General features: G+C 41.2%; 1 protein-coding gene and 1 long non-coding RNA gene across 2 annotated transcripts; one reads left to right on the forward strand and one right to left on the reverse strand.

Moving 5' to 3' along the window:
* Window positions 1-6,922: 6,922 nt before the first annotated feature.
* tshz1 (teashirt zinc finger homeobox 1) lies at window positions 6,923-41,083 on the reverse strand. The gene is made up of 3 exons (XM_050034979.1): window positions 40,744-41,083; window positions 39,946-40,584; window positions 6,923-11,543 (listed from the first exon to the last, which is right to left on the reverse strand). Exons 2-3 carry the CDS (start codon window positions 39,983-39,985, stop codon window positions 8,197-8,199), a joined length of 3,387 nt encoding a protein of 1,128 aa, XP_049890936.1. The 5' UTR covers window positions 39,986-40,584; window positions 40,744-41,083; the 3' UTR covers window positions 6,923-8,196.
* Window positions 41,084-41,854: 771 nt separating this feature from the next.
* On the forward strand, window positions 41,855-57,035 carry LOC126383862 (uncharacterized). Its single transcript, XR_007569195.1, has 3 exons — window positions 41,855-42,219; window positions 44,121-44,206; window positions 56,690-57,035. It is a non-coding gene; the product is annotated as an uncharacterized LOC126383862 (long non-coding RNA).
* The last annotated feature ends 15,054 nt before the right edge of the window (window positions 57,036-72,089 follow it).

A 72,089-nucleotide genomic window follows, 5' to 3' on the forward strand; every position in this document is an offset into this window, starting at 1 on the left:
AAGGATTCAAACACTGCCCGCACCGTCGTGTGCATCTCACTGACACGTAATACTTCATGGATGTACAGATGTTACCGCTCAGAAGCAGAACAGCTTACTGCGACATGAGGCTTTCCATTTTGATTATTATAAATGGATAACAGGCTGCATCGCGACGCCTCTTGTCATAAACACCCTTTTGTTTAACATCAGATTTGTGCTGCTGTCTTGTGAGCCTCTGCTCACCTGGTAATGGTGATGACATGGAGCCAATTTATTTTGTGTTTGCTTTAAAGCAAACGAGACTCGCAAGAGAACAAACAAAACATCGACTGCCTGACAAAGTCATACGTGAAGCTTTTGTATCTGTTGTGACAAGACAAAGACGGCTTGTTTTAGAGACCATGCATGAAAAAACATCACAATACATGTACTGACTGAATGATCCTGGATTTAGTTAATCTACAAAAGCAGCTATATATTAGATCATGTATGTAATGCTGTCGTCTGTGCACATATTCAAACACTGAATTCACAAGTCTTTAAGTTACTTCTTTTTGTGCTTGAGTACAAAGGTAGAAAAAGCTGTCATTTAAAATCAAGGTTGCAACTAATGATTCCACCTCAATAGTGATCAATCAATAAATGATTTTAATTACTCTGTAAATGGATTACTTACAAAAAAATGTACAGAAATCCCAATCAAACACAACCTATGCCAAATGATTATCGTCTAACCAACAGTCAAAACGGACTTTGGGTATTGATTTATGATGTTGAAACAAACTAGTGTATTTTCTGGATTCAGGGAAATATAGAGAAATGGAATATAATATTCATAGATATGTTTTAATTAGTGTATAAACACCTGCAACTAAAAATAACTGTTTTTTCGTTTCCTTTGAATGAGCCGTTTATGTCTACATATGGAGCGGATCCTCTTCCACGGAGTCCACCATGTTGTTTCTACAGTAGTCCGGAACAGACAAACCAAACTCTGACTCTAGATCTGATTATTTGCGTTTTCACATCAGCCACCGTAGTTCTTCTATACAGTTGACACATGGAAGAAGTTTCAGTTGGTTGCAATCTGCAACCTCACCACCAGATGTCACTAAATCCTCAGCCCGTTCATATTCCCAACTCGTCAAATACCACTGCTTTGTCAGTGATGTCAGGGTCAGACAGCAACGCACAAAGGTACTTTTCACTGCAAAATGATATCCAGCGGGCGCATTAGTTTTACGGGCAGCAAGCAACAACCCAGCTTGTCAAATACCACTGCTTGGTCAGTGGACTCCTGTGTCGGGGATGGACACGCAGAGGCACCCTCGCAGTGGATACACACCGGGTAACAGCAGTTTGTAATGCAGCTAGCAACAACGGTAATCAAAAGAGTGAGAATATCTGTATAGGGAGGATGATAGGAGAGGTAGATGGGTCAAACAAACTCCAGACTTTCACACAGGAACCTGCTGTTCTTTTCCCGTGTGAATTTTAAATGAATTTCTGAAACCTGACCACATGCTTTTGTTGCCTAAACTACAAAGTTTAAGTTTATTTTTGAAAAAGCTGTATGCATGTTATGAGCAAATACTGTATGTGTCCTTTAAAAACTGACACAGGCGGCGGTATTTGATCAGTTGTGATGAGAACAAGTTGGAATCCTAAACACTTGCCCTCCAATTGACTCCGCTACTTGTTTGGTAAAATGGAACATATCAATTTTGTTCTGACAAATTCAAATTAATAAATTTATATTATCTGCCAAATTGAATGTCGTCACTGCAAAATTCAAGCCTGATGGCGAGGGCAGGCTATCAAAATAGCCCAATACCAAGTGGTATTAGAACTTATCTAGTCAAACAATGGCCGTGTTTGCTTCTCCTGTAAAATTTGTATGGTTTCGGTGAAGTGGAGCGTAGTGTACTTGACAGAGTTGGCAGTTCAGCATGCCGAGATACACCAAAACGTTCTTATATGGTATGGCCACAGTGTAGCACCATTTAAGGATATTGGTATCCTAATTTTTAAACAATACCCAACCTTATCGACAGCACTTTTTTTAAAATTGAAAATAAAGTTAAACGTGGATCATGCTCTTTTCTGACTGTATGAAGCTCTCTAAACTTCATAGTTTCTTCATAAAGACTATTATTAATGAGAAAGAAGTTAAAGGTCCTTTCAAATCATTGCATATCCTGTTTATTATGTGTTTCTGTTGATCAGTCGTCCTTGTTGTTGGACACATTAGTGAACTCTCTGTACATTATGCTCCTGCTCGCTGTCGTCTATCATATGTGGCTTCTATTGTACGGGATGCTTCTCTGTATTTCTCACTGCTGCTTCTTATGTTTCCCTGCCACACAGAGCACGCTGCGAGGCACTGGAATTCTATTGTTTCTTGGGAGAAAATGCCTCAGGCTACTGTTCAAGAGCTGCGTGGGGTGGGAGCATGTCGACTTAAATACCTTCAGTGGAGACATGCCATGGCCTCTTTTATCAGGTGTCTCACTAGCTGAACTATAAAGCTTAGCTCTATGTTAAACCATAAAGTCAAATCCTGTTTTTTTATGACAATGTTTTATTCACTTTTTTTTTCCTCTAAAAGGGATTATGTCTCTATTTGAAATTGCTCATACACATTCACTGATTTGGGGCTCATCATGGCGTCTGAATTTGAAAAACCTCACATTCATTTAACGCAATATGAAAATGTGTCGTACTAACGAGGTGCCATGTAGCAGAAGAAATATGCAAAAGACGTTCAAAGTTGTGCACACAAACGACCAGGCTGCATTAGAAAATTCATGCTGGGTTTTCACTCAGCAGGGGTAAACTGTATGCTACAGACTATTTTTGACCATCATCCTAACAGCCAGCGGAGCCAGATCTTCTGCATTACCCACAGATTTAAAAGTGAAAATGGAAACAGTTTGCTTATTTATTAATGTAGCAAGCAATATCGGCTACATTAACTTTGCAAAGTTGCCTTTCTTCTGCTACATTACTGCGCCTTTACAGAATCAACTTCAAGACGGAAACGTCCCACCAAAGAGGTTGTTCTGTAGCAACTAAAGGAGTGGTTCAACATTTTGGGAACAGGCTTTGTAGCTTTCTTTCCAAGAGTTAGATACTTATGTCTGTAAGGTAAGAATGAAGCGACAGCTAGCAGCTGGTTAGCTTAGCTTAGCACCTCTAAAGACCCAGACATACCAAACAGACATCAAAGAACTAGCAGCAGTGAGGCCGACTGATGCATTGTTTCAAGTAGCCTGTGTCTAGGCCAAAAAGTTACACTTGAACACAACGCAAAGGCTACAGCCAGAGACCAACTAGCATGTATGTTCTGCGCCTGCATGAAAGGAAATAATCCTCCATACCACCATGTGGTGGTAGTCTGTATTTGTCATTAAAAAATTGAAACCGAAAGACCGACAGGATGGATTTAAGACATTCTGTGCGCTAGCGAACTTTAACACAGTAACAAACTGTTTTTGCTAAAGAGTTCAATGGCTAAGAGCATAGCCTTACCTAATACAACAAGTCTGTTTCTATATCACACCCTTTAGCCTTTATTTCCTTTCCTCACTTCAATTTCTATTCTCATGCTCTGAGCTGAACTGCCAATCAGAGTAACATCTCTCACTGATGGGCTCTGTCGGCTCCGACACAGATTCAACATGCTGAATAGGCCAAAAAACAGGTGACAAGCGCCAACTAAAGCCAACAGTGTAGGACACGCTGAAAAACACTAGGGCAACAGATGCATACCGTTGGCCCAACACTGACCAAATGCGGACCTTCAGCTTGGTGTTTCAGGGCCTTTATATTAGAAGATCAATACCACTCTAGCTAGCTTAGCTTAGCATAAAGACTAGATATGGAGTAGACTCACAAGTCAGTCTTTAGACGCTTTGCTTAACTAAAGACTGATGACTTTCTCCCTGATTTTGTGTTTAGATGGGTGGATACAATTTCAGAGTTTAAAAAAACTCCCTACATTGCAGAACCAATAGTAAATCTGCAGGGCGGTCCTTCGGTGGCTCGCTGAACTCTTGCGCTCGTAAACATAGTCCGACTAGAAACATGTGTAGCGGTACAAAATGGCTCAAGTTGTAAGTCCTTCATTTCCACAATCTTGTGGGCTGAGCACACGTTTGATAAAACAGAGTTAAATCTCTCGGTATCCATTTTCAAGCTCTCTGTGTGTTTGTTGCCTTGCAGACGAGAAAAGGGGGAGCGCACATTTCCGGGAGGGCGTGTCCTTTTCAAAAATGCAAGAGGCGTTGCTTTGTTGCCAGCCGTTTTCGCCGGTGTGTTAAACACACTTTAGAAAGGAGTGTCCCCAGACTATCAGAAGGCGGCGATCTCTAACTGTCTGGTGGCTATCCTGGTTCTGTCCAAAAGTAACAAAACCCATCTTCTAGCACCTCTAAAACTTAATTAACACAAATCTTTTTTGTTTAATCTACACAAAAACTGAGATGTAAAGACAATAAGATGCGGTTTTACAGGGTGTTATGTGCCAAACTACTCCAAGCCTGCCCGGCAACATCATGGTCAAAAGAAGCAAGTCACTGGGTCTCAACAAGAAATAGTCCAGCACATAATCTCCCATAAAACTGCACCTTTTTGCTTCATTTCATGGTTAAGTTAAGTTTGTATGTGTAAGGTGCAAGCCATTGATCTTTAAGGTATAATAATAATATAAGGGATATTAGATTTTAAAAACATACAACATCATTTAATTATGCTTATTATATATATGTTATATACAGTATATATACTGTAAAGTTGATGGTCTTGTAAATTTCAACTGAAATTTACTTACTTAAATAAGATTTGTCACAAATAAATGGAATTCTGTCAGATTTTGGTGATGGGTTTAAATTGTTCATATTCATGATTTTAATGGTTCTGACAGTTTGGTAATGTTGTTAATTGTATCTGTCAGCCGGTGGATGTGGATCATTCTTTGGAGCTCTGAGCTGGCCTCCTCACCTCCCTCCCTCTCTCTTCAGCTTTGATTCAGTGGCACAGCAGTGGACTCAACCCCTGCAGTCTGCTTCCCCTGTTCAGCCTCCTGGTATCCCTTAAAAAGTAATGAGGTAGGCCAGTGCTGAAGGAGCTGCTATCATCCTCACCCAAGGGTCTTAAGCTCTGTGAGGCACCTGGGGAGACTGAGCTTGTAGCCATGTCAGCGTTGGAGATCACCACCCTGCAGGGGTAGGGAGGATCTTTGAAACCTGTTGCAGGGACACTGTTTCAAACTGTTCGTATGGAGGTTGCTCAGATTAAGAGGAGCTGTGGCTCACAGTGGGAAAGCTGCTGCTCCTTTAGTGGGATCTGGAAATGGTCCAGAGTGAGCTGAAGCAAGCCCCCTTTGAGGACAAAAATTTTAGGGGATTTGATGTGGCTGTCGCTGTGTTTGTCTCAGTGAAGCCAGCCAAGAAGGTGGCTCTGTTGGTGCATCACAATGAATCCTGCCTAAAAAATGGGAGGGGGTGAATGCCGGATTTGAACCTATAGTGTTCCTCTCCAAAAGTGCTCCGAGTTGTTCAAACTAGAAACCCATGTAAGCCCCCAGTCCTCCTGGAAGAGTTCATTTTATACACATATCCAGAAAAAATCAGAAGAGCTGTTTGTCTGTATAAAGCCGTAGTACTGTGGCTGTCAAGAGTGCTGTCAAAATCCAGACTGTCACACTGGATTGTATTTATGATCCTGATAATACAGTAGATGTTCTGATATTTCAGTGCAATCTGCGATAAGGGCATGTTTTATCTTAAGTAGAGTAACCATTTAAAGGGACAGATTACCCCCAAATTAAAAATACATGTTTTTTCTCTTACCTCTAGATTGTTCTTGTGTGAGTTGCTATGTGTTTGAGATATCGGCAGTAAAGATGTCACATATAATGGAACTAGATAGCACTCCATTTTTGGTGCTCAAACTGGCAAAAAAACAGATTTGAAAAACTCAGTACCAATGTCTCTTTCCGGAAATCATGACCTGGTTACTCAAAATAATCAACAGACCTTGACCTGTGTCACTGCGCAGAAAGCATTGTGCATCTACTGCTAGCTCATGTAGCAGCATTGAGCTAGCTAATGTTACAGCTCAGCTGAGGAGGACGTCATTAATGTTTACATCTTGTGCTGTCCCAAGCACAAACCTCTTGTCCACGAGTAGATACACATATCCTTCTGCACAGTGACAACGTTGGTGAGTGAAGTTCAGAGGGAATTTCTGCAATTTGTGCTATGTCAATATCTCTAACTGCAATGCTAAACTATCCCTTACTCAAAGCATACCAGGGTCAGGATTCAGTTTAATGACTGCCAGGTAGAGTTAGGCATATGGTATATGAAATACAAGTAGATGATGACATTGGTGTGGAGCATAAAGCAAGGGTGTAGGTTTTCTTTAAACACTGGGGCAGATATACACGAAACAGGGGGTAAGGGGTCCTCTGCCAGAACATTTTGCGCATCAAACATTTAATTTCCTGCATTCTGGTGAATTTTAATGCACAAATTTGTGCCTTTACTTTCATGATTTTTTTTTGGGGGGGATACATGCACATGTTTTAAATAGAAAGGAGGACCTGGTCCCTGCTTCCCCTTCTGAAATCTACATCTATGGCATAAAACAACAATTCACAATTTAGAACTTAATAGAGAATGAAGGACGTTAAAGAATGTCATATAGTTTATCTTAAACTCTACAAATACTACAGAGAACTAAGGTGTGCTTAAAGTATCCAAATCTAGAAAAATATTCATAAAACCTTGAAATAATCATTGAAAAGAGAGAGAGAGAGAAGAAGAAAATGACTATTGGCAAGAGTTCGCAGTATGATATTGTGTTTCAGGTTCAGGCTTTGCTGCATCTGTCTGAATTTCACACTCTGCCCAAAATCACTCAAACAACACCACAGTTTAATCCAGGACATGGAGTTTATTTTACAACTGAGGATAAAAGAATGCCATTCTGAATAACTGGGTTGATGATAAAACCTGGAAATCTATCATTGGGTGAGAATTTCATTTGTTCAATGTTATGTACAGGACCATGCATCAGAGCAGATGCCAGTAAAATTCTGTCATTTTATGTAAACCACATTGAAGGACCGACTTTTCACTGAAAAAGGACATTGTGGTCCGACAATATTCTGTAGTTTTATACATTTCCCCCCATATTTGTCTAGAAAATAACATTATAAAAATGCACACAGTACAAATAATGTTGAACTGTAAAGAGCAAGATATGCTGACATACATATATACATACTTGCTGATTATTCATACAATAACTTTTAAACTTCATTAATTTTACAACTGTAGCTTCACAATAAAATTGGTAGCCGACTAACGCAAATACTGTACATGTTGAATCAACCAGGAAATTATATTTTACTAGAGAAACAAATATTCTAAACATTTTGTAAGAATTTCTGATTTAATGGCAAATACAAAACAATATTATAGTTAGTCCCTCAGAATTTCCAAGTTGATCAAGGGAATAAAACCCAAAGAGGGTGATGTGTTGTCACTTTTACCCTCACACTTCTTTATCAGTTTACACTTCCTTAAAGTGCTGAAATCATCTTAATAATTTTAGAACATCACCTTTCACTTTTATAACCATATACCTTCATATAAACAGCTATACCTGCTGTTTTTTTTTTTTTTTTAAACAGGGTTATCAATTTTCATCATGGTTGAAATTTCATTAGACATAATATGCTCACTGTTTTACATAAAAACATGCACAAACTGTCTCATAAATAATATGCAAGTTGTGTTGAAATATATTCATCTTGAAAAAAATCATTTAAAATCAGTGATCAAAGTAAGAGCGTGGTCCAGTTTTAAAACAACAGATGGACTTTTCCCCAAGGCTCAGATAAGATGCAGTGCATTAGGAAAGCAACAATCAGTCAGTGACTCTATAGTGCCATGGCTGCTGCACCAATTTGGTACGTTTATGTCACCAAAAATTCAACCTTTACAATGTAGCTTTGAGCCTCTGCAGTGCAAGGTCCTGCCATTTATGGATAACTGAATAATTACAGTATGTGGTATTAAAGCTACCATGTTTTCATTACAATATCATAACAATGCTCAATACAGTTGTGGCACTATCTGTTAGGACAGATTGTAGCTTAGAGTTATAGTGCAACAGTAATCTGTCATGCTATCAGCTTTGTCTTCATTGTTTGTCAAACTTTTCCAACTCTTTTACAAAGATCAGATGGTCCTCTGGTGACTTTCCGTGTGTTTTGCAAAGGTGCAATTTGATTGCATGTTTGCTCACAAATGTCCGATTGCACAGTTTGCACTGATATATTGAGCCAGTGTCTTCGTCTGTGAGTCCAGAGGAACTGAAAGTCTTGTCCTCTATTCTGCTGACTGCTTGCTGCTCTATTAAATCTATGGAAAGCTTAGAGAGGTCCTTCAGGGTAAACCCAAGGTGGGACTCCAAATGGTGAATGTAGGAGGAGGGAGTCCTGAACTGGGAAGCACAGTCACTGCACAAAAACAGAGGCTGGCCGGAGTCAATATTTTTTAGGAACTTTGTGCCCCCTGTCCGCTTTAACTGGTATTTTACATTGGCCAGCCAATGTGAGATAGTAGTCATAGAGAGACCAGTAAATTTACAGATGTGGACCCGTTCCTGGGGTCCCAAGTCACTGATCACAAACTTTCCCTCAGGAGTCTCCCGAAGACTAGACACAAACTGGGCTTGGAGAATTAGGAGGTGCTGGGGGTTCCAGTTCGACTGTCGACCCTTCCGTCTTTGGATGGGAGACAGCTCCTCCAAGCTGTCCTCAAAAGTACAGCCGTCGATGTCTGATTTCTCAGAGATGGAAGACGGTGTCGTGGACTTTGGTGTCAAACGGCCCGTCAGGTTTTTCACCATGTCTGAAATATCCATCAAAGCATTCTCCCGTAGAGGCGGAGAAGAAGATTGTGAGAAATCTTTGAAAGCTGGTTTACTGTTTATGCTGGCATTGTTGTTTGGTGTGGAAGTACCCTTAGGTGTACTTCCGTTGGCGTTTTTGGATTTTGTCAAGTCCATGGGCTGATCATCATCATCGTAGTACTGGCTCACTGGCTCTGCTGACTTAATCTGAGCAGAGCTGCTGTTGATCTTATAAAGCATCGCAAAGGGGTCTACAAAGGGGGTAGTCACTTTTGCAGCTTTCCCCAAGTGGTTGTTCATGATAGACTGCAAAGCACTGAGAGGGTTGACAAGTGGTTGTTCAGGGGAGTGATCAGTGATGATGCTCAGGTTATTGCAGCCATTGCTTACAGGCTTTTTTGGTGAATCAATTTCACTTTTTATTTGTGCCTCTGCTTTGCTCTCTGTCTGCTCTCCTTCTTTGCCTCTTGACTCAGTCTGGTCCTCTATTATGGTAGTCTTCACTGCCCTTGAGCTGTTTTCTGGATTGGGTGAAGCCTGTTTGTCTTTAGGATTTGGCAATGGAGACTTTGCAGACCTGCACTTACTCTGAACAGCTTTTTCTTCTTTTTCACTCTTTACTGAAGTTTTCCCTGTCACTTTCTCAACTAGCTCCTCCATGGCCAGCACATTGCTCTTGTGACTCGGAGGTGGAGAGGGGCTATGTGGTGAATGGATCAGAGTGCCCAAATCAGAGGACAGTGCCTTCAAACTGTTGCTGCTGAATAAAGGTTGAACTTGTGCACATGACGGCAATGTAGACTTCAAGGATCCATGGAGCTGATAAGCGGCATGAATGCTGGGGTATCCACCCCAGGTTGGTGTGCCTGTTTGGGCCTTGCTGATTGCACTTGAAACTGTATTCTCTAAAGACTTTAGGATGTCCAAACCACCTTTAGGTGCCTCTTCCAAGTCTTCTTCTCTGAGATATTGGTAAGATCTTGCCTTTTTAGGTTTATCAGCTTTTTCAGGAGGATCTTCTTTCTCCTCTTTTATTTTTTTCTCCAGTTCGATGGCTTCGATTTTCTCCTCCTCTGCATCTTCATCTTTCCTCTCTTCGTTTCTCTCCTCAGGGCTTGCGGGCTGCAATGGGGAGTCAGGCTGCGACTTCCCATTGGGTGCTGGGAGTCGTGTGGTCGTCGGTGGCAAAGGAATGGACTGAAATTTCTCCTCAATGACAGGATCAAAAACTAACTGCTTGCCCTTTTTAGAGGCTGAATTTGTTACTTTAAGAAAGTGCCCTGTGACCATCATATGGGCTGTAAGTTGTTGCAAGGTGTCATGTGAACTGCCACATTCCATGCATTTGAGAATTTGTGCCTTGCGTGCCTCAAACTGCCAAGTATAACTGGCACCATTTTGGTAACCGTACCGATTGTTTGGAGTGACATAAGGATTGGCCACTTTTTGGTCTTTGGGAGAGTCTCCTAGAAGTATGCCCGATGAGACAGACTCTGGCGAGCTTGGGGACATCAAGTCTTGAAATGCTCTTTTTTTGGTTGGGGGTACCAGCTTTGAGGTGAGGGCTGGCATTGGTTCTTTTAGAGGCACTTTCTGATAGTGTTTTGTTTTGATCATATGAACACTGAGGTCTTGCAAAGATTCGAAAGAGTGACCACAGTACATGCATTTCAGAACTTTCTGGGCATCTTCTTTGCCTTCCATCTCTAGCAGAGAACGCTTACGTGGCTTGGACCATCTCTTGCTTCGATCATCCTCTGTATCTTTATTGTCGTCACGGTAGTGGCCCGTCTCATTCATGTGCACCGTCAGGCCAACCAAAGTGTCATACGCAGCACTGCAGTCCTTGCACCTGAACTTGCTGGCACCCGTAAACACAGGGCCATAGAGCTTATTGTTTTGCCTGTAAAGCTGCACGGTGCTAAAAAGACTCGGCTCAGGAAGGAGCTGGAATGGGGTATGCTGTAAGGTTTTGGCCAATGCTGCCTGGTGCCAGTCATAGGCTAATCCTCCTGTGCTGCCAGAGCTTACACTGGTGCCACTGTTGCTGTTGCTTGACACTGCTCTAGTGGTGGAACTGCTGATGGTAACGTTAGTAGTGGCTGAGGCATTGCTAGTGCTACATCTGCTCTTCAGATGGATGCTGCCTGGGCTTTGACTGTTCAGGAACCCATTGCTCCCTTTGTGATTGCTCCCATTGTCATTGCTAGCTGCGTAATTGTTCCCTTGTTTGCTTTTAAGCATGTCCAGAGCAATGCTGGACCAGGAGGCATCCGAGATCAGGTTTGCATAGACAGATTTCATTTTTGCCAGACTGTCCTGTAGCGATAGGCCATTGATGGACTCCGTGCTCTCCCCTAGCTTCTCCTCTACCTTTTCCTGATCACTGAAGGACGACGTGGTCTTAAGGTCCACCAGATGATCACTGGTGGTGCTGAGTGGAGAGGCATACCCAGCATCTGGGTTGGTGCCATTGCTGAGTGGAGAGTTTTGGCAGCTAAAACGATCTCCTGCATCGTCGTCATCATTGAAAAGATAGTCTGCATCTTGACCATCCAGGGAAAGACCGTCATCTTGCAGATGTTCCTCTTCATCAATCTTGTCCCCTTTAAATTCATCCTCAGGTCCATAAGCTGGAAAACACAGAAGAATGGAAAAGTGGCATTAGATATTGTTTATCCACATATTTTTGATACATGAGAATGACACCAATTATGCATCTGCCAGCCTTACTATATGGAGGTGCTATGTGCAATAATCCTAAAGAGATTTTTGTCAATTGTCCCAGCAGAGGACACGGTTTTGCAATAATAAAGTGGCAAACATCCATATCTTGACAATGACAGATCGTCCTCTTCACTGTGCTGCCTAATGAAGCTATTGAACACTACAGCTCAGCAAGGGTAGAGAGCAGAGATGAGAACACAGAGATGTTTCTGCCTAGTTTAAAAACTAAAAACAAGCAACATTTCAAATTATACAGAGAACAAATCCACAGTGAAGATGATACTTATTAATCATGTGGTGAGATCTGTTACTTCTCAATAGAAATAAGACTTTTTTTTCTCTTTGCAATAGAAAAAATAACGAGACGGAAAGAGTAAAACAAGTCTCAGTGATTGTTCTAATAAGACTCAGTTTCACATTTCCTTCATATCATATACTGAGTGGTAACAATGAATTGATAAGATGAATTTACAGCATATGTGCAAACATTTCAGTGTATTCATCAAAGATAAAACATTTTTCCTTATCAGCAAATTGCAATGCCAGAGCAGCCTACAGCCATACACTCTGTGCAGAGTAATTCATTGTCTATTTTGCTGTCGTATAGCGACCACAGATCTGTTTCTGACTTTAATTTGCTCTATTCGTCCAACATGCCACACATACTATGGATTCACAAGTAAGAGATAGTGGAGGAAAATGCCAGCTGCATCAGCCTTGCCAAGCCATGGTTGGCTGAAGTCAACTTGGCATCGGCTGTGGAAGTCCTCACAGCGTGATGCTAGGAAACGGCCAGTGGACATGACAAGCCGTGTTGTTACTGCCTATGCTCCCAGAGTACTCACAGCTTCAAGTGTGCCATTTTAAAAGAAGAGAGAGAGAGATTTATAGCATCAATGGAAAATGGCTGCCCACTCTCTGTAACTGTTGACAATTTTCACAAATCATTTTTTTAATGATAAAATTGTCATTATAATTCCTTTTAAACTCAACATGAACAGGGTCAAAATGTAAGAAATAAATAGGAATAAGTCTCTACAATGGTAGAAAAATGAAAAGGTTTACATGCAGTATGATCCTGGAAGCAGATTAAGAGAGAAATATTACAGAGAGGCGGGAGAGGGGAAAAATAGAGGGTTAAATATGCTAAGGCAGCTCCCCCCAATCCATTCCTCGTAAGATGCTTGTCGGAGGTGCCAGAATCAGTCTCCAGTGAGGAGGCAGATGTGCTGTCAGCTTCAAACAGCATGTAGCTCTCTATCCCATAATCGGAATGGACATAATACCTGATGTTTGTGAGGTGCCAGTTACTGCTGCCTGGGAAAAGCTGGAGGTCCAACAGCTGCAACTCTCAGCCTTGTATGTGTGTGAAAGTGTGTGTGTGAGAAAGCGAATGTGCATGCTCAAATGTATAGCCTTCCTCTTCTTAATTAAACTATTCCTGTGCTAGTTTTGCTTTTAACTGTAAGCTTGTAATTATGCACAGGCCACACTGAACTCATTCGCTTGAGTTAGTCACTAAATTAGAAGATCTTAACCTTTTGCCAATGCAGCTGCACAGCTTTCTTTCAACCTGTCTCGTCCTCCCTATCAAGATGCAGCCCACTGTATTGAAATAAATGCAAAACTGAACCTATTCAAAGTCAATGTGGTGAGAGTAGTTAAAGACAAAGCAGCTTAGCTGACAAAGTGAGAGAAACCTGACAGCGGTACAAACACACACACACATTGACACATGGAAAGCACACTAACACTAAATTCTAGTCTTTCCCTGCCATCCTCCGTATGTTGCCTTGACAGGCATCAGTGTCAGGAGTGTGTCAGTGTCAGCCCGAGGTGTCAGTGTCCACACAAACAAGCTGGAGAAGAGGTGGGAGGGGAAAGTAACAACAACAAACACAAGTCAGCCATTTTTTTTTTCACCCCCCTGCTCGAGCCTCCTCCTTCACCATCTGTGTCAGAAAAGCTGCGGGTGCCACCGCCGGCTAATAAGGCAATCAGAGATGGAAAAGATGCTGACACGGCGGCTTTCGAGCGTCACTCAGAACAAAAGAGGAAGAGGAGAGGGAGGGAGGGAGGGATAGGGAGGGGATTAAAACGGGGGTGGAGGGGAGGAGTGGGGGGAAGGTGTCTGTTGTGGTTGTCAGTCAAAAACGTAAGCCCACTTTGTGCTGTCAGGGAGGATAGGGAAAAGAGGGGAAGTTTTGAAAAGAGAGGAGAAAAGATGTGTTTAGGCCAGCGAACAAGAGGTGTGTGTATGAGTGTGTGTGTGCGCGCATATCTCACAGGGAAAAAAAAACATGACAGGGAAACAAGTTAAACAGCATCCAACAAACTAAGTACGAGATATGAGGAGAGAGAAAGTAGTGAAATTTCTGCCGTGTGTGCGAGTTCGTAAGATAGGTGTGACTGATCACTTGTGTGTGCGTGCGCGTGTGTGTGTGTGTGTCAAGTGTCACAGTGTGTCAGGTGCATGCAGGGATGCAATGTGGCTGGCGGGGGGAAAGCGAAGCCATCTGCGTCTGGAGAGGAGCCTGTCACTATTGTTGTGCCCAGAGTCCAGGATTTCCTGCTGCAGACAGGTGACACCACAGTAGGACATCCCCCCAGTCACACACACACACACACACACACACACACACACACACACACACACCTCTTCCCCAAAGTACATCCCTCCCTGAAGGCAGGAAGCTGTGTGAGGTCCACACACAAACACACACACAGCTTTTATATAAATTTAAAAGAACAAACGCGACTGAGCTGAGAAAATGACATCCTTGCTACCAAAAAATCATGTAAGACATGCACGTTGATCAAACGTGTATACATGCATGGACTAGGCCTTGATATCAAACCTCATGACTTGTTCTTATGCTGCCTTCAAATGGGGTCGTGTTCACCATGTTCATGAGAAGTGTCCATATGAACGCCCCCCACACTTCTTTTTTGAGATTTTATGAGTTACAAATTGTTCACTGACATTTTCAGAAATGGCAGAGCCCATGGAAGTTAACATTTCGCTGTATGGTTAGATAATGAATTGTTGTTTTTTTACTGGTATAGGGTTGTTTGTCTTTGTATATACTATATTTTCATTATGCATTTCATGCATGTTGTTGCCCGCTTGCTAGCTTGCTAAATTGTTAGCCTAGGTGGCTTCTAGACGCCAACACTAGTGTCCATGTTGCTGTTACATAACAGCGGTGCTCTCCTAACTTAACCACTTGAATGCCAAGCAAAGCGTGTACACAGCTTCCCTTGTTGTTAACCATAAGCTCACAATTTCCATTTGAAGGCAGCATTACAGACTAAAATGAGTCCATAGCAATAAGAACCAAAAGTTGGCGTTAAATGTCTGGATCTTTTTTTATTATCTAATGGGATATTTAATGATTTAAATCATAATTTTGCCAATTTGTGACTGAACTTTATTTAAGCAAAGTTTGTGTATGGCTGCTGTAACATTTCAATCAATTTAAAATTTAAAAAAGGGATTTTTGTCACCAAAAAGTTTATATTCCTTGAAGTATGGTATCAAAAGAGTAAAAACAAATATACTACTACTACTACTAATAATAATAATATTAATCCCCAATAGTATCTAATATTATCTAACATTTCTAACAATGTCCAGCCCTAACTTAGCCTGTACACACATAACCATTAGAACTGTGCCAAACAATGGAAAGAAATATAAAAACACTGACTTCTTAATTCATTTCCGGTTTAAAGTTACATTAAGTACGCCTTTGACTGCCCAATTGCACAAAACATTATGTTTTTATTACAGTGAAAAATCCAGCAACACTTTGTTGGTGACCAGTTCTTAGAGATAACACGAGCCAGTGTGAGATAGTTTGAGTATAACATGGCACTGGCACAATCAACACATCTTTTTTTTTTGTTTTACCCCTCTCTCTCTTTTACCTATCCACACACACACAAAACACACACTTTCCCCTCTAAACCTTCTTCATTTATTCATGTTGTCTCAGAGAAGAGGGCAATCCTGGCTCTCATTTGCAGTGCTAATGTCCAATTCCGCCAGCTTTCACCCTGCTGATTTACCCTGCGTGGCCGAGCGCTGCATTCGGAGCGGGGCGGCCGGCGAGGCTCCCTCACACCGTTTAGTGGCCCTTCAAAATGGGAGCTCTGCCGTGGCAGTCTTATTTCTCTCTCCCGTTTCGCTTTGTCACCGGCCCCTCCATTCCCTGCCACTCACCTCTGATGGTTTTGGACAGGCCTGATCAGTGTGTGTCATTGACCTGTACGGCGTGCATGAGTGTGTGTGTGTTTCAGCAGAGAGAAGGCTGTAAATAAAATGACATTATTATTTCCTCTGTCCTATCATGTAGAAAAGCCAATTATGGTAATGCTTAGTATGTCAGGCAATCTCTGTCTCTCTCTGCTCTCCCCCGTCCTCTTCATTCTTGCTCTTTTTTCCCGTCTCTGGGATAGTCGTGGCTGTGGTTTCATAGGACCTGACACTCTCTTTGGACTACTCTGTGGACGACGCACACTGAGGCAAACTGGCACAGACCAACAGTCTCCTCTCAGCCTCAAGACAACTACCGAGCTAATAGAGCTTCTCATACAATTCTGCACACCCACCAGATAAATCATTTGAGATCTACATTGTCATCCAAATTATAAAAAGTTAGTTTGAGGGTAACTTCAATATTTTCTAACCTTGCCTATGTTTGTGTTTAAGTGACTAATGGATACAACAATTGTTGAAATGGGTCCAGTAATGAGCGACAGGGCTGCAGCTGGCAGCTGCAAAACTGCCGAAGCTGCAATGCAACTTGGGGCAATATGCACACCCTATGCATGTACACTAAAGTGCTTGTTTTTGCCACTGAGAGGCTCAGATTATCATACGTGTCTGAGAACATTATGGAAAGGATCTGTACAGAGACAGACCTTTTCATGAAAGAGTAAGACCCCTTTTGTTTAACCAGAAACAGCCCTGAAATTGCTATTGCCAAAAGCATTGTAAAACACACCTGAAGCAAAGATGACAGCGACAAAATAAAACTCACAAAAGCTGTCTTATTTCGTCTTTTCACTGTTCCAACAATCACCAACTCTGGACTCATTTGTTCATTTAAAAGGAGTCCGGTGGCTTTGGCGATGGCGACTTCGCAGCTGTTTCTGGTCTACCCCTGTAGCAATCCTACTATAATGTTGCCAGACACTTATAATAACAACCTGAGCCTGTCAGTGGCAAAACAAGAACTTTTAGTGGACATACACTGACGTTGAATATGCCCCGACCCCCCCGAGGCAGCTGCAGCCCTCTCGCTCCAAACTGCAATTTCAAAAAAATTTCCATTCATCACTGAGACACAAGCATGGAAAAAAACAGGAGTCAGGTTAAAACATTGTGAAGTTAACCTTTAAATGATAAACTCCTCAAATCAATCAACGTCTCATTTTTGAGGTGAGCAACTCTGCAGGGTGCATGTTTTATATCGTTACTACTGCACAGATTGGTGTTGCTACAAACACCATGCATTAGCCATAATTTAAACCGCAGCCTTCTTGACCAGACATGTAAAAGCCTACCTAACACCTCCCCACCCGTGGCCCCACCCTCCGCTAACCCACATGGAATGGTCTGCCATATGGCACAATAGCTCCGGGGCTCCTAATAGCTCGTGTGTCGTACAAATCCACCTTCTCAGCTTCCACGACTGTTCCGGTTGGGGAAAACAAAACAGCCAGCACATTCTGCTCATCATGCCGGTCGCTACAAATGCAGACATTTTAAATGTGACTTTGTATCACTGCTTTGGATTCTTTATAAAAAGATAAATTAAGATAAATGACCTTTTCCTAAACTTTTGACTGTCCTGAGGGCTTTCACATATGTTTCCAAGTAATTTGCAATTACTTGAACTCATATTATGCTAATAGCCTTTTTAAATGGGTCACATAGACAGTGCATTTTACCTCTGGCTCAGCTTCATTAGGCCAGTACGAGTGTAATGTGTGTGACTGAGAAAGACCAAATGGTAGCTGCTCTCAGAATAGATCAGTGATGAAAGAAAGCAACAAATCTGGAGTACTGCAGCCATTTTCCTCTAAACAATTTCCAGTTCTCCCTTGAAATGCTTTGCTTAGTTTCTCCTCTCCTTCTTTTTTCTCTTTCTTTCTTCCTGCCCCTGTTTGTTCAGATCTCCCGTGAGCCAGTTTCGACACGCCATGACAGTGACTGTGGTCTATAAATCACCTTTTCCCTGAACTGTCAGTGCCTGCTTGCTCTGAGATGAAACAACAGCCATTAGATCATCGGCACGGCAGATTCCAGCCCTTTCTGCTCTGCTTCTCCGCCAAACCCCCCCACGCCCAACAATCGAACATTGCAATGGTGCTGCACACACATTTGAAACCATCTGGTTTGTTTTCAGGCAAAGTACAGATAAAGCATTACTAATGCTAATTAAAGATGATGTGAGTGAGATTTACACAAGCAATGCCAAGCTCTGATTCAATGTAGGCTGCAGCAGACAGATGCCATTTGTTAAACAGATTCGTTTGGAGAAAATATTGTCACTTTCTTCACCAACCATAAGAAGTTAGCCTGATAAAATTCAGATTTAAATACATGTATTGTGTAGTCTCCTCTTATAGTTTTACATTTTGGGAGACTGCTCACATCTTTAACTATTTAAGCCGTTCTGTTATGGTTCAATCAAGGCTAGACGTTACATGGCAGAAAGGTGTTCTGTTGATATCGGTAGAGAGTGAATCACGAATCTAAAAAGCTAACAAAATAACATGGTTTCATCCTTTCTTCATAGATGCTGTCTTTTGAATTCACCTGCATTGCCCCTGACAGTGGAGCTTCCCCCGACTAAACAACAGCTGCTCCCATCGCCTAGCAACAACCAGTTGATGGATGACCCCAAAGATGGATAATTACCATAAATCACTATGGTTGTGTGGAGAATAGAAGCAGAAAATCATTGTAGGAAAAAAACAGGCTGAACCACAGTTTAAACTAGTGTGCCTGGTGTTTAGGCTAACTTTGTCTCATGGATTCGTTGAATTGTAGTCATCAGTAGATTCTCCCGCTGGCACGAACTGGTTGGTGAACCCTGAATTCAGCGCAATCAAAAGTGGCACTGGATTTGTCTGTTAAGGTTGGTCTTGTAGGGCGTTTCTTAAGAGTGGCCTGTGTTCAGCCTGCATGAATAGGAGCTATAAAATGAAACCTGATGAAATGACTCATGGGACAAAACCTGTCCTGTAGGAGTAGGGACAAAGAAAACAAAGTGGGCTGAGGAAGGAAGAAAGGAAACAGCGAAGAATGAGTGATGGCAAGAATGATGAGTTTAGTGCAGCAAAGACGACGAAGGAAGGGGGGGGGGGGGGGGGGGCGCAAAAAAGGAAGTGTGTTTACAGTCTGAACATACGTGTGTATTTATTCACCGTGTGTGTCTGAGTAACAGAGGTAGACGGTGAGATACAGGGAAAAGGAGAGAATAAAAAAAAAAAGAGGAAAAAATGAGAGGGCATGAGGCCAAAACAAGGTCACAACCTAACCAGTCCGGTCTAGCCGAGTCCGGTTGCACAATAAGCCATCAATCAACCTTCTCCACGCTGTCAGACCTCCCCTCAATTCACAGAGGCCATCCACTTTGTACACTGCTGAGGAACAAAACACAGAGAACGAACAGAGACGGAGGAAGAGAAAAAATACATACACACGTTGACACACAGTTCTACCACTCTGATCCTTTACTCTCTGTGGGAATGAGGCGAAGTAGAGACCAACATGCAAACTGCTGTGCTCCAAAAGCTTGGTGACTTCCCTGGGCTGTTTACTCCCCCTGGCATTTCACACCATTTAATTCAATAAAGAGGGAAAGTAAGCTCTCCGAGATAACAAGCATGCTAACTATCAAAAAGCAAGCTTGTTAATTTGGTTGCTAACTATCAGCTAGCAAGCTTGTTAATTTGGTTGCTAACTATCAGCTAGCAAGCTTGTTAGCTCTGTTGCTAAGTTTGCACAGTTTATTCAAAACAAAAAGTATTCACACCATCGACTCCTGTTTCATAACTGTCTTCTTCTTTTGTGGAGATGTTTTTAGGCTACAGACGAAGCCAATTTACGTTGAACAGACACTGGGTTTTACCCAGTTTTAAGCTGAATATCCCGACAAATATCTATGTAAAATACTTCCAACATTTACTAAGATATTGCCTCTGTTTTCACCACAATTAAAATAATTAGTAATATCATACTACATCATGTTCTATCCCACTTAATATGAATACATACACAATGCACCACAAGTATACTGATTTATCTGTATGTGTGTCACTCAATCAATGTGTCCTTGTAAAAGCTCCAGGAGGCTTACTCCTTCCTTTGTTAAGAACCTGGCAACGAAAATGCTGCGTTCATGGTGTGCTCTCCGTAGATATGCTAAGCGCTTAAATAATAATAGACCCCCATCCTGATGAAAATGCTTACAGCGCATGCATAAGCATATGTGCGTGTCTAGGAACATGCAGTCCACTCATGGGTCCCAGTTTGGGGGTTAATTATAAATAGATGGTGCAACACAGTAAGGTAAGTTGGCTTTTTCCTTCTCAAAGGTCAGTACGGCACAAACTCAAATGTCAGAGTTCACCAAAGTTGAACGTAACACAAAAAATTTGAGTGGATTCCCTTTGCGAATCTAATGAGTAGAATAAACTTACTGGAAGAAAATTTTGCTGCTTTAAAAGCTAGTGTGACCCGGCCTTAAAACCACTGAGCAGTCTGATTTAAGACAATAAGGTGACACACACACACACACACACACACACACACACACACACACACACACACACATCATTTCGTCATTCTGGAAATAACATTTCATCCGCTCCTCTCTACCCTTATCTACTCCTCGGTAAGACATTCAAAAACAAACCACAAGCCGTGCATCACAAGCTTGAACACAAGAATGCAGAGGACTTTGTGAGAACATGACCTCAGAGACAGACAAAGAAATCATAACTTTAAAAACCATAAAGTCACTTCAGGGAAATTAATTAGAACCGCAAACCCTCAGGGCAGGAAGCTGCTCAGGACAACCGAACGTCCCCAAACATTTTAGTGCTTTTAACTGCATGTGTTACCAGGGAAATTCCAGCAATTGTGCACCATCAAAACCGTTATCCTTTATGCATCGCCACATTTTCTTTTTCATTCTGCCCGCTCAAGTGACGAACTAGTGCTGAAGTCTGGCGCTCCATTAAACAAAGTTCTACTGTTTTATTTCAACACTAGTTTAAGATTTAAAGCGTGATGAATAGCATAGGGGCGGAACAAAAACATAACAAAAGCATACGCTGAAACACACAGCAGTTTGGAGTGTGTATGTGTGGAGGGTTTTTTTTTTCTCCCTTTCCTGATGACCATGGCAATAAAGTGACAAAAGAAGAAATGATAGGAGGGAGGAGGGATTAGGGGCTGAAAAAGGGTCCCTGGAGAAAGTCAGTAAATTATGTACTGGGCTCTCAAAGTGGACTAGTATCAGTAGCCATCTCAGGCTGATTGCGTCTGTGTGCGACTATGCATGCCTGTGTGTGTGTGTGTGTGTGTGTGTGTGTGCTTGTGTGTGAGTGTACAATGGCTATGAACAGCTTCACAGTCAGAGAGAGAGGCAGGAAGAGAGGAAGCAATCCTTCAACAGAGCACAATATCAGACTGCGGACAGACAACGAACGGCTGGAAGGTTCTGGAAACGAGAGAAAAGCCTGCCTCCCTCACATTTCAGCTCCAAACGCCGCCTCCCAAAGTGCCCTCCATCTAACACTAACACGCACACACTCACACACATAAATGGCACCATAACTCTATATCCGCAATCAATCTCAGCTATGAAGACACATCCATCTTCAGTAATGTTAATGGGAGGGTTTTGGGGGTTGGAGGGGGTGGAGGACAGGGGTAAAACAGAGGGTATGCGACTGCAGAGCTGACCTCAGAGCAGTGTGAGGTAATACGGGCTGTGTGTGTGTAATAGAGACCGAGTGAATGAATAAAAAGCGAGGAAAGAGCTATGTGCATTTGTGCGTACGGTAGTGTATCTGTCTGCATGTCAGGGGGTCAGGTGTGTGTGCGTCAGTGTGTGTGGGAGAGAGACTGATGGCTGTCAGCTTGCATCTGGCAGAGAAAATAAATTAGGCTTATGAAGACAAATGAACAGGCGATGGAAAGAGTAAACGGGGGTGGAGGGGGATCACAACAGAGAGAGAGGGAAGAGGGAAGGGAAGGAATGAAGAGGAGGGAGACATAATGAAGGAGAAAAGAGGGATATTGTGAGTATGTGGTGGCATGGATATGAAAGGAAGGAGATGAAGTGGCGTTGCCAACTAAGAGAGTTCCTTTCGGCAGCCAGTGACCGTTCATTAAGAAGGACGGGCACACAGACAGGCCTGCTGCTGGCAACAGGAGAAGCTTTGGCATGCGGCTCCTCTGCCTGCAAGAGAAACATATATGTGGGTGTATGTGTGGGTATGTGTGTTTGTAAGTCCAGTGCCAGCGCATTAAAATCCAGATTTTTTTTTTTTTTGCTTTAGTTGAGCATTTTACAAGACTTTTCTCTCTGTAAACACAAGCAAAAATAAAACTTTTAAAGCCACAGTGTAGCTTGGATATACTGTGTGATCACTGGGTTTGTATCTGTGCTGGAAGTGCCTCTCAGTGTGTGTTTCCTCTGCTTGTGTGTTGGTGTCAGCGTGTATCCATGTGTGTTCCATCTCCGCAGATTTGTCAGTGTCTATCCCATGACACACTCCCCTCGTTGCGAGTGGAGGAGAGCTCTCGGGGGGCTTTGTCACGCGGCGGTCTGTTCTTTTCCTGAGGCCTGGCGCCCCTCGTTTGATAAATGACACATGTCATTCTGTCAGCCCCTGCCATCCGGGCTGGGAGGCCCCGAGCTGATGTATGGCCGCCCAGGCTAAAGGAAATCAGAGTGTTTTGGCAGCGCCCTGAGAACACGGCCTCTTATAAGGGGTATGTGTCTACGGTTGTGTCTGTGTGTTTGTGCCTGTCTGTCTGTGATACTGAGTGCATGTTTAATTGTGTGTGTGCGCGCCTATTAGTGAGTGTCTGTGTGCACGTGCGTGCGAGTGTGTGTGCGCATGTTCTCAACCTGTCAGGCGGACGGGCAGAGGGAGACAAATCATCGTCATGGCCGCCCCAGCTGTTCCCCAAATTTGGTGCGAGGAGGAGAGCGAGGGATAAAATCCTGCCGTTTGAGTTTTAAACGGTTGATGCTTCCCAGAAACGGGACTGAGTGAGAGGACAAGTGGAGCTGAGCACACACACACACACACACACACACACACACAGACACACACACACACACACACACACACACACACACACACACACACATACACACATACACACATACACACAAACACAAGCTGAATCAAAACTCCAGTAGGAATCATGCCAATCCCAGAAGGAAGCAACAGACAGCCTGCATGGTTTCCTTGAAAACAAACATGCGCGTACACACACATAAACACACATGCTTCAAACATACACATATGTAAACACATGAACACAAACTTTGGACAAGGCATTTGCACCTTAACCGACATAAAAAGGCTGACAGGCAGCTAAAACAAAACTTTAAGCATGTTTACAAAACTGTCGGAATAATTTAAAAAACCTGCGCCTTCCAGTCGGTTTCCTGCATGTGAGCAAGCTCGTTTTAACCTTCGCCATAACTTGATTAACCTTAATCCCAACATCATCAAACCTCGCCAGATTTGTTGTTAAGAATTTCTCAAAACGTCCTCACTAAACTATCTCCAGGTCCACACGGTCCTTACAGCTACACACCACACACGTGCACACGCATTTCCCTGGTGGAGGACAGTCCCACCTGGAGGTTGTGAACTCTGTATGACCCCGTTTGATTGGGCCGAACTCCCTCCCCCCTCCTCTCCCACGGAAAAGAAGCGGGAGAAGGGAAAAAAAACAGCGTCATTAAGCTGTGAGTGATGAGTGGCAGCCATGGGTGACATCCTCCCCTCTCCCTCTCTCCTCCACTATCCAACTGCTTTCTCTCTCTCTCCCTCGTTTTTTTCTTCTCCATTGCCTTGATACTTTTCCCTCTCGCTTTATTCACCTCTCTCCATCCCTCAACCCCTCGAGTCATTTCTCTTTCACTCCTCTGTTGCTTTGCCTCCTCTTTTTCCACTCCCTCACCCCCCTCTTTCCTCCCTGCTTCTTTTTTGTCTGCTGTCACTCTTTTTCTCCTCTTTTTTCACCCCCTTTATGCCCCTCCTCTCACACACACACACACACACACACACACACAATAGTGCCTCACTCAGTCCTGTCTAGCTCTCTGGCCCCGGTCATGTAGACACTCAGCTCCTCCATACATAATAGATCCCAAATATCAAGAGGAGGGGTGCACATTTTCACCCGCTCAGGATTGTGCCATCAGCACTGCTTCCACAGTAGCTCCACTGTGTCTGGCACGGCGAGGCTAAAAATGTCCGACTGTAGTTTTAAAATAGTTTTAAGGCTTCCGATGAATATGTGAGAACGTCTTTTTAAACCAGCTTCTATTCAGACAGGCCTGTCCAGTGGTGTGTGTTAATTTCCTGTCCCAAGGAGAGCACTTTAAAGAGCTTAGCACAAGTTTTGGAGCTCTTAGGTGTTCTGAACTTTTATAATTGAACCTCACAGCACAGTGTTGTATCTTGTCATTTTACTTGTTACTGTAAGAAAGTCACTTTTGTGTGTACTTGTACGTGAGTGTTTTTTAAGTACTTTTTGTCACAAGTATTGTACTTGGCTACATTTCAACATCTATTACTGAGCACAAACAAAAGTCACATGAATCAGTCCTGAGAAACTGTGTTCGAATGGAACAAAAGAAACAAGATAAATCAGCAGCTGTAGCAGAGTAGAAGCTGCAGGTGTGTCTGCGGGCACAGGAGGGCAAAGCTTAATAGAGGTGACAGTCTGCACTCAGCTGACACTCTAGAAGAGATACACGCTTTAAACCTTTATTCATCGGCCAAGGGTCACAGGGTGGGAAGGATGCAAAACGATCTCACCCGGGCTGTCGCGGTGGTTACGGTTAGCATTATTATACCTCGGCAAAGTTAAAATAAAAAACAAAAAAAGGTTACATCTACCTTAATTAATCACATATTTAATGCTCCACCTAGTGAGCTGGCGAAATGACCCAAATCAATCACACCTATGATGTTGTGTGACCCAGGCTAACATGCTAAAATGCTCACAGTGGATCCACCAGCAGGGACTGCTATGGTAGATTTTTACACAAATACTTTAACTTGAATAAAATTTATTTAATGTTCTCTTTCCACCTCTGTTATTTTGTCAATAGAATTATATATTTGGGATTTTTCTTGTTTCTAATAAACAGCTATGATCTAAAACCTTCCAAAATAGTGTTACATGTCAGTGTACTGAGTCGACAATAATGCAACACTGTAATGTAAAAAAAATGCATGAAACTCAGTCCTTTTTCGGATTTACTGCTGATTGCTGGAAGACGGGTAACAAAAAAAAAAGTAATTGTTAGATTTTATTTTGAAATATTTAGCATTGATGCACAAAAGTCCTTTTTAAAACTGGAATTTAGGGTGTTCTCGCCTCTCTGACTCTTACACACTGTGTTGAAGTTACTGGAGGAGAGAGTGTAACGAGATAATTAACTGAACTTGATAAACTTGATGTTAATCAGCGTGAGCCATTCTGCTCCTTGATCTTGTTTAGTTTGACCAACTTTAATTAACCGATCCTGACATGCACATTCTCCCTACTGACAAAAGCTTCGCCCTGTGCACACAAAAGGAACCTAATGTCACGGCTATTGTCCGGTTCCTCTCATGAAATAAACTAACTAGATAAATTAGCATGGTTGTTTTATTCTTAATTATGTTGTTGACATTTTACAGTCAGTCAAAACCTTTCCAGGCCTGAAATTCACCTCCTGAGTCTCACACAGTGAACTTTAATCACAAACACTGATGCTGCAGCTCCTGTTTCTTACACTGATAAGTTCGTGAGAAGTTTTCTTGATTAAAGTAAAGTTCAGAGCAGAATCCACAGCTGTTTTTTCTTTCTTTTTTGTTTTTGTAGATGGATGCCAAAAAACCCTCACGCAACTTCAAAGCTGCAAACATTTTTCTCTCTTGTTGGATAGAAGAATGATTGAAATCTTGTTGACATGTAACCTAATCTATAACCCATCAGTTTGTATATTTCTGCTGCGTTAATAAATGATGGTGTCGGTGAATTCATTTGAACTTTTTCAACAAGGATATTAACGTTTATGCTGTTATTAATGTTTTCCATATGAACAGAAATCAAAATGCATTATGATGTATCAGGCCTCCCAAATGTAATGCATTGTTTTGAAGGAAAAAAATGCCAAACATGCAACTTCTCTTCATCTTTTGTGCGAGAAAACTGAACATATTTGGGTTTCGAGCTGTTGGTCTGACAAAACAGGCAATTTCATGGCACCATATTGAGGCTTTAGTAAGTTGTGGTGGCATTTTTTCACTAATTTCCAGAATTTTACAGACTAAAAGATGATTAAATATTTTAAACCATAACTGGCAGAATAAATGATAATCAATTTTTTTTTTAAATTGCAGTCCAACGATATTTGCAGTTTACATTATCAGCATATTTGAGTCATCACTTCAGACTTCCAGTTTAATGTGTATGGTGTAACTTTCTCTAGGCTGAGTTTTTGTTTTGTAGAATTTGACATACGTTATTGTTAAACCAGAGAAGTTTAACAATGAGGCTCCAACTATGACGCAAAGCAGGAGAGCAATGAAGTGACAAACCGAGAAGATGGAGAGGAAAAACAGATTAGTTAAGTAAGAAAAAATATGTCACACTCACACCTCACAATGACTCATACACACTGGGAATGTGTCCATTGGATTGGATTTTGAATGCCAGACAAATTCCAAATTTACTGTAAGTATTCAGCAAGATGACAGATATATTACACAGACCTTCACAAAGGTCAAACAGCAAGTGGTACCCAAAGCATGAGATACTGTAGGAGGTAGAAGCAAATACTACTAAATGGGTATACATGGGCCAGTAAGACAGGATCCAGTAGCTTTTCATGGGCGATATTTTGCAGGACGTAGCATACACAAACAAGCACAAAATGTTCACGGTTTTAAATGGATAGACTTTTTCTGGTGCAGGAAAAAATGCAGGTAGTAGCTATGGGTAGTGTTGTGTATGTTCACACTTCACAAGAGCTAGCTTGAAGTTCAGTTCACACAGGTTAAAACGAAGTAGCTCATGTTCATAATCCACAGTGTGAATTTTGATCAAAATTCAAGTTTTTCTGTTGGGTTTTTTTTTCGTTTTCTTTTCAAATAAAATAAAACCTTTTGATCATCGTTCCCTTACAAATATTTCCAAAGACCGGTTGGATGCTTTAGCTCAATGTCATTTCAATTTCGTTGTAGATGTGACTAACGTTCTGGCTTGCTTTTCAGACCCAGTGGGCACAATTTGCATAAAAATGTGAGATGTAAAATATTTTTGTTGAATTTTTACTGATTTGTACATAAATCTCTTTCATATGAACTGGTTTTAGCAGTACCGGCAGCTGAATTGCCAGTTGCACTAGCCATGCAGGTGTTGCGTTGAAGTCTTGTTCCCCAATCGATTAGTGTTTCTCTCCTGTTAAAATGTGCAGCGCCCCACTCCATGGTTTGGGTCAGATTTAGCTAGTTGGAAATGCACATCGACGGGGAAACAATCTTCAATGCAACCGGCATGCCAGGTCCTGTAAATCCTTGGGTGCTGTTGCTTGTTGCTCACTGTCACAAGAGTGAACCACGCTCACATTTACGTTCATCACAATCACCTGTTTGAATTCAATGCTACAGGTCCATCAAAAAACGCACCACAAGATTTATAAACAGTCCCTACCCCAAAGCCATTACCATACTGAACTCTGAACTGAAGCGAGCCCACTAAAACACATTACAATTCTTTTTCAATAATGCAATAATTTAGTTGATGTGCACTAACCTACATGAGCACTTTTTTTGTTACATTTTAATCACCGTTCACCGAAAAAATAAGCATGTTTAATGAACGTGCTATTTGGTGCATTCATGCACTACACTGGCTATCGGCTACAACCAGATTTGAAACAAGTATTCCAATTTTGTTGTAAAGTAAAACTAGTAATACCACAATGTAAAAAAATGTATTGCATAAGTCAAAGTACAGCATTCAAAAAGTGACTTTGGTAAAAGTACACAAAAAGCTAACAACAGTAAAGTAAGACAGTAAAGTACTCATTACACAGGCATAACAGCCTCTGTCACTGATGTCGAAGCATTAGTTAAATTGTGTATCTGGATGGGGTAGCACTAATTTTAATAGCTTTATATGCTGTTGGTTGCTCAGTCTACAACAACACATCATATGAGCTGATCATATACAGTATTCTATATGGAAAACATTTTGGGAACTTTTTATCTTTAGTTGAGAGTTAGATAAGATTTTGACATGATATTCTTGTATCACTGTTTTATGGTTTGGCAACTCTGTAGTTAAGGTTAGGTTAGGTTAGGCTAGGCAGAAAAGCATTTGGTCAGGGTAAGAGAAAGATAGTGATTTGGATGAAACATAGAACATTAAATCTACCGGGGGTTTTCCGCGATCCTGGGGTTACCATGAAGACACGAACAGATCAATGCCTACACAGACAATATGAAGCCAAGCTGGTTAGCTTAGCTTAGCATAAAGTCTAAAAACAGCTTTCCAAAATCCACCTAACAGCACCTCTAAAGCTCAATAATTTTCATGTTATATAATGTTTGTTTTATTTATACAAAAACAAAGTGCAAGAAAAAGTCTTGGATTTAAAGAGCAATATGTTATGGGTATTTTTTGGCTTGGCACAGCTGCTTCCTAGAGTTTCTGCTGGTTTCCTGACAACCTCGTAGTGATAAGATCACAATATCTTCTTCTCAAAGGCAGTGATGTAACAGTTTAAGTAGAAATACTCAAGTGCCTCAAAATTGTACTTAAATACAGCACTTGAGTAAATGTACATCGGTATTTTCCGTACCTGGCTACACTAGACATCCTTCATTGTTGTATTTACGTCAAAGTTCAGTGTTGTTGCAGACTATCACACAAACATTATTCAATGTCAAACTGTTTTCAGGGTGGTTAGTTTGATGCAGCGACAGGCCTGTCATCATGTTCCATCGGAGGCAGATGGACCAGAGACAGACAAGTAAACAGGACAACAGTTGGGTCAACAGACAGGCAGAGACAGGTGATCACAAACAGATGCTCAGGTGGACAGCGAGTTAGACAGACAGACAGAGTGATGACAGAGACACACTGACAGATGAGACGTTTGGGTGTACAACAGGCCTCCCGCTGTTCTCTCTGAGACAGACGACTTAGAGGGACAGAGCTGAGCTTATACCCCCCCTGTGATTGTCACTGTCTGAGACAACAAGGCAGCTCAGGGAAGATTTGGGAGGAATTTTTGGGGGTAGCATGTGGCGTTATTGAATCGCCTGGGATCCCGAGTCATTATATCCCCTTTCAACTGCTCATCAAGCAAACGACTGTTTAAAGATTACTTTGTGTAACCTCGAGCAAACTGTGGTCAATGGCTTCCTTTTAAATGTGGGAGTCAAACAAAACTGAACAGCGCAACACCAACAAAATATGCTTTGATTCTTTTCCTGTGCAGCATACTTTATGGGAATGGAAATGTCTCTCGGAAAATATGTGACAGTCATGTGTTTAGACTTCAAAGACTTAACTGCCCTGTGACCTCTCAGATTTTTTACAACTCAGAAGTGTGACTGCAGGATGTCGCTGAAATCAGACTATCACAAAAGGAGGTCCTTGAAATATGAGAAGGAGGCCAGTGGGCCTGAAAGGGTATATTACGCTCTCCTTTTCAGATGTCGAGTTCATGTTCTTGTAACCAGTTCACTGACTCTTGAGCATCCGGTGAGGGAGAGAGCGCGCGCGATAGATGAGGCCGAGAGACAGGGAGGAAGATGAAAGAAAATATGAGCAGGGTAGAGGAGAATTGAGTCAGTAAGATAGAGATTGATGACAGATAGGAAGATGAGAAAAGGCTTACAGGGTAGGAGAGAGGGGGGCAGTAATCCCAAAAAAAACGAGGAGGGAGAAAGAGAGAGAGGGAGCGGGCTGAGATAAAGATGAAGAGGTGAGGGGAGGATGGCAGTGGCACTACACCAGGCTGCAGCATGACCTTCCCCAGCGTCCGCTCTCAAGGACAAAGTGTCATCTGTTAACTGTATCCATTCCCAGATGGCTTATCTGTAGTAAACTACTGTCCAAAAAAATGATATTCATTGCGTCTCAACCCACCTTATCAGTTAAATAAACACTCCTTTGGGGGAAGAAATTTCCACCCCCCTGACTTTCGTCCACTTGCGCCGACTGCTGAGGCCAGCTTTTATCCATGTTATAAAAACAAGTACCTTTCTTCTCATGATATACAGCACTGGTTCCCACCATTTCCTGCACTGCAAGCTCTTCATGCAGGCTCCCTTTAGAGCTGTGAGGAGAAACTTTATCACTAGCTGCTGCTTCGTTTGCATGTGTGATTAATGTTACTGTTCTCATGTTTTACAGTGGGGTTATATTCAAAACACCAACAACATACAGCTATCATGTGCATATATATTCCAGCCCATATCCATCCTTTGCCTTAACAACCGCAAAAATAAACAAAATACACTAATTCTATTTGGAAGCCTCCAGCCCTTCTGGGGTTGCTTTATAGTTGGGCGTAAAGAATTGATGCAACTCTCCGTTACAAAGTTTTCATTTTCCTTTTCTGAACTTTAATGGAATTTCTGCTGAGATACAATATTCAGCCAAAAAGCACTGCAGTAGTTAGTGCCTCGAAATGACTCTTGTTTCTCTGCACTGGACAGTTTCTACAACTGTTTCATTGTGGACACAGAATGTTAGCATCCCCCTTTTGAAATCAGTAAGAACGTTCCAATTCATCAGCTTTCACCTAAATAAGTAAAAAGTAAAGTTGTGTACTGATCCAACATTTTCTCTCCTGATGCCATCGATTAGGATCCGTCACATGATCTGCTTATTTAGACCAGTACAGACCCTAATGTGGATTGGATTGGTGCATTCGTAGCTAAGAAATTAAGTTTCCTTTTATCGAAGGGCCTATAACGCTATCTTTAATTCACAAGTAGCCCACTCACCAGAATAAATGTTGCCATTGTACATTTCTACAAACAACAGATTTGTATAGGCACAAAAACTACTTGGTTATGGTTAGGAAAAGATAAGTATTTGGCTCAAAAGACACTACTCTGGTGGCACAAACATGGCTGGAAACGCAGCAATGTCTCTGTAAAAACAGCCACTCATTATGGCACTATCAATGCTGCAAACACAGCGACGAGTTGCTAGAAAACACGCGCATTTGGTGGCTGAAAAGCTGCTGAAAATACCGCAATAACTCGCTATGAAACAACCAGTTTTGTGGTTAGTTGGTCTTCAATAGTGGTCTGCAGCTTGGCAGACGTCTTGTCTAGGTGTCACACCATTCATCATCCCCTCTACCTCCTGATGACAAAAACAGCTCGTACTAAAACCTTGATATGAATCAAACAAATGTAAAGTATCCATGGTGTGCAGAAAGGTACAATGCCAACATTTTCCTCTAGTGACTGGGCTGCCACAAGGTGACAAAATGGTGTTTTCTAAAATTTCACAGTGGTTAGCAGGTTTTTGTTTTTGGTATTATGAGAAGACGACAGTGAAAATGCTTCAAATCACCATACTAGAAAGCATAAATTACACATACTCCACACTGATTGTTTCATTTTGAGATACGACTGAGAGCAGCACCGTGTATCACTGTAGCAGTCACATGACAATTTAGTGGTGAAAGTGGTTTCTATAACTAGACTTAGTGTAATTTAAAACATAATTAACATAATCAACATAAAACATAATTTAATTGTCCTATGAAGTGAATTAAATTATGGTTATATTAAACTGTTCTGCATCCTCTGGGGAGCTCCTGAGACAAGTTCAAGAACTAAACTTTGACAATCAAAAAAGAAATACTGTTTTTGTCTCTCCATACACAGCTGTAAAGATAACTGGCAACAGCAAAGCAAGTGTATGTGCTGGCGTGCGTGTCTGCAGTATAGCACAGGCGCATATAATCAGCGGCTAATAACAACACGGTGGGAGTCGCTGCCCCACCGTAAATCAATGGGCAAAATAATTGCTAATACACTGGTTATCGATTAGCGTGCCCGCCATGCTCTCATTTTCTGGGGCGACCGTGGCTAAGCGCTAAAGCAGTGACAAGGGTAAAGTGTTATTTCTCAAAAAGGCACAGAGACAGACAGCTGGGCAGGAAAAAATGACTACAGGGCCTCTGCAGTAATTCTTAATTGACACCTGTCAGAGCAATGGCAGCAGTCACAGCTGCTGCAGGAGAACGTCTACCCAAGTCCTGTTCATCTGTCACTTTTAATACCTTTTCTTCACAGCCCCTCTTTCTCTCCCTCTGTTTTCTTCTCCCCCCTCACCCACACCCTCTCTTACCTAAGCTGCTTCAACCCAGATGTTCAAGGCTGGTTAACAGAAGCAGCACAACTCGAGGGCTGGGTCGTACAGGGCCTCCGGTGGCAACTCACTCACTTCAACACTGTTTTTTAATGTTTACTTTGAGGATCAAAGGCAGTTTTTCAGTCTTAGCTTAACGGACTGAGCTCTTGACTCAAGTATCGGCAATATGAGGGAGCAAGAGATTCAATAAAAAAGGAGTACTGAGAGTAATTTAAACCTCAGTGCGCCTGCTGTGGTGGCCATGTATCTCCAGCCTTATCTCTAGCATGATCACCACGATTACTGCAACAGGTGCCGCCTCAGTGGCAATTTCTAATACATCAAGTGTAGAGCTAAAAAAAAAGAGAAAAAAAGAAAAGAAAACGGATGCAGAGTAATTTGTGAGATCACCCGGGCAAAATGCAGAAACAAATATCTGAATCAGAGTCTTTTTTGGCTTTGGACAAATTAGATCACAGCAGCCAACGCTGGCTAACTCTGTCTCTCCAATAACGGCGTCTGTCTGGCGTACAGAGCATCAATCATGCAAGGACACAAACAATACACTGGTGTAACATTACACTGTAATTGATAACTAAGACCATAAAGTGCATTTATACTAAAGTACTCAGACGACAGACATACAAGACCAAACACACAGAACACACACTCCACATTAGAGGCTCCCCTGAGTGCACACTGACCTCTGAGTGTACCCTGGACCTCCCGTCATCTTGCCTTAATATCATCACTTCCCATTTTTCTTTCTGTCCGCATCTTTTTCACACTTAACCCCATTCCCGTGTCTTTTTAATGTTAAACTACAAATGTTAGTGTAAGGAAGCAGTTGCAGCTGGCCCACTTTGAGTGTCTGATTGCCCACAATCCTTTGCTACTTTGCTAGAGCCTATAATAATAGTGAGATATTCCAAAGTGTGAAGCTTCAAGCAAAGTTTCAGTTGCCTAAAATTGAGTCTAATACCTGGAAATCTCACTTTCTTAAGATCAGGTTAAAATATGTTGAGTGTTAAATCCCTAAACAGAGTTGCAACAATTAGTCAGTTATCAGACAATTAATCTGCAACTATTTGATAAATGAATAATCTTTTTTTTTTGTTTTCAGCTTTACAAATGTGAGGATTTGATGCCTTTTTTTGTCATTCATGATGGTAAACTGAATATCTTCAGGTTTTAGAGTGTTGATCGAACAAAAAAAGACATTTTAAAAACGTCACCTGGCTTTGTGAAATTACAATGAGCAATTTTCAGTATCTTCAGGCTTATGTGGACCAAACATTTGTTGATTAACTGAGAAAATAATTGGCAGATTAATTTGTAATTCCTTTATGAGAAGTAATTACACTCACAAGGCCATCAAAAATAGCGTCAGTGAAGAAAAGGTAACGCCTGCACACTAACTCCATGACACAAAAGCTGTGTCAATTCAATATTCGTCAGGTCAAAATGTTCGAAAAGTGGAAGCCACACTTATATTTATACATAATGCACACCAATAGGCTAACTAGCTTTATGATGGCAGGTGTGGTCAACCATCCAAACCACTCAGGGGTTGATTAAAGTACATATGCAAAAAGTACATAAAGAAAAAGCAGTAATACACAAGCCATATTGCAAAATATCCAACAATATATCTTAGTTTGTAAAACATATCAAATTCATTATCCCATATGTAAATCTACATCACTTACATTCAAAAATATCTTGTATAACGTAAGGGGTAAACAGCCGAAATATTGAATACATGGATAGAATTGTTAGTTGCAGCCTTATCCATGACTTCAGATGGCCAGGTTGAAGGCCCACAGTCACATATGCTGTGTGAAATCCATATGTTTGTATTGGACACAAGGTGAATAAGTTCTCAGCTAGTGTACACGTACATATAAGGCGATCGATAGAATTTATTTTATAAACCCTGCCTGTGATTTCACCCTCTTCTCCTTCCACCCAACTGGCTATTTTACTCAATCAGTAGCACAACTCTGTGTGTGTGCCACACAACAATCAGCAACCGACACCATAAACCCCTCCAGGAGAAGTCATGTGGATGATTTCATTCTTGTTATTATTCCTGTTATTATTTTACATCCCCACTGTACATGGTGGCTTTTGTTGTGCAGCTGTTTTGAATCAAAGCCAAGATGTCTTTTTGCGAATGGAAAACAGACACAGTGAAAATCAAGAGACAATAAATACACGCAGGATGTGTTTAGGAATGAGGATGCTCGTGAGTTTTCATTCCCGTAAAAATGACCTTGTTTTCTTTGCTTCTTTTGTTGAGCCTCCTTGTGTCGTGCTTGAGTGAAAATCCAGGTTTTCCTGCTTCCTCTGAACCTCATTAAGCTCTGGGATAGTTTTACCTCGCGGCTGCAGCTCTGAATGCCTTTACATCGTCACCCTGCTGGCGAGCCTAATTCCCACATATTTTCAATCCGACCCTCTCTTTTCCATAAGAGCAGTCATCGATCTTCATTTGTCACTTAACCTCCACGAAGATGAGGACAGAGAGTGTAGTTGTGCGAGTGTGCGTATTAGTGTGTGTCTTTGATTTCCTGAAGGCCTACTGGCTCTGACACCACATGCAAATGAAACTGCTGGTGTAGCGGAGTGTGGGATAGCAAATATATCCACTGACTCCTTCAGTCAATGTCACCTGTTAATGGCACTTTACATACACTGCCTTATCACAGGATCAGAATATTTCACATTCATACACGCGCGCACACACACACACACACACACACACACACACACACATGTGGGGGGTTGCACAAACTCCTCGTCTTGCTCAGTGACTCGCACACACACACACATACACACATAAACACACCGGCGTGCTCTGTTCTCATCTGCAGACTTTTCACTTCAAATAACATTTTTTTTTTCCCTCACAGCGCGGCTTCAACTCCTGACAAATGTCATTAAATACTTTATCAGAAACATCCCGATAAAACCAACACAAGGTTCCAAGGCGATGGCTTCTTAGTTGACAGGTGCCGTGAGCTAAATTTCTGCAGAGGAAATACAATGCAAAGTAACAACAACAACAAAATGTATTAATGCTGCTCGGCTTAGAACTTTGTTCCTGTTCTGTCAAACACACCAAAAAGCTGTTACCGGAAAGATCAGAGGGAAAGGCAAAGCATTAAGAACATCTTTCACATCCAATGGAAGCCACATGTATTCAGCTATTCTTTAAGCAGTAAAGACTTGCACTGCATATATACTGTACGGCTGTTTACAGTGAGAGGTCACGTACACCCAGACTTGAGACTACAACCACTCGTTACAGGAGTGTTTGTGTCCAGCACAGCTTCACAAGTCACACATTTGTCACATCACACTGCAAGCAACCTCTGCTGTTGAGTGTACACTGGAACAACTGGCGGTGGGTGTCTGAGAAGAAGTGGCTAACACCGAGTTGATTATATCAAGGCAGCTTGCAGACTTGACACCTTGCTGAATTTGTAAGCATTAATCGGTGGGGCCCTGTCACTGATCCGTCAGCTACCTGGATAATTAGGGACCACGGCTAACGATGCCGTCGGGAAGAAGGGAAGCTCAACTTCTCCCCCACCCACAAGTCATAATTAAGAGACTCCTTTTGCATTGAGGTGGTGATAGTGGCAGTAAAGAGGGGGGATCTGTTTAGGCAGCCGCTGATGTCAGTGGAGAGGCTCACGAGGCGAGGCACTGTCTGTGCATCCTGTACCTCATTGTGGCTTCAATCTGGACAAATGTTGCAGAGCGCTTTAATTAAACATGCTGAGCTAAGCGATACAGACAGATCATTAAAATGTAGCACTGACGTCCGTTTATTGGAGACACTGAATCATACATATTAAAGAAATTAACAGCGTCCACAGCCTCTGACTGTAACCCGAATGCTTGATTTATGTTTAGAGTGCTAAACTTTTTAATTAGTGGCATCAGTGTGTGAGTGGCCAAACCCAGCCAGTTGCCTAACATTTCTATCAAGAGAGCAGACAAAGGCAAGCTAATTACGGTCTTCAGCTATGAGGGAACGCATTTCCACACGGTCATGTTTGACAGTATCGCAGCATGTCACTTTCTCTCCCTTCATGACCTGTACTAATTCTGTCAGAGCAGAAACTGCTCTCTCTGCTGTCAGTGCAGATAAGAATCCAGCACAGGATCAAATATTTCTAAACTTAAACATCTAAGAGTGAAAGGAAACTGAGTGGATTTCAGATTCCCTGCTTAATTCAAGTGAAGAACAGTGAGTACAAAGACGTCTATCCCACACACTGACGGACCTGTATCCTGTTCCGTCCCACTGCGGATTGGTCACCCACAGTTTGCCCCGCCTCTTCCTCTGTCTCGGTAAAACTAAATGTTGTGCAGAACAGGTGATAAAAAATGCTAGTTTTTTTATATAGACCTTTTGAACTCCTGTGGAATAAATCCACCACAGTGTCACACCGTAATCACTCTGACGTGTTGAATGATTAGTTGACAGATTCATTACTTAGAGTGACAGTGTTTGATTTAAGATATTGTGGCTGGCAAACTAAAAGCGAGAGTAGACGTGCAGCAAAACCATTAATTTCCCGACAGCAATCAAAACTGTGACCTCAGTATCAAGGCAAATACAGAATTATGGCTTCCTGGTATATCTTATATACAATATCTCACATCTACAACCTAAATTAATTACTTGTTATCTGGCTGTCATATGTACAGTAAGGTGCCATATTTATACATGCTAATGCTACTGATTCAAGACTCCCATATAATGTATGGTTTGCTTTAAGGGGCGCTAAAAATAGATGCAGTTAGTATCAAACTCTTTATTTTACCGAATGTTTTTGATCATTGATTAGCTAATAAATGTCAGAAAATATTGAAAAATTACCCAAAGTAACGTCTTCAAATTGTTTTGTCTGGCAAACAGTCCAAAATAAAATAAAATAAAATTAATAAATAAACAAAATTTGCAACATTACACAAAGAAAAGAAGCAAATCGTCACATCTGAGGAAGCAGAACTAGAGAATAGTCGCCTTTTTTTACGAGCCAAATGATGAAAACGAAAAGTGTTGCCGATTAATTTTCTGTTCATCGACTAATCGTTCCAGCGCTTATTTCAATTTCACGTGATCAAAGGCAACACTGGCACAATGACATTAGTTTTACACGTAACCTGGAAAGGTCAATACAAGTTAAACACATAAAATTTTATCACAAATACGAAACAAAACTGGCCCCTTTTAAAATACCACCTCCGAATTCATTTTTACTCTCATTTTAATCACTTGTTGTTGCTGCATTGTTTACCTCGAGGTCCTGTGAGAAATACCTCCCAACACAACTGCACTTCAGTGAGAGGAGACAAGGGGAAAAAACGGAAAATGACGACAAATGACTGCAGCAAAAGTCTCTGCTGCTCAAATTGCACTGCACTGAACTCAACTGCCAAAACTAACAGATGCAGTAATGCGGTTCCAAATGAAAGAACACTGATGTATTGTCACTGGTCATAAAGTAGATAGGGTACAGCGCCATTACAGGGTCTAAAATCATCACTGTGACTGATGAAACAGAGCCCATTTGAAATGGCATACAAAGAGCCATTGAAACCTCTCTCCCTCTCCCTCTGAGGAGCGTACGCAACATTTTGTTTTAGTGCAACTCCAAAGTGACAAATCCAGGTTGTGGAAATATCTGGTAATGCATTGTAAGAAAAAAAAATAGCCTGTGTTTAAAGGTGTGTGTGCGCCATTTCACCGTGGACATACACACACTTCAGTAGAGGTGTTTAAGTTTTTGGATTGACCATATGTCACGCTGTGGAAATAACGTAGAGACAAAGCCTGCCAAGTTTGGATTGACCATTACTGCCTGTGATGTATGTGTCTGTCACAAAAACAGACAATTAAATCAATATTCAAAAGCTGAGCCGGAATGGGGCCACTTCAGAGCTCGGCTGAGTGACCAGAAGAGGCTGGAAAACAGGAAACACTTTCTTTTTTTCCCCCCTCCAAGCTCTCTTTTGGGGATTTCACCGCTATTTGTGGCGGAGGTATAAACCGACACTATTCACTTTCAGGCCTGTTCTTCAAACACATTTCTCTCTATCCATCACTAAAGCCTGGCGTCAATTAGAAATTACAGCCCCACCGAGTTCAAAGTCTTTCTGTCACAACCTTGATTAAGTCTGCTTAACCTCACATTTCCACCGCCTGCTTAACATTCTACAGCTGTTTTATTCGGCTTTGGTCATTACTGCACGAACTTCAAAGGCTCCTCTTCTCCCCCCCGTCATTTGGAAATGCATGTCAATCACTCACATCGCCCAGGGACATCAAATGGATTCAGGCAAACATGCAATTCTCTCTCAGAACAGTTCACGTCTGGTCAACTTAACGACAACATGCAGGCACGACTGTCAGAGGGAGATATGTGGGAGCTGAGACAGAAATTGTGGCGTTGAATTTCTCTGTGAATTTGTCATTATTCACTTTTGTGAGGTGTTTTCTCTAAAAAAAAAAAGCTTGTGCACTGTAATTGCAACACTTATTAATGAAGTTGCTCATCTGAGACACACCTAAATACTATAATTTACATTTCTTTATCTAATATTGAGCAAGCCACAGACTTTATCACTGCTGTATTCATGTTGAGGTGTATATATGTTGCTGCCTCTTCAACATTTATGGCAGATTCACACTTCCTTCTCTCCTGGATGGACACAGAGGTCAGGTCAAGAGCTTGCAGTGACCATTAGAGGTAACCTCCCCACTTCACCCTGCAGTGTTTTGGGGCTATTTCAGTATGAGATGCTTCTCTGTGATCTCGCTACGCCCCAGCACCCCTCCTCCCCTCCTCCCTTGTTCCCTCCCCCTTGGGTATTAATCGCAAAGTATTTATCCCGCTTGAGAACTTTTCTTTCAATTTGTCTTTTCTTTGCTCCTCGGCGGGGGCAAAAAGTTATCCTTTGAGGGAGTCCAGCTGCCGGGGCGCATGCGTGTCTCTATGGTGAATGATTTACTGATGTTTATCAGGAATGAATAGATCAAAGGCAGTCGCATGACAGGCGATCAATCAAGCATCAAATCAAGGATGGCAATCCCAGAGCGGAACACAAGCTGAAAATACGCCACTTTTCTTTCTCTCTCTCTCTCTCTTCTTTTTTTTCTTTTTACTGGCACCAACACATCAAACACGTTAGCCTGTAAAAATGAGATAAGATGAGCTTTGTTTGGAGAACTTGGATGCTGGCAACCTTGTGGAGGATCAGCTTTAAAGCGTTGAAGTGCAGCTGAGCGCATTCATTTCTCAAGAGGCAGAATTGGCACCGAGGCATGGCTGCGTAAATGAAACAATGCTGTTGCCAGTCAAACACGCCTTAGATTAGTAGCAATAAACTTATTATGGGCTGTTGAGATGTTGGAAAACTATGCATGGTGAAATTTTGCTTGGCTCCACAATGAAAGCACATGAGAGGTCCTGTTGTCCTTGTGCTGTGCCCTGCATCAGGCCTGTACGCTGCTGTGTAAACTTGTCTGCACACTGATCCCTGGCTGGTTATGCTGGGGGAATAAAGTGCGTGTGTGTGTGTGTGTGTCTGATGCTTGGTGGGTGTTTGTTTGGAGGACCGGGGCTTACCTGCTGACCGCCGCGGTGCTTGCTGCTTTCTCCTCGGCATGCTGCTGCAAGACTTTCCGCTTGACTTTTCATGCAGAGATCAAAATAGCGGACGAGCTGGAGAGGAAACCAAAGGAGGAAATCAAAGCCAGCAGCGTTTCCTCAGTTCTTCAGCGGGATGTTAGAATTAAAGTGTAGATCCCTCGCAGGGTGGAGAAGTCTCTTTCTATATCGATGCAAGTGGAGGTTTAATCTCTGATCATTTTAGAGTCGTTATGTCCGGAGAGAAAATGACGCTTACAAATGATTTAAAGCACACAGGGCACAGAAGTCCGTTAACTTCTGCCGATCACAGAAACTCATCGCAGGCTGGCTCGGTGAAAAACTGGCGGAAGCTCCGTGCGGATCTCAGTCTGTGGAGGGGGAGATACGGACAGCTGCCGGAGCTGCTCGCCGCGTTTCCATCAAAAGATCTTCACACCACTCACTGTACTATTTCATACCTCTGTTCACAGCAAAAGTGGAGACAACGGAGCTCCTCTTCTTGCGTTTTTTTTTTTTAACTCACTCGGCGGTGGAGACGAGTCCAAACTGCGCTGTAGTGCCTCGCTCCCCTCCGTCCGCCCGTCCAGGTGCCAGCTCCGGTCTCCAAGCTCCGCTCTTTGGAAAGGAAATCAGGGAAAAAAGAGAGGAAAGAGTGACACGTTAGCCAGGCTGGGTGTGTGTCAATCAGTCAAGTGTGTGTGCGGAGAAAGACCGCAGCAATCAGCTCACACCCCGTCTTCCCGAAAAACACCCCCCGGATAATGAAATACTCACATATACGCTGTCCGTCCGATTGTCAACACGGACACTTGACGAATTTCTCAGAAAGTCATCACAAAACACACCGAGCAGGCCCGCCCTCTGAGCCGCAGACTGTGTGCTCACTGTTGTTGTTGTTGTTGTTTGGATTTATTATTGTTTATTCTAAAGAGCGCAACGAGCGTCCCTGGATATTCTCCGCAGTGAAATGTGCGCACATTGGTGATGCGCGGTGCGTTCAGACAGCTCCCACTGATAGACAGACACATCCAGCTGCCTTTCCGGCCTCTCCTTTACTCCACCCCTCCACAAGCGTCACCCTGACAGTCAGAGCCCACCTGTCAATCTGCGGCTCTAATTGTTCACTGGGATGGCTTTCATTTCAACGCCTTCCTGTCTGCGCACATATGCAGGAGAGGCGCGTCCTGTGCGTCAACATGCGAGTGGCCGATTTGTAAACTTGCAGGAAAACAGCAGAATGAGAGGTGCCTCGAAAAGTTGACGTGCAGCGTGTGTGTGTGGGGGAGAGATTTCTAAAAACCAACATGAGATTTGGTTTAATAGCCACTGCTACAGTTGAGGTACAGCATCAATACACATCCTGACTTTTAATTTGCAACACATACTCAAATAAGCAAATAAAAAAAGATAGATTATATCAACCAATAAACCTATTAATCTTTGTTGATCCGACACAAGGAGGATAATCTTTGCTACAAGCACAGCAACATCAGGCCTGACTGATTATTGGGATTATACCCTGAAACATCAATCACTAATAATTCATGTAAACAGTGGGACTTAAATTATGTGCACTGCAAAATCTCAAAACTGCCACATTTACGCATGACATTATATGAAGTTTTCCCCATTTTATGGCTGATTTTTCCTCACCTATGCACAAAAACATAAGAGAAATAAGGAGTTCACTTGTTCAGACAGTCTTAAATGTGCAGTGCAGATCAGCTCTGAGCTCTGCTCCAAAGTTTGCTTAAAAAATGTGCAGATTTTTCGGTGACCTCTTTAGCGGGACAAAGGAGGCTGCAGATCGATTCGTTACACCTTTTTAGTGAGGCTTGTGGTGAAGGGGAGGGGCTCTGAATCCACAAGAGGCTCCATTAATAGCCTACACTCCATCCTAACTATTATCCACCATAAAGTGTTTATAAAGGGCACACAAGTAGGCTAATGTGATCTCAAATGAGACAGCATGATTTATCCGGTTACTGCAGGAGAGGATGGTGAAGAAGAGAGAAGAAGAGGAAAAGTTTGTTTTTATTACTGAGTTATAGAATCAGTAAATAACTTGGAGGAAGAGCGCATCCAGTCTGAAGTGAGCTAGCTCTCATGACATCCGTCTGCGGCCAGTTACGGGACTTAAGGACATTATTCCGCCAGCTCCAGCGGCTCCGATCGGAGGTTTGGACCAGATCATTTACAAGAAGCTGGATTACAAACCCTCTGCAAACCGCCCTGGTTTAACAGACTCAGGTGAGTGTCTGAATTTACCCCTCCAGCCTCTTGTTATCTCAGTGAACAGGTAATAAACAGCCGGGTGTCTCCTCCTCATTACGCACAGCACTGAAGCTCCTCACAAGATTTCTGCGTCTTTACGCTCGGTATTATTTTGTGCCATTGCCTGTCTGCGAAAACTGATCATCTGCGCAGAGAGGATGTCTGAGGTCGCCTATTATGTGGTAAAAGAAATACCAAGTACCGCCCCAGCATCTGTCTGTCCCTGTCTGTCAAAGCGGCCTGCCCGCTGATTGATGGAGCCGACTTACGTCACTAACATTTCCATCCCAAAACGGACAGACAGGAGAGGTGCAGCTCACAAATGATCACTCCTTATTTTGGATTTGCTTACACAATATAAAATGTGCATCTACTTTTTAAACTGGTCATATTTAGATTTAAATCCTTACAGTTTTAAATAAACACTACACAATAAAACCTGATCATACTAACATGAAATATAAGGTTTAGCTTTAACTGTAACACCTTATTTTGTGGCTCCTTCTGGCTCACTTAAATAACCGTGAATGCTGTTGCTGAATATTAAGCAAACTGCTTGAATTTGCTGTTGTGTGAGGTAAATCCAGTGTGACCGTGCAGAGCAGAAGTGTGCTCAGAGAGGTAGTTAATACTGCAGCACTTCATCCACTGAACAAAAACAGTAAAGGTTGGCTGTAATTACATCAGGGATGCAGGTATAAGCTGCCTCACAGCCACTAAGTGGAGTTAACAGTTTTTTTGTAACACAATTTCTTTCACTACTTTTGCTGCAATATTAAAATCCAACAAGATAAACTGCTTATTTGAACAAAATAATACTTTCTGGCTTTTAAACTGCTTTCAACCTTCAGTGCTCATTATGATGTGAGATCTTTATTCAGGAAAATGTTCAGGTCAGTGAGTAAAAACTGAGAATAAATAAATAAAGCCAATCTTCTGTCATAATACACAACAAAAGTGAGAATATATTGGTGTGTTCACTTTTATTTTTTTGGTGTTAGTTTAGAGAGTGAGGCTTCCTTTCTTGCACTCAAGGTTGCATGGTTTTTGGAATCACAGCAGAGAAGCTTGTGCAGGATCTGATCCTGGGCCAGCAGGGGGGGACATGTGGTTCAAGAGGCAGGGGTAGGAACCAGCTCTGCACTGAAATGTCTGAACATGAGCAGGACTTATTGAGAACGAGAGCACGATCGTGTTAAAATGACAAAGTTTCCTGTTATTAGAAACAATTTTATGTCTTTGTGGTGAATTTCTTGCACAGCGTCCGTCTCTTTTCATGGTATTTTGCTCATTTTTTCCTTTTCTTTTCTTCTTCGTCTCTCGTCTTTTTGGACGGCATATATACGACTACTGTGAAAGTACAAACGTGTATTTGTGTGTATCAGTTGGGCTTTTATTTAAAAGCATCCCTGAAAGTCACAGTCATGATTTACACTTTACAGCCCAGACAAAAAATATACTGTTTTCAATTCTGCACTTCTCTCTTCATAACCTTTGACCTATATGTGCAGTGTGCCATATGTCTAGATATGTGCATATTTTTCCAAACAGAAAGCTACACATAATCAGGACACATGATCCAAATTGCTTGCTACAGCAGCCACACTACCCTTGATGCAACTAGCCGTGTCCATGCGCATGTATGACAAAAGCCGAGCGCACAAACAGTTGTTTCCCACCATCCCCAACTTGTATACATGAAGCCCCTCTTCCACACTGTGGCACAGTGACAGCGTGATGACATGTCATCTTGTTTCCTTCTCTTCTGCGTGACGATACTCCCCTCAGAGCGGGTGAGAGCAGCCATGTAGTCGTCATGTATATTTTACATACATTATTCTCTGCTTTCTTTTGTCTCCTGTCTTTTTTCTCTCTAGGTCTGACATGACTATCTGCAAGGAGCAGCTGTTTATGAGATCGACTGGATCGTACTGCGAAGGAGCTCTGCAGGTTGTCGAATGAGGTGAGGGAGCTTGTTTGGAAAAAGTTGATACGTTTAAACTCACATGACCAAATCATGACAAAAAGATGTATGAAATAAAATATTGGGAATGATATGCCAGCAATCCATATTTACTCATATAAATGTGGTCAATTAATGTCAGTTCAACAGTGAGTGAGAAAAATTATTAATAGTAAAAACAGGATGTGTTAAATTTCAGCACATTTTTCACATGAACTCCCTGAATAATAACAATTTCTACTGAGCTATAATTTCATTTGGACTTTTTTTCTGTATGCCGCCTAACAATTCTGAGAATTATTTGTAAAATCTAATAAGCAAATAAAACCAAATTCTTGCCTTGAGGTTTGTGTGTTCACATTTTGTCGACATCTTTGCACTAATCGTGGCGTGCTGCTTCCCGGTCAAACATGCAACACAAAAAATATGCAACTTTTAAAACATCTTTAACAACTACCACTGTAAAAAATACCTTCTTTCCTTGTTTCTTCCTCTATTCTTCATCATCCTCACTACTATTTCTGTACTTTTCCTACTTCTATCATCATGTCAACCACAGAGAGCATCACATGAAAAAGAACTGCAAAGGTAGATGATATAAAATGTGTGTTAGAGCCACATACTGTAGTGTGATTTAATTCATTTACCACCTCTGTCTGACACTGGTTAACAAGCTAAAAATATGTTCAAGTGGATCTGTTTGCTGTGCAGTCAAGAGAAGTTTCCATACTGACAAAGTATACATTATTATACAAATATGATCCTAAAATGTTTCATCTGTCAACACATTTTATTTCAGTTAAATCTGAGGATGTATTTTGAATCACCTTGCAAAGTATATCAACAAAAATCATCATGACATAAACCAAGACTTTAACGCCCACCTCTTAATATTCATAAATAATTAACGTTGCATTGCAGATTTTGGCCTGTGGCGAACCACCCGAGCTATTTTGCAGCCATAAACCTCTGATGTCAAAAGGTTTGGGCTCCTCTGGCATGCGAGTACGAGTAATGCACCGCAAATGTGCTGTCAGGGGTTTAACGTGGTGTTTAACGTCTCGTTGATATGCTCTCTGACGAAGCTCCTCTTTTATATTTTAGTGTTAGTTAGCTGTGCGGAGCGGCGGACGTCCAAACTTATTCTTGGTGGACTAAAATAGAGTGTAATCTTTTCCCTTAGTGTCATTCAAATAAGTGAACATTTGGAATGACGAAGGCTTACAGCTTATGATAATGCCTCTCTTCATAATCTTGAGTAATCTTCAATCAATGATGGGTCCTATCAGATTCCAGACATTCATTGACAGCCTGAATATAAGAATATATAATAAAAAATTAATAAAGAAGAGGCTCTAACTTTGACATGAGCTATATCTCCACATCTATCAGATAAGACTGCATAATTAAAATGCCAAGTGTGAATATGGATAGCGAGAGAGAGGCAGAGAAGGAAGGGTTTTGATATTTTATAGAGATTTACTTTTCCTCGACTTGTTTAATGTGTAGACTTAAAAAAAAAAAAACGATATGTTGCTGTAGTTTTGACAATGCAATTAAAGGTTTGTAATCCCCACCTGAGCTTTTTTTGATTTTTGTCAGTTTGGACGACGACTGTGATGAAATGCTGTGCAGCAGTGACAGATGCAAGTTTATTAAAGGATCCGAGTCTCGCAGGGATTCGAGGTGTTATTTTATAGCAACAAGAAAGCTGAAAGCAAAGGAAGCGGCTTCAGCTTGTTTACATGATCTGTGAAATAATTGTTCAGCAGAATACATGCAGAGTGTCTGAAAGTGCATTTTTCTCCCCCTATTTAAACACGAGCTACATTACACACCACCACAGGCGCAACTTTATCTGAGATTTCCTGCTTCCGGGAAACAACCTTGCTCAAAAATCCTCCCCAACTCGGCGAAATAAAGTGACATATTTCACGTTTCAAAATACCAGCCTCTCTGACACGCACACTCCTTCCCTCTCCTCCTCCCTTCCCTTTTGTTTTCTTTGACACGTGCACTCCAATTAGCATTTTTCAGCCATTAAGGAGGAAAGAGACGCAGCCAAATGTTTGTCTCACCAAGCTCCTTTTTTCCGACAGGATTCTTTGAGCCCCCTGTGAAAAAAAAAAAAAAAAAATACAACATCCAGACAGACTCAATATTATCCTCAATGTTAACATGATCTTCTTCACATAACAATTACCAATAGCTTTGTCTGGGAAACTGATGCCACAATGCAACCGCGAGCGTTTATGAGAGCAGTTGTCAGTCTGCATTTGGAGCAATTAAAATGATTAAAATTACTTTTTATGAGGGAACACAAGCAACAGGGATTATTTTCTTTCTCAGTGACACCCTGTAATCAGTTAAACGTTTTCATTTTGTAAATATTTCCATTGCTTAGACACAAGAAGAAGTTTCTATGCACAGTGTGACTTCTCAGCACAAGGAGCTCCCTGTAACCTTTTGTGATAAAACACAAAAGAGTCTCCTGAGGATTACATGCAGAAACTGTAGCGCAGTGTTCAGTTACACAGTAAGGCTGCAGTTAGCAGTCGAGCTATTTTGTTATCAGTCTTCTTACGTGTCAAATTAGTGCATCCTAATCTTCGGCTTTACTCCTAAATTTAAATCTGTGAATCTCAAATTGCACAGATCCCTTGCTGCGGGCTCTGGCTGCAGAAATCCGTCACTGCTGCTGCTGTGCTGTACATTAAGGGAGAAAACGCTCTTAAAAAGGCGCTTTTTCTGACATTAAAATGACTTGTGTGCACAGCGCCTGTCGATCCGTGCAGTTTGAGGCATATATTTATGAATAGGAACCTTTAATTAGGGCTTGTGTTTCCTCCCTAGTCACATTGAGGGATGGTCCTCGCCGACATTCATTAATGATAATCACCAAGAGCGATGGCATAGCTACAGGCCAAGTCTCAGGGGACCCGACACTTGAAAAGAAGCATTAAATTACACAGAGGGACTCTTTAATTGCAAAAAGGAAAATATATAGCCATCATTGTTAAATATGATCTTTTGTAAGCCTTTACTGGTTCAAGGATTTGTCTCAGGGTTTCTTATCCTCAAACTCTTTCAAAGGAATCTCGAGCCACATTTCTGCGATAATACACCACAGGGCCCTTTTTTCATAACACTTATTTCTACCCCTCCTGGTTTTCTTTATTGCAAACCAAGCAAAAACTGGGAATATACGACCATTTTATACATCTGCATTTTGTTGTAAATTCAGATTTGACACGGAATTCAAATGCAAGTCGCATATCAAACTGTTTAAAATTGTACGTCGGCTTCGTTGATGCAAAGCAGGATTGTGCGAGATTAGAGCAGACCCACATGGAACTGATGCAAACGGCTTTTGGAAATCCATATTTAACACTTTCTTAAAAAATATATACACAAAAGAAGATCAGAACAATCAGCACTCATTGAACTGTTCGGGGTTCGCCACATGTCTAAGGCCAGTGCTCGCCACTTGCTTGGAGATTTACTGTGTTTTGAGCGTAGGGAGAAACTGCAGTGAGTATACGGACAGTGGGTTAAGGAGGTCATGAATTACATCCAGTTGGGGAAGATTCAGTGTTCCATTAAGGGATCAATCCTGGAAAACTTAAACCTTTTTTGAAAACATGGAAGCAGATAAATTCAACTTGTAATATACCTTTTATTTCATTTCTATATTCTGAATTGTTCTTGTCCTCATGGAGCAGGTAGGAAACCCTGTCTGTTTCTTAACTGCTTCTTAATTAGGTTGCTGTGGCAACATAAACGCAGCCTGGATTATGTTCGCAGACATTTTGTATAGGTATAGAAACACTACATTTAGGTACCGTGTAGCCTTTGTAAGAGGGTGGTTGGGGAGGTGGGTACAAAGGACAGAACTCCAGGTATGCATCCAGACTCCTGCCTTAGGTTTAGGCAACAAAAGCACTTAAGTTAGGGTTAGTTAAAGATCTGGATTTTGGTTAAATGGTTGCCTGTTTTAGTGGAAAACAACTGAAATATGACATCACTGAACATTTTTGCAACTTGCCAGATACGTTAAATAGCATCACTTCCTCCTTGTATTAATAGAAAATGTAATTCACTCAGCATTATGTTCACTCAGAAGCGTATTTGCTGCTTTAAAATCTGTTGTGTATAAACAGAATTTCCAGGGCTGACTTAGGGGAAGCTAAAACATATTTTTTTTCATATGCTGCACATACTGCTTACATACTTTGTTAATAAAGGATCTTGATCCCCCCAAAAAATAAAGAAGTTGTGCATGGACACACAGACACATGCATGCATACACACATTTGTACTCACATACGCCCCAAACTCCTGACCTAATTGCTCAGTCTCACTCAACTAATTAATCACAGCTGACTTAACATGGTGACAAGGTTAGGTAGGTGACATTCTCCAAAAATCCGTCGTTCTGCCTCCTCTTTCTCTCTCCTCCTCTGGCCCTCTTTATTCATTAGTTTGTTCTCTTTGCTTCTTTCCAATTCTCTTGTTTTTCTCAGTTATTTCTTTCCATCTTTCTTCTGATTTCTTTGTTCTCCCGTTTCTTTTTTCTTCCACGTCTCTTTACTTCTTTTTCATTCCATTTCTTTCTTTCATTTGTGTCTTTAGCTGCTTGTTTTCCTTCCACTTATGTCTTTACTTTTTCTGTCTTTCCATTTATATTTTCCAGTTCTTTCCAGTTCTTTGTTTTTTCCCTACTTTCCCCACTTCTTTTGTCTTTCATTTCTTACTTTCAATTTCTGTCTCTTTCTTCACCTATTTATTTTTTCCTCATTTTGTCTTTTTACATTTTCTTCCTTTCATTCTTTTCCAGTTTTTCTTTCCTTACTTTCTACCTTTCTTTCCCATCAGATCATGTCTAGCTAGAATTCAAATGGAGAGCATAACTTGGCCCACATCTATTTTTACCTGTTATTGGGGGTGGGGGGGGGCTCTGCAGAGGTGAGAGTGGGCATGCTGGGAAAGAAGGAGGGTTAGGGGCGGGGTCACAATGCTCCATTAATCAAAAAGAATGACACTCATGTCGTCCCTGACAACCATCCTGCCACCCGTACGTCTGTTCCCCTCCTCCTCCATCCCACTCAAACAGGACAACTTTAGTGATGGGGAGGGTGAAGACAGAAGAGAATGAGAGAGAAAGGGGAGGGGGGGATGGGGTGGGTGGGGGGGTTGAGCGAACTTTATTAATCAAGCATCTCAGATTAATTGTTATGAAGTGTCACCCGTAAATTCTCCATTTGGATTTAATAATCTTGGAGGTAGACTTAACAATCTCTGTCGTGATTTGAGTTTTATTGAAGAGGCTGCAGAGAGAGGGAGAGAGGGAGAGACGGAGAGGGAGAGAGATGCAGTGACACAAATAGCTTCTCAGCGGACAGTCCCTCTCCGCATGACAGTTATGAAATACAATTATCAGCCAGATCTGCTTAAGAATTCATCAACTGCACCCCTGCCTTCCAAGGAGAGAAGGGAAAAAAAATCCTACATACAAAGCAAGTCTTAACTGATAAGACTTCTTTTTTTCCCCCGCAGCCCTTAAACTATCATTTCAATTTTTCTCTGTCTCCGACATGTTAAGTCACTGTAAAGGTATGGTGCATGTATCGCTTTGAAAGGCCTCTGTGCATTATATTAAAGCATAAATCATTAGGTAATCAGGGAATATGGTAAATGACACACCACATGCAAATCACCCAGAGAGTGAGTAGTTTGTTTGAAATGTATTACCCATTGGTTTGCATCAGGGTCAATAATAGCAGTTAATCTCGGCGTGCAGGGAAAATATACTGTCAGTGAATCGTACAACACCCTGTCAGCTCTCAAAAGTAACAGAATCATAAAACGCAAATGATTTCAATCAACTGTCGTCTAATTGCAGTCATATCTTTTGAAATGACCGAAGAACAGCCACTATATAGGTTGACAGTGTGCATAAAATTAGCATAGCTTTGCATATTGCAATGCCATTAATGTTAGTTTTATTAGAGGCTTGGGTTTTCCTGCTCTTTTTGCACAATGGCATTGTCTTAAAGGAACAAGGACAAGACAGTCCATATGATAGCTACAGATATGGTTTAACTCAACTATCATTAAGACACTTTAACAAAATGGGGCTAATTTCTCCCTCAAAGTGCAGCATCTGGTCTCGTTTCTATCTGAGAACAATATTTCTTCTGATCCAGGAAAGCTATTTCCTAAGAAAAGTAATCTGTCCAGTGAGGACGGGCTGACAAAAGACAGATCTGAGGGATAGAAAACGACTCTGTCTTTGTTCAGAATAATAATGGAAAGTCTTTATGTGACAATTTTTGGGAGAAGCTTGTTAAACATGTGCCTTTAACTACCCGTTACCCTCCGCCAGATATCATCCTGATCAATGACGCCCCGGCTCTGTGAAAAATTACGATAGCTGGAGCCGCGGTAAATGTTTTAGCTATCAACACTGCTTCATCCCCCGTCACCAAACACCACAGCCAATCCTTCACTGACACCACATCGCGGCCTCGGCCTGGTTAAATCCAAGCCCATCTTCTCCCATCAGTAATTGCAGTTGTCTGCTCGTGATGTGTGACTTCTGAACGATTCCTTCACTTCAGGATCATCCGTTTTAGTGAGTCAGGAGCTCTAATTCAATGACATGGTGAAGAAATTTTCAAATAATGTTGTGACACTTGAGCACTGCAGGAGGCCGGGCCACGGGCAACCCCTCGGTGTGTTTACATGCACTGTAATAATGTGATTAAGACCAGAGGAGAGCAACACAAATTACTACAACTATCATGTTAACCCTTTAAGTTAAAGTATATGAATCAAGGCCGTAAACAGAGTAGATATATAAAACTCTATCAGCAGAGCATGATCTTACATCTCTCTTTCAAATCACTTTCAATCACTCTTTATCAATAGAGTAAATGTGAAGTGGTTTGTCTGAAGTGATGGGTTTGAAGGAAGAACTAACAATGCAATTATTACAATGCATTAGGGAGTTCTTAACAATCACCAACAAAGTCACTGCATTTTCTTTTATATGGGTTTCCCCATTGATCTTGTAGGCTACCTTACATCTTTCTGGACATGCACTATCAAGTAACTTGTGGAAGTGCCAGAAATCTAAAACAAAAAAGGCCAAACTAATGGAAACACATATTCTAAAACACATACAATGCTTTGATGTTGCTTTTACTTTTTATATATCTTTTCGTAGGGGATGATATAAAAACATACCTGGATGCATGTGGATCAGAAAAGACAAATTCCTGAGTGCTATTCTTTTCCTGTTTTGGTTTCGTAATGGTTGACGAACGTCCTTTGTGCCGTAAATTGAGCCTTCACTTTTGTCGTGAGATCGTACCTGATGATCGACAGAATTGCGTAGTGAAAACAAGGCTCATAGGAAACCCTGACATTGTCATTATTCTATAGATATGACATTGTGCAATCAACATTTACTTCATAATGGTAAGTTAAAGCAAAAGACGTTGCCTTCTAGTTTAGAAAGCACCAGTCACAAGTGCTTAAATAATTATATTTTTGTTCTTTGCAGCATTACATTAGTTTTCTTATAGGAAATTCTGATGTGTGTATGAAAACTGCAGGCCGTACTGTTTATTATATTACTGCCTTTCTGGTTGTTTGTTATGAAACCATAAATACCATCACTGGTACTGGGTGTCGGCCATGTGGTGACTGTTCTCCCAAGAAAACAACAGAATCAGTTGTTTTAGGAAGTGCCTCAAAACGACAGGTTTACACTTAGGTCACAAAGCCTTCTAGTGACCGTAGGAATTATGACGGAAGGAAAGGAGGAAGTCAGTTGCCACTGTTAAAAGCAACAAAGTCAATAGAAAGTCAGACCTTACGATAGGACAAACATATAGATCTATGGATACATATCAATTCTAGCCTGGTCTTACTCCCAACTCATCAAACACTGACACCTGATCATCAGTATCGTCATCAGATACTGATGGTCAGCGACACCCTTTAGTGACGGTATGCATTTTTTGACACTTTAAGCAACCACTGTAGTAGAATGAGCGAGAAAGGCCGGAGGGAAGGTCAACAGGTCAAACAGATTCTGGACTTTCATGCAGGAGACTGCTGTTTGTGTCCTGTGTAGAACCAAAAGTCAGTTGAGTTCTTCTCATGACAACGTAGTGTGCTAGTAAGTGTAGCATGCTACACTAGTAACATATGTCATGTGACGTTACTTAACATTAGTAACAAATGTATTTATTTTAAGCCAAACCATGATGTTTTTTCTAAACCATGTGCTTTTGTTGCCTCGAGGAAGGCAAAATGCTAAAGCAAGTAAGTATTTTTCTCATCTACGTTCAAAGTTTAATTTGAAAACAGAGTGTATGAATGTAATAAGCAATAACTGTACATTACCTGTGTAAACTGAGGTTTATTTTGAAAGTTATGTAACAAGTATAAATTGACACGCACACGTCCAAAATCAACACAGGAGGGGTACCTGGTGTGTCATAGTTTAACGTTTAGGGCCAGTGACCAAGTGTCAGCATTTGAGGAGTTGGGAGTGAAAATGTGTTTTTGATTTTGAGTATTTGAAACTGTACTTCCACACCTGCCCTGTTTGGTTCAGTTCAATCCAACTCAAGTTCATTTGCCCCCTAAGTGTGGTTCGTTTGGGCAAGTTTAAACACAGCAATCACACTCAGGTGCGCACCAAAGCAACCAGACCAGGAACTTCTTGTTACAAACGAACTCTGGTGCGGCTCATTTGTGATGAGAACGTGTTCCGACCTCGATCCGAACCAACTGCAGTTGCATGACACATTGTTTGGGTTAAACATGAGCATGTTACAGTCCTGGAGGATTATTAATGTGCACCTCCTCCTGTACTGCCTTAATATGCACATTCAGCACATCCAATGCATCAAAACATTGTTTTCTAGTTGGAACTGCGCCTCGTTTTCAAACTGTATGGTTTGACTAAAATGAACAATGACAGCAATATAGTCCACGATGAGCAGCGCTAAAATCAACCTGCGTAGTTGTCCCTCCATTGTGACATTAGTAAGTGTCATGTTTATTTCGCAAGTGTACTCTTCTTCAAGGTTTTGTTTACTTCCTGGATTTTTCCCACATGGAAATTCTGACCAATCAAGAACAGCTTTCGTCAAGCATTTTATCTGATCTGCTTGTAAATGCTGCCGTGAGAACACAAACCAGCTCTAGGCAATTACTTTGTAATAAAATTAGTCCCTGATTCAGACCAAAGCAAGATAACTCTAGGTCTCAAAGCACCCTTATTGTTAATGTTCTCTGCAGTCATTCTGATGTTTTCTGCTACTAACCCAGATAAGAAAAGTCATTGTTGTCATGTTACAGCCTTTTTATACAAATCTTTCAATAAAAATGTATTTGTATACCCTCTATGTCAATTTTTCTATGTGGTATTGAAAATAGTATTGAATATCAGTATTTTTCAAGGAATTGTATTGAGGTTAGAAATTCCAGTGTCGTGACACCAGGAGACAGCTGTTTGTTTCCCATTTCCTACCACCAGTCAACAATACTTTCATTTCTTGTCAACATCGCATACTTTTGTGAAACTACTTCAGGTTGTTTTTTGCATCATCACATCTGCAAACGGAGCACCTTAACATCATTTAAACAGTATGACACATTGTTTCTACTGAATAAAAAAAATAGAAGATCCAACTCTCCACCCCACTGCCCCCTCCGTTCATTGCGTCTGCCCCAGTGGTCAAGGACACCCGTATCAGTGGACGTCAGGGTAGGCCCCATCCATCAGAGGGCTATGGGTAATGGAATCAACCGGTGACAATGATCATCAGCACTGCAAACAATGGCCCATAAACATCCCTTGACAAGTGGTCAAATGCGAGAAAGGCGAGGTGGGGGGTTGGGCGAAGGTTTGAGGGATTGTATGTGAGCGTGTGTGTGTGTTTATGTGTGTGCGTCCACATGTGTGAGTCAGTCAGACAGAGAGAGAGAGGCTGTAACATGAGGTGAAGTAGCAGAGAAATGGTGAGGAAGATATCTCCCCGGGGATGATGTGGTAGGGCAACACGCTACCTCTGAAAACAAATGTCCCCTGTGGGTCGGAGTTCAGACGTGCCTCAGCTCATTTTAAGAGTTTGCTTCCCCTACTTTCTCTCTATCTTCCTTTGTTTCTTGCTCCTTTAAGATGAGTTTTTATCTGAGTTTTGTTTTATCAGATCACTAGCAGCAGGGAGGGCGAGGGACAACTGGTGGGAATAGATTTATATATACACCTTTGCCTGCTTTTTAATGAAAATTCTCATTCAATATAGGAAATTGCAAAAAAAAACGGAAACTTCTAACCCGGATAAAACACTTCCAGTTCAAGCCTAAAATTGCTTGCTCCTGCCAAAATACTCTAAGTAAAATGTGTCCAATCACTGTTTCCATTTCCCTCCCCGTCAGCGCTGAATAAAACCCAATTAGAGAGAAGTTGAGGATTTCAAAGAAAGCAGAAAGTAGTTTTCTCTTTATGTTAAGTTTCTTTAGCAAGGAGCAGTTGTTGCTTTTGTCAAGCTGGGTGTTTCGTCACTCCATTTTTTGTCAGCTGGTTTCTGTCTCTGCAGCACTGTCTTTCTCTCTCTCTCTCACGCACATGCACACACACACACACACACACACACACACACACACACACCAGTTTAATTAGCCATCATTTGTCTCAGCTTTCCCTCTTTTCCGCTGTTTATCCAAACGTCAGGAATGACACTGGCCAATTAGTGCAATGAAATAGTTTAACCCTCTCTAACACTTAGAACAGTACAAACCAAGGGGGATATTTGCTTGGAGCTCAAGGACTGGTGTGTTGCATCTATGTGTCATTGAGTGAGTGTGTGTGTGTCGAGGTGTAAGGAAAGGGTTTCAAACAAAAGAAAACTGTGAATGAGGAAGCACAGCGGGTGTTTAGTAAAGATATTCTTGTTGTTTTTCTCTATTATTAGGTCAATATTATTTGTAGAATGTTATTTCAGGCTCATCAGACACAAGAGGACTTTGTTATTGGCACAAAACGTGTGATAGTGTGACAGAGAGAATCATTATTTTATGTTTTGTCATTACTGGCAGACTAAATTGACCCTAAGATTGGCTCACTCTTCAAAAATCCAGGGCAACAGCTGGATAATGGGTGCCGTAGTGATTTACTAATTGTCTTCAGGATTCAAATTAATAATTGGCAAAGCTTTAGCTGAAGTGCACATCTAAGTACTCTTTGTCATTCACTTGTATCTTCAGAAAAAGGGGAAAAAAAAAACCCTGCAAAAGGCAGCTGAGACGATATCATTAACAGCCTCTCCAAATTGAAACAGTCATCAAGAGTGTCTTTAAATGTCTCTGGAAGCTTTTTGTTGAGTGCAAATGACATCTCGCTCATTTTGCTGGTGGCTACATGACTGATGTGTTGAATAAGACAGTCCGTTTTGACGCTTTTGAAGGCCGCAGGGTTTGAAGTATATGATTCTGAAGTGCCAGCATATGCTTAGCGAGATAAGTAATTTGACACACAGACATCACAGCCTGCAAATCTTTCGTCTGGCTGCCTTGAGTGTCCACGTCGGGCGCTTTTTCAAGAACACTTTACAACTGTCACAACTGACTGTCAGCGCGCAAATGACACAGGCAAACGAGCTCATTTTGAACACAGATTAAGACAGCTGTCATATCAAAAAAAAATATATAAATTCATCCAGACTAAAAATACCATCAATTTGATCTCAGGCGCTTTAAAAATTAATTTGCTATTTAAGAACCAAACAAACCTCCTTTTTAGCGTCGGTTTGTTCATTAGAGTAATTAAATTAACTAATCGTCCACGGGAGTGAAGCTAGATTTAAAGCAGGAATCATTGAAAGCAACACAGCAATAACACAGACATTCAGATGACAGAAAAGCTTCCCATGCTTTTTTATTTCTCTCTGAATAAGACATAAAGACACCGAATACCACTACACACAAATGAAGATATAGTATATACATATATGTGCCTACACACGACACATGCACATTCACACACACACGCCAGCCGCGGGGGGTGGAGGGGGTCAGAGCTGCAAACGAAGTCACTGACATTGTGGCACTTCTTTGGCAGCGTTGTGCAGGTGTCGTCTGCACACAGGCTTCTGAATAAATGGATCTGAAATGATTTACCTAGGGTATCTGCCACCTGAGCACCGACACATGCACCCCTCCCCGCATACACACCCAACACAAGCTCCTTCCCTCCCTCCCTGTTGTTCATACAGAGACGCTGACGCAGACACACACCAACACCAAGAGGGGAAAAGAGAGAAATCTGGCTGAGTAGCATCCCATTGTGTCACCCTGAGTCACATTATCTGACAAACACACTGATTTACCAATGTGAGTTTTATCCTACAGTTTAGAGTCCCTTTTTGTGATCTGAGCTGATTTATACCCATTTGTTTTCAGACATAATGGAGAATATGACTGAGGTCACGCTAAGAATAGCCCATTGCCTGACCTCAGCTTCTCCAGCGAAGTCTGCAGCATTATCAGCTGAAATATCCACTGCTACATGCTAACAACAAGAGACGTCTCTACAGAGGCAGCAGCGCACAGGACGACTGGCTTAGGGCAAGACATCCGGATCACGGCGGCTGTTGTCACCTACAAGCCACTTGCAATCATCCTGTAGAAGAGTACAGCTCTTTGTGTTTGTGATAAAAATGCAGCGTATGTGAGTTAATAAATATGCTGTGTATGGAAACTGTTTTTGCTATAAAGCTTTGTCTCCGTGTGTTGGTTCATTCTGAAATGATATGACTATCACTTAATGACTACAGTGATGCTGTTATAATAAAGACATGCTTTACTAGTTGTCAGACGCAGGACCTTATTAAAGAGTTAACTTTTTGGAGGATGAACAGTGAATACTGTGGACATTTGAAACAATGAGACACATAGGTTTCACACCAAACACACAAGTGTGACATTCTGCATTTCCATTTCCAATGAGGAGAGCAGCTGTGAGCCTTAATAGCATCCACATCCCCGATTTTTCAACAGAGTTCGCAGACACAATTTAAGAAAACTGAACTCTGACCTTGAATACACAATTCTGTCATTAAGAGGACAAATGTTTTAATGGCATTAATTTAACATTAAAGAAAAATGAAGACAACCTTCATTTTGTTTATCTCTAAGTTATCCCACTCTACCCTCCAGTCCTCCTGGGATTTGAGTTTTTCAAAAATCTCATGCATGGCAGCAAAGATCACAAAGGAGAGGTACACCAGGTTAGGGAATTAATATTGTGGTTGTTTCTATTTCCAACACAGTCTGTATCATAGCCTGTTTCCTTTAAATTGTTGCACACATCTCAGATATGTTCAGCAATTCAAATAAATAATGAGTAGGTAATAATGAGTAAGTAACAATAACTTAAGTGAAATAAAATGGCAATTCAGTGTGATTATCAAGTCAGCAGCATTACAGATCACTGAATGTGCTGCGATCACTCATGCAAACTGTGCCCTCTCAGTGCTACATCATTAGAAAGCTGCAGAATAAGGTGGATTATTCACCAGGTTTGAGTATTTCACTCAATACGAGGAAAAGCCAACAAGAAAGTATAAGACAGAGAAATGCTTTTACTGCCCAGGTATACAGAGGGTTAACGGTTTGACTGTCCAGCTCTGATTGGAGACACGTCCCCGGCAGATGGGCAAAAAAAAAGTTGACACTGACGCAAAGGAGAAAAACAACAAAGTCAAGAGGTGAAAAACGGAGGCATCAAAGAGATACATCATCATCCCACCTCTCTGACACTCTGTAGGGCTTGACCTTACTAGGCTGCTGGGTTGTCAGAGTGGCGTAATCAAGTAGTAGGCAGGGCTGCCAGACCTGCCCTGGTCTGAGAACATGCACAGCCCTGACTTCATCAGTACAGCTGATACATGTGCATAAAGAGGGTTTTTAAAGTGGCCGTTTCACCTTTCTTTCATATTCATTTTCGTTTTTCTCCCCCCCACACAGACAGCACAGTGAAGATATGGGTCAAACAGAGAAGTGAGGTATGAGATATTTTACCAACACTGAGCAAATACACTGACTGACAACTGAGAGTAAAATAATAAACTAAAACATATTTTTAATGAAATTCAACCTGCCTTCAGGTCACTTACAAAGAAAACAGGAGTGTGACTTAAAGGGACAGTTCACCCCAAAATCAAAAAGACATTTTTTTTCTCATACCTGTAGTGCTATTTATCAGTCTAGATTGTTTTGGTGTGAGTTGCTAAGTTCTGGAGGTATTGGCTGTAGCAATGTCTGCCTTCTCTCTTATATAATGAAAATGCACTCGGCTTGTGGCACTCAAAGACCTCAAACAAATACATTTGTTAAAAATCAGCAGCAGTGTTCCTTTCCAGAAATCATGACCCACTTACTCAACATAATGCACAGACTCTTTTCTTTCTACCAACTAACACCTGCCAACTGTATCACGGTGCAGAAAGAAGCTGGTATCTACTCTTGCATTAGAGTGTATTGCTATCTCACCTGAGCTAGCTAACGTTACAGCTTAGCCAAGAACGACTTGAAAATGTATTTCCTAGGATAGCAAGGGCTATCCTAGATTAGAGTTGGTTAGAGTTACGGTAACAATGTCAAGGGAAGACAATCATAGGCAGAGTAAGGCAGAGTAGGGCAAGTCATCAAGATCAAGTTCATGAAGACACCACTAACATTTACATGTTGTGCTATCAGTAGCATGAGTCTCTTGTCCATGAGTAGATGCACTCTTCCTTCTGCACAGTGATATGGATGGCAGGTGTAGTTTGGCAGAAAGAAAATAGTTCCTATATGAAACTGCTCACAACAAGGTCTGTGGGTTATCTTGAGTAACCAGGTCACAACAAGGTCTGTGGGTTATCTTGAGTAACCAGGTCATGATTTCTGGAAAGAGACATTGCTGTTGAGTCTTTCAAATTAATTTTTTTGGCGCTTTGAGCACCACAAGCTGAGTGCCATCTAGCTCCATTATGTATGAATGACTGACATGATAAAAAACAAACAAGACAAAGATAACAGTGTCTGAAAAGGAGTAGGCTGAAGTAAAACGTATATGTCCCTACCCCTCTCTTACATTTAATCTTTTAACACATATATTATTTCAATGAATTCCCAATTTTATTTACAACTAATATACAAGTATCCCGGGTCTATTCACCACCCAATTAAGTAAATAATAAACCCAGTTTATTTACAGTCCAAGTACCACACAGTGTTACAAAATAAATATGCACTCTCCTAACACAACTTTTCCACATCTAAAAATCTGCCAAAAATATCTTTATTATTTATTTTTTAAAGTGATTTATATTTGTGCTTTGTTTCAACTGATCACACCCTATACACTAAAATACAGACTCTTCTTAGTTGTGCGAACACATTGTTTCTTAAAAATAAAATTCTCCTCTTATAACACTCCTTCCCTGTCAGAAAACATTTTTTAATTTTGCCCAGGAGTGAATTTTTTCTCACTTTAAACATGCTTGTTGCAGTTTTACTTACTCCACGTTGTGTACTGTCCTGATTGCTATCTGTATATTATATTCAAGAGAAGGCAGACATCTCTGTGGCTGATATCTCCAACACTCTGCAACTCACACCGAAACAATCTGGAGAAAAATGTGTATTTTTAATTTAGGGAGGAACTGTCCCTTTAATTGTCAAATGGCACATCTTTTACATAACAGACTGCCTTGAAAAAACCTGTTTTGTGAAGAATCAAATGTCCTTTTATAAGAAAGGTGTCTGAGTATAGTTATCCAGTGAGCATATGTTTAATGTCACATTGTACTTTTCTTGTGTATTGTCCACTCACCCACTAAATCATGCACTGTAATCACAGGAAAACCCTGATTATGACAATGTATTTTACACACACACACATGCAACCCTTGGTTTTTTTTAAAGACAGTAGTATTAATTCCACTGCTATCCACAAAGTCCAATTTAAAAGTGGCGACTAAGAACATGAATATCATTAGAGCCGTATTAAAAAATCGCATTGACCTTTCCGTGGTTGTGTGAGTGGACATCAAACCCAACTTTTTAAAGTCTCACCAATGTAGAGTGCTATTAACATATGCCGGTCTTCATAAATTATCTGTCATATTATAAAAAAAAAAGAAAAAATTAAGCACAACTCTACAATTTTATGAGCCTGTAAAGGTGAAGGCCATGCATATTAAGTTTTTCATGCACCGTGAACTTTTGAGGCATGCTACAATAGGTTATATAATTAATTTCTGCAAGAATCCCTGAGTTATATCTTCTCAACATTTTCCTCGTTCTTAAAGGGTGATAGTCTCCTGGTGCTGAGGAATGTAAAACTGAGGGAATATCCATTATCGTCTTGCAACAAGGTTCAAAGTTCAATATTACTGACTCCAACACACAACACATACACGTAGATAAACCAAAAAATCTTATAAAATACAAGAAGATAATGATGCCAGTGCAGTTATATCTTATTATCAGCCATTCTTCTGTTGCGAGTCCAGAGGTTTAACAGGAGTTAGTAGTAAGCCAAAACATCGTAACAGTATTAGCGTTTAATACTTCCCCTCTGTTTCTGTAATCAGTTTAGCTGAAAAAAGGATCGTAGATAGTATTCGGGTCAAGAGTCTATTGTCTTCATCACTGACAGACATACTACAATTGTCAGTGATACAAATCTGTATCTGCATTATGAATCAGTCTGCATTCAATTGTAGGATACAGAGAAGCGGTCTGTTTGCTCAGAGCCCTCATCACATTGTGGTTGTTTACTGAATGTAATCATCTGGTTTACTGATGGAGTTAATTTAAACCTGCACGACATCCTCTGCGTGCATAAGAAAGTGAAATCATTTTGCTCCATTTCTCATGATAATTGGTTTCTGGGGCGCGTTTTCATATCTTAACATCACTTGTTCTTCTCATCTTTTTTCTCACAAAGATCTTCATGTGAAGAATGACAACTTTCAGACTTAAGTCTCATTTATGTTGTTTAACAAGCTCTTAAATCCAGCTAACATCTAACAAGGTGATTATGATTGTTACAATCTGATGTGTTATCAGTTTAGTGCCACTATTATATACACCAGGGCTGCCTTTATACAGAACTGGTGCTGGTCTATGTGTCCTGGAAGATTTCAATGTCCTGGACAAATGTTTATTGGGTTTAAAAATAACTGATAGGCAGGCTATGTAGATAATGACATCATTAAAGCATGTAGATTTAAAATACTGTTACTGAAATGAACACTACTTTTGCTCATACATTATGTTCTAAATAAAATAAGTCCCTTCAAGAAACACATGGGCATCATAATGCTATTTTAAAAATAAATAAATGCATCTTACACTAGCCTATGTTCCTTGGGGCAACTTGAAAGCACAAAGAATTTCCCTCAGCTTTACATTGTGTCCTAACTGAATGCAAAGCGACTGAGCATCAGCGACAAAATCAGTTTGACTGCATTGTTTTCTGTTGGAGAACTTTAGCTGGACACCCCGTTTCTATATATTCCTATTGCTCGCTTTGATAGCGCTGCAATGGGCAGGGGATGGCTGATTTGTTAGTTAAAAAGTTAAAAAAGAGGGGTTATGTATACGATAACTCCTCATTTCTCTTCAAAAACCTAAATAAGATGGCTGAAAGTTTCTGTTAAATGGCCATCGCCAATAACACCAGCAATATTGTTTGTCATTTCCAATAAATATCACAATTTAAAATGTGTTCTCTGTTTAAAAAGTACAAATGTAGGAAGATAGCAAGCACTAAACCATCTTTTAAGTGCTCAAGTCCCCAGTCTGATCTCGAGGGCACTGCTGATTTAGTATATGGTACATGATGTGTTTACATGACGCGACTTAAGTGCATATTTAACAGATTCAATGTGGACAGAGTTGGACACTCGCTTGCTGTAAGGACACGGTGAGGCCTACATATTCTCGAGGGAATCATTCTCACTTGATAATATGACTGCAGAGAATATGTCGGAATTACCAGTTAAGCAAATCCATATGAACTAAGCACAAAAAGTAAGGAAATTTGTGTTTAGCAGGTTAGTTCTTTGTTGTAACAATGCTTCTTGGCAATAAATCTTATACCTTTGGAAAGCCTGTTTATTTCCCTTTTTCCCAAATTCCTTTACTTTTTGTGCTTAGTTCATATGTATATAGTATATATGTTGTTCCCATCCAGCACTGTTCACTTGCTGTGTACATTTTACACATGGGCAAAGTAAAGTCAGTAATCATCATGCTCTACCTTCTGAGTTACACCGAACCACTTTTCCATCCACAACAATCATCCAGCTTAGTTTGGTAGAAAGTGTACAGTGTACCAACAGCAGTGATACCCTGTTGTGATTTTCATTTGAGTCACAGTGTGTAACGCTGGCTAATTTGATAAGCTTCCTCTCTCCCTCACTCACTCTCTCTCTTTCACGTTTCCATCTTAAACTGCAACAACTGTAAAGCTGCCTTAACTACATCATTAGAAAATTATTTGAAGTTTTAGTCCCAGATGCTTTTTGCAGCCCTCCTGCTGATGTAGCTGTTTTAAGCCACTAAGTTCTTTACTGCTTTTTAATCATTCCGCTTTTAGATCAATTTTGTGAATTGCAATTAAAAAGCAGAGCAGCAATTTTTGGGTGAAACATAGTTTGTTGGTTTGTATCATAAAAAGCCCTGCCCTGTTTGTACTGTACAGAAAACAATCACCGGGATTGCTTTAAAGTCCTGGGAAAAGTAAAATCTGAGATTGGGAACGAGGTAGTTCTGAATTTTGGAGTTTGACCATTAAACAGTTTTTCACCATTTTTGTGTCCAGGATTTTTTGGGTGGGCCTGATGATGCACTGGAGCCATCCTTATCATAACCCCTCCCACACACCATTTAAGCACAAGAACATCAGTGGTTCTCCTGAGGTCAAACACGAGTTACAACACTTACTTACCAAAGCACCCGCCAGATCCATTATCAGAGCCAATCCCCAAAAATATGCGTTAATCAATCACCCCACCTGACCCACAAACTGCCAAATTTATGCATCATAGTAGCACAGGATTGAGACAAGGACAGAGCACCATGGTGTCACTGTGTGTGTGTGTTTTAGAGAGGGATAGAGAATGGGAAAGAGATGGAAAGAGAGTGTGGAAGGTGGACTATTGCACGCAATGTTTCTGTAAGTCAATTATAACTTACCCAAAACACAGCTTTGACACACACGGATGCCACACTGACTGTTTTGGCTCATTGCTGTCAACGCTGCCGTCATACTAGAGTGGGCAAGACTGGCCTTCAGCGGACACGCCCCCACCATGTCAGAGCAGAGAATATATTTAAAAACTATTTTTTACACTGAACAAAAATTAAAATGCAACTGTTGATTTGACTCCAATTTTTTAAAGGTTTAAGTTAAAGATCTAAGACTGCTTTGTAGCGCTTTGGGGGTTGCATTTTTGATGTATGAAAGGCGCTATATAAATAAAGTTTGATTGATTGATTGATTGATTGTACACAAAAGATTTCTGATTGATTGATTGATTGATTGTACACAAAAGATTTCATTCTCTCAACTTTTGGTTGCAAATTTGTTAAATCCCATGTTAGTAAGCACTTCTCCTTTTCCAAGATAATCCATCCACCTGACAGATGTGGCATATCAAGATGCCGATTAAACAGCATGATTACTACACAGGTTTGCCTTGGGCGGCAATAAAAGGACACTCTAAAATGTACAGTTTATCACACAACACAATGCAACAAACACAGTCCTTTATCTTTAATGTTAACCTGTTAAAAACTGGAGCAAAAACAAAAGTGTTGCATTTGAATTTTTGTTCAGTGTATATACTTGGCGACTATTTTTAACTTTTCAAATATGGCTGGGTGGTTTCCAAACAATTTTTCTGAGGAGTGACAAACCCAGAACACCTTTGCTTTACCTGCACTTTAATACTAAAGGAAAAGTCTGAATCTGATCATAACTGACCCTTCGCTAAGTCCCGCCCCCAGATGTGGACTGGGAAATCATAACATAGCATCGGGCCGGCTCAGACCAGGGTCCAACAACAACACAGCTGTGCTCCATTGACTCTCATGTAATCGTTTCAGATTTCCTTCATTTTCAGTCTGGTTTTGTGGATTTGTAGTTAAATGTTGTGCCTGGGACACGTTGTGTATTAATGATACTCGTTACCTGGAGAGGTTGGAAAAAGATATACGTTTCTTCCCTGTTCCAAAACCAAAATCAAACCCTGAAAAGTGTAGGGTTGAAGATATAGCCTACTGAATGTATACACATGCTGCTTTTGCTTTTTAATGATTATAACAGTGAACCGACCCTGCTGTACAGGAACCAGTGAAGGGAAGCAGGGAGACTTTGCTGATATTGAACCAGCTGTGTGTCATCGCAGTTTGTGCAGATGAACGCTGTTTGACTTCCCTCTGAGATCCTTGCCCATCCGGCGGTGGAGATCTGGGTGCTGGAAGTGGCACAAGGGGCGAAGCCAAAAACTGTTCATCTGCACACACTGCGATGCCACACAGCTGGTTCAATATCAGTGGATTTTCCCTTTATATTCATTGTCTTCTGTCGCAACCACCAGTGATGTGGTGGTTCACTTTTACACTGTGATCTGTAGCCTATAAGTAGGCTTTAGCCATTTTTGCTGCTGAGTCAGTTTGACATCCTGGATATATCTTTCAAGCGCATGTAGACCCCTCTGTCTGCTTCTCTCTGGAATCACTATTCAAATTTTCCAAAAATATTATAATATTTCTTCAGGGAGTGCAGTTAGTTACACTGTGGGCTCCATGCTAGCTCCGACAGCTTGTCAGACCATCACAAAGGGGCGGGGCTTAGCGAAAGTATTTTGTGTTACACTGAGAGGAAGTGGTGTTACATTTTCTGTAAATTTGGTGAATTGGGAGACAGGTCTCGGGAGCAGGTGCCACTGCAAAACTCAGTGTTTTTTCTGTTCAGGCCGTATCATCTGTGTATATCTGAATAACGTATTTGTATTTAGTTACCCCTCTATCAATAGGTTAATTAGTACATGTTTGAAGATCTTGGAGAAGAAGTACTGTTCTGCTCTTCCTTCCCCAGGTGTAAATTTTTACCACAGACAAATCTTTCACACATCTCTGCCCACCATTACCAGCCCTACAACACAGATAAAACTGAACACAGGTAAGGTTGCACTCTGGAATGAGCCTCGACAGCTGAATGACGTCAACACAAGAAGCCAACATCTCTATGTACTTGACCCCTTCCCAACTAGTACGAGTCGACACCAATATTGCTTGCTGTTGCCACTCACCGCGTGACAGCTGAATGGACACAGAGGGAAAGTTTGGTTCTGTTTCTCGCTCTTCCTTATCTGCCTCTTACAACAGAAAAAAACAAGTAAATCCAATGCACTCGGGGGGAAAACGACACGCAACAATAGCATCCACCAATAGCACTGTCAAACAACGCCATCTCTCTCGGATGTTAAAAGCTTTAAGAGCTGAGGCCTCTGTGACATCCATAGCCTCTGGATGTCAAAGATGGTTGAAGACTTGAGAGCAGGCCTCTGTTTTAAAAATACTATGTGTGGGTGTGTGTGTGCGCACGTCTCGGAGCAGCAAAAGTGACATTTGAGGGGCACTTTACAGAAGCCGGCGGTTGCTAGGGATCTTCTGTATCACCTAAAGAGCCTTTGTCAGTCATTGGAAAGCTGTCACCTTTCGGGGGGCCGATACGGTAGGGGGAGCCGGCTGACAGGTAGGAATTAATGAGAGGTGTATGACAGCAGACCTCGGTGCTCTTGTGTATGTGTGTGCGAGTACGTGTTTGAGAGTGTGTCCACATGTGTGTGAGTGAGGTCCTTTGTCTCAAGAGGATGAACCACTTTCTTTGTCATCCTGATGCAGGAAGAATAGGCAGAGTGATGCGAGAGAGACAAAAAGAAGACTCGAGATATTGCTTAGTATTTTTTGACACAGATGAACTTTTCAGATCCGAGGTTTTGTTTGTCATTTTCTTGTTTAAGTGTGTGATATGTTGGCTTAATGAAAGCACCAGACAACAGAGCAATCCTATTTCAATAGCCAGTCCCTCACAGCCATACTGATGTGCGATTCTCATAATAAACACCTTTGCACACACTCGCAGGGATCCAGTAGTGTAGGAAGCAATCACCTTACGTGTCTTCACCTCTGTTCACCTCTGCCTCCCTGCCTTCATGAGACCACAAGTACAGAACAGTTGAAGAGGCTCCTCAAACACAGTGCCAAATTACATTCTCTTTTACTAACATGTGTGTGTCCGTTCGCCTTTGTGTGTGTTCACGCTGATGTAATAATCTGTGTTCCCTTCCACATTACACAGTTCTCCATCGCACCAAATGAGTTCTGTCAATGTTTCTGCATCTCAATTACACAACGGAAAATAATAGGCAGCGGCGTGGCAGAAGAGGAAGAGGAGGAGTACTGGGGCAGCTCATCCACAGAGCTGAGAGATCAAAGGCTCCGTCAGTGACACTTGGTGACTTGTTCACGCTCAGTAAGATGTGGCATCGCCATCGCTGTTTACAAATGGTATTTTCAAAATCGATGTGTAAAAATGAAAATGAATACGACCGTGGTCACTGTGGCAACTCAGTGATATCAGGGTGTGAAGTGAAGACAGCATTCATCTTTAATATGAGTCAACCAATCATGCAAATCACAGGTTTTCCTCTGAGGCCAAGTGAACTCTCTTGAGTCATGGCAGTAAAGTTATACAGTAGACAGCAATGCAAAAGGGTTAGCTACACACAAAATGACTGAACAAAGCTGCTGTAAATGAGGCCTTTGCAACTCCCTTAATATGATACAGAGGTATCTTCCTGTACTTCTTGTGCCAGTTGTTACTGACTCCAAAGCAGTGTTGTGCGTTAAGATGCTAAGAGAGCATGTTCACTGAATGCGTTCATATTTTTGGTGAACAGTGAACTGAACACATCTGTTTGCAACTTATTAAGTTGAACATGAGTGTCATTCACTCTTGCAACAGTTATTGGCACTTGTTTTACAGCAGTCGGCATGCCGACATAATGCTGACACAACATGTAAGGCAACGAAGCGACCGGTACTACTGCAGGATTTTTTGGGGGGACTTTTTGAACTATGAAGGTGAACTAGTTTATTTTAATCTTAGTAAACTGAACTATGAGCTAGCTGTCTGAACATGCACAACACTGCTCCAAAGACAGCACAGTCCAAGCCGATGCAATTTTCATAAAGACTTTAAACATAATTTTCCCCAATTATTTATCCCTAAACATAACTTGAAAAATATAATAGTAGAGTAAAACCAATGACAAATGATGATTTAAGAGCTAACAGTAAGAGTTCTCCACTAGCGCTAGCTCAATTAACTCCACTAATCCACAGTCCTTGTTCTGTGCAAAAATGCATTTTAAATGTCAAGTTAATATGAGTATTCAAGAACCTGAGTTGAACTAAAATCTAATCTAAACTGCTGACAATTGTGGAATTAAATGTACGGTTGTCTTTTTGACTACTGGCACCAAACTTGTCTGAAAATGAATATTGTATACAATATACCAGTTAGCCAGTGAGCTAACCATCCAGCTAATGGTTTTCAGCCTTTCAATACCAGTGATTTACTAGACTTTTTTAACAGGAAACTGTTTTATGAGGACCACAAACTGGGGTAAGATACACTCATGATAAATGATGATACTGTACAAAATGAAACAAACAATAATAAGCTATTGTGACATCATCCATTGGTTTGTGGACTGCCATTTTGAGGCCTTGAGTCTGGCATTTTGGCCATCGCCATCTTGGATTTTTGTAACCATAATTGAACAATAGCGTGGAGCTGTGGAGGAGCGAGGGGTGACCTGACTCATAGACTGTAAATGGCCAATTAGTCGTCAATCAAGTGGCCCTGCCCTAAAATATACATAACTTTAAGCCCTGATAAAATGTAAACTTGCGCGTTATATAAAAATTAACCCCATGTACAGTCATACATTTTGAAACCAAAAATTTCCATACACATGTTTTTTTCTGCTGTAGTTGGGCATTTTAACATGGGGGTCTACAGGGATTGACTCACTTTCGGAGCCAGCCTCAAGTGGCCATTTGAGGAACAGCAGTGTTTGGTACATTTGGGTTGGCTTCATTTTTTAGTCCTGGAGATTAGCACTTGAGTTTACCTGACTCAAACTGAAAAATTAGCCCTCCAAAACAAAACAACTCATTTTAACATCATGATTTTTGTTCACATTAAATATTTAAACATTCAATTAGGATTTCCTTTGGACTCATATGGAGTGAAAGCTCTCTGAAACATGTCTAAGTATAGAGCTAGTAGACCCCTACCTGGGTTTACTCAAAATATGCTCTGTGCTTTGCCTCATAGAGGTGCTTCACATCGCCACTTTTAATAATCGCCACAGTCTCAGAACATATGATGACACATACTGGTTTTGCTGCCTGTGGGAAGAATGAACATGTAAGAGTCGGTCAATTCTTAAATTAAAAGGTGTTTTTGCGGTCTATTTTTCTCTCTTTAGAACACACCATGTGAAATTACTTTCCTCTGACTCTCTTATTTCACTGACTGTTGCCTCTTGTCTTGTCTCTCCTGTGTGTGTATCTTACTCACTCGAGCTGCAATGCGTACTGGAATGCACAGATTTGATTGGCTGAGTAGCGTCACATGAGATTATTTAACACGTTACTGATCTGTGAATTTCCTAGTCGCAAAACCAGTGCTACCAATGCTGCACTGATTAAAGTAGAAACACCATACTAAATAGTAATCCTTAAATTTTTGTTGTTAAACATCCAGGTCCTTGATGGGACACATCTGGGTTCGGACCTGAGAGATGGTAAGGAATAAGGAATCTTAAATCGCCTACTGGATATAACTGTTAACAGGCTTGACTGTTCTTATGCAGCTAAAGGTACAGGCCATGTGTGAAAACAGGTTTATTCTGTCACACAGGCAGAGATATAGACAGTGAAAATCAATGATTATTTTGTGAATCTGATGACGAAAGTCAGCAGGCCTGAGAAACAAACCCAAGGACAAAGAAAAGTGAACAGGAGGAGGTGTTTAGATGTGTGTGTGTGTGTGTTTTCATGTGAGTCAGTAAATTCTGATAGGAAGATGTTGATTTAAATAACTGACTCTCTGAGGATCTGACATAAAACTGAAAAAAGAAGAAAGAGATAGAGGAAAAACTGAAAAAACAGCCTTCACCGAGTGAGTTTATCAGCTTGGCACCTGCTACTGGAACATTCTTGATGAACCAAAGGTTGTCTTCATTAAGCGCATTAATATTCATGACGCATGGTAATTTTGACACAGAAAAGGTCTTGGTAACCTTTTCGCGTGTGAGGAAATTTTTTTACTTCTCAAGGAAATTACAGTCCAGCAATGACTTAATTAATGCTCGCTTTCTTGGCCACGGTTTGAGGGCCTGTCAGTTTGGTGCAGCGCTGGCTGTCAGGCACGCCGAGGGCTCGGGGAAAGAAGGATTGAAGGAGAGGAAAAAGACAGAAGAGGAGAAGAGAGAGGAGAGGAGAAAAGGGAACAGACGGATGAAGTCAACATGCACTCGTCTTACCCACAGAACATGGTAATAGGTTTACCTTTTGCCTTTAGAGTTATTTTTTTCTCTCTTTCATTTTATATTGCCCTTTTACCCTTTACGTCTCTGACTTTTTGATTTACAAGAACCAGAAGTTGACCCAAATAAATTAGAAATTATTTATATATGCGTTGTATTTAAAACCAAGATTAAACATATGCAATGTACAGTAGTGTAGTGTAAATTTTTCTCTAAATTAAACCAACCTTGCAAGACTCATACCTTGTTGCTGTTATGACTAAGGATGGGACCAGGGCTGTACTCAACTCCGAACTGCATTAGTTGAATCAAATTTGGGTGTTCAATTGGAAAGTTTGACTATCTGATCCTTTTTTCCATATAGAGTTTGAGTGTGAACGGGGTTCTGTGAGACATTTAGGGTGAAAACAACTTTCACTTAGTATAGTAAACAAGCCAAGTTAGCCTGACTTATAAATTTTTGATTTTCACTAAAAAGGAGGCTCAAAAAAAGATGTGTGTCTTATTTGTGATGCAATAAAAATATTTTTTCTTAGCAAAATGTACCTTAAAGTGATTATCATATTATTATCGTGCCTTTTTAAGCATTCTAGGCATATTTTGATGACTATCGGAATAATATCAAATCTCGTAGATGTGGAAGTTTGCAGTTATCTTTCAATCAGCTCCGCAAAATTTGTGCTAAATTTGTGCTAAATTTGCACTTCTACGTCAGTTTTGCAAATCTTGGTGGTCCTTTTTGTGGGTGGTTTGGACGGTGGTGGCGTGTGACCACGCGTTACTCATTGGGATGAGGAAATCAGCTTCACCAGTCTGTAATCTCTCCTTCTGCTGACTTCTAGCTAGCTAGCAGCTAGCTAGCCAAGTCGAGGTTTTCAAATGTAAACATCAGTAAACACTGAGGAAAGACGAAGAACATGGCACCAGCTGAACTAGCCGTTGTAGAAGCATTGGAAAATAAACCAGACGACCTCTGTGCCGCAACAGTTTTCAACGTCATATCAGGAACTGTAATATCCTTTGATTCACCAAAACTTGGCAAAATCCTGTACAGTGCCATTCAACCAAGAGGCTCTTTTTCTGTATGATGATCTGACAGTAGAGGACTCTGGAGACAAGGCGTGTGCCTTATGGTGAATAAGGACTGGTATAACAGTGGGAATGTGAGATGCTGTCCCATTCCTGCCATGGATCACTGCTATAAGCTGTTCAAAAGCGGCTGCAGAGCTGCACTGTCTGTGTTTGGGAAGTGTGATCATGCAGCTGCTTGTTGAGGTTGGGATGTGTGGACAGTTAAATCATTCCACAACCAGAAAACATGGATTGCCAGAACCATCTGGAAACATGGACAGAAGGTAGAAGCCAACAATGTAAGAAGATTACAATGCAAAGGTTAAAGGGCGTGTACCTTGTATAATGCCATGTGACAAATAAATAACTGATTGACTGATATAGTGTAGCACAATTATTTGGGCCGAGGTAATTGTGACAGGAAATTTTCATATCGTCCCATCCCTGGTGATGACTGATATGACTTGAAAATCTATTGAAAGAAACCTTGAACTGTCTAATGGTTGAAAATTTTACAACAATATTCATGTTTATTTTCTCTCTTTCAACATATCAACGCAGCAACACACACACACACGCACACACACACTACACAGACTGGTTTCCAATATAGTGAATCATGGCATGTCCTGCTCTAACATTGGGCAGTAAAAAATGTGAACATAAGGTAGCATTTCCTTTATCATGTCCCATAAAAATAGCAATTTGCCCAAGCCCTTGTAGCACAATATGGAAGGCGGTGTGTTTGGATGATAATGTTGAGATGACAGATCGTTCCATACAGGGAGGTTTCTCTGCTGTCTGCCTGCCCCGTGCAATAAATCGCAGAGGAGGACCAAAAGAGAAAGAGAGAGAGAGAGAGGGAAGGAGAGAGGAGCTGGAAATGAAAGAGGAGGGAGCGCGAAAGGAGGGACGATGAGAGAATATGAGCTGGGGTCAGGGATGGTGTGGAGGGTAAACCCACCGACACTCAGTTGAATATGAACAAGGAAAAGAAAACATTACCAAGCCATATACAGAAACACACATAACTGCATTTGTTCTGTTATCTCTATGATTTTACTTTCACTGATTAACTAAAAACACTCAAGCTATTGATTTTT

The sequence above is a fragment of the Epinephelus moara genome, chromosome 22 (assembly GCF_006386435.1).
Source record: "Epinephelus moara isolate mb chromosome 22, YSFRI_EMoa_1.0, whole genome shotgun sequence".
Classification (NCBI taxonomy): Eukaryota; Metazoa; Chordata; class Actinopteri; order Perciformes; family Serranidae; genus Epinephelus; species Epinephelus moara.

Bases quoted from the DNA above. Each gene is read 5' to 3' on its own strand.
- tshz1 (XM_050034979.1), bottom strand. From the start codon at position 39,985: ATGCCGAGGAGAAAGCAGCAAGCACCGCGGCGGTCAGCAG. The intron at 11,544-39,945 runs GTAAGCCCCGGT...TGTGTTTTCCAG, and splicing joins AGCACCGCGGCGGTCAGCAG to CTTATGGACCTGAGGATGAA.